This window comes from Benincasa hispida, chromosome 9 (assembly GCF_027475165.1).
Source record: "Benincasa hispida cultivar pf3 chromosome 9, pf3_genome.v1.1, whole genome shotgun sequence".
NCBI classification, from domain to species: Eukaryota; Viridiplantae; Streptophyta; class Magnoliopsida; order Cucurbitales; family Cucurbitaceae; genus Benincasa; species Benincasa hispida.
The window spans coordinates 32,040,570-32,112,658 of record NC_143486.1 but is presented as its reverse complement, the minus strand read 5'-3'; the positions used below and the strand labels follow the sequence as shown (position 1 = coordinate 32,112,658).

General features: G+C 34.0%; 3 protein-coding genes across 8 annotated transcripts; 2 read left to right on the top strand and 1 right to left on the bottom strand.

Moving 5' to 3' along the window:
• The first annotated feature begins 20,034 nt into the window (after positions 1-20,034).
• Positions 20,035-23,650, top strand: ATG10 (autophagocytosis-associated family protein). 6 transcript variants are annotated; one of them, XM_039040328.2, is made up of 8 exons: positions 20,036-20,447; positions 20,633-20,797; positions 21,227-21,277; positions 21,368-21,454; positions 21,559-21,664; positions 22,002-22,099; positions 22,662-22,906; positions 23,402-23,650. In XM_039040328.2, the coding sequence occupies exons 1-7, from the start codon at positions 20,445-20,447 to the stop codon at positions 22,875-22,877; spliced, it is 726 nt and encodes a 241-aa protein (XP_038896256.2). In that variant the 5' UTR covers positions 20,036-20,444; the 3' UTR covers positions 22,878-22,906; positions 23,402-23,650. The 6 variants fall into 6 exon arrangements, with proteins under 6 accessions (XP_090173427.1, XP_038896256.2, XP_038896258.2 ...); XM_039040330.2 differs by lacking the exon at positions 21,227-21,277 and having other exon boundaries at positions 20,040-20,447; XM_090317299.1 differs by lacking the exon at positions 23,402-23,650 and having other exon boundaries at positions 20,040-20,447; positions 22,662-23,016.
• Positions 23,651-37,282: 13,632 nt separating this feature from the next.
• Positions 37,283-42,803, bottom strand: LOC120086828 (bacterial hemolysin-like protein). Its single transcript, XM_039043634.2, has 8 exons — positions 42,440-42,803; positions 42,266-42,351; positions 42,074-42,176; positions 41,492-41,648; positions 40,502-40,630; positions 39,557-39,643; positions 38,843-38,887; positions 37,283-37,551 (listed from the first exon to the last, which is right to left on the bottom strand). Exons 1-8 carry the CDS (start codon positions 42,574-42,576, stop codon positions 37,405-37,407), a joined length of 891 nt encoding a protein of 296 aa, XP_038899562.1. The 5' UTR covers positions 42,577-42,803; the 3' UTR covers positions 37,283-37,404.
• A 2,793-nt stretch (positions 42,804-45,596) lies between these two features.
• On the top strand, positions 45,597-50,856 carry LOC120084675 (Rhodanese/Cell cycle control phosphatase superfamily protein). Its single transcript, XM_039040484.2, has 4 exons — positions 45,597-46,402; positions 47,722-47,824; positions 49,509-49,745; positions 50,642-50,856. Exons 1-4 carry the CDS (start codon positions 45,696-45,698, stop codon positions 50,693-50,695), a joined length of 1,101 nt encoding a protein of 366 aa, XP_038896412.1. The 5' UTR covers positions 45,597-45,695; the 3' UTR covers positions 50,696-50,856.
• The last annotated feature ends 21,233 nt before the right edge of the window (positions 50,857-72,089 follow it).

Genomic DNA, 72,089 nt, shown 5'->3' with positions numbered 1-72,089 from the left:
TCTTTTATTGGTTGATTCCATAACAGCTTTTATCTTGCAATAAATTACATATGTTTAAGACCTAAGGAAGTTATGTTGTCACTGATCCTGCTGTCTTCACAGTATATCGAATTGATAATGCTATCTAGTTATTAAAATCAAATACCAATTCATGCTGGTCGGTTTTTAAATGTCTAATCTATCACTATTTCTTACTATGGTTTTCATCTTAGCTAAATTTCAAAACAAAAATAAGTTTTACCCGGGCTTGGTTTTTAAAAAAATATTGATTGAAATCAAAGCAAGAAATTTGAAGGGGAAATGTGTTTGTTTAGAGACCTATCTTCAAAAATTAAACACTAAAATCAAATGGTTATCAAACGAGATCTTGGTTTTCAAATTTTGACTTGGTTTTTGAAAACATGTTTAAATAGTAGGAATTAATGCAAGAAATGTGAATGTTGTAGGCAGAACTTTGAATTAGTGTTTTGTAAGCTTAATTTTAAAAAAGACAAAACAAAAAATAAAATGACTATTAACTATTTGCTTATTATTTCTTGTTTTCTCTCGTTGCTGTTACTTGAAGAGACGAGAAGGCTGAGATGAAACAACCATCGACAGCAACATCCGTCGAATAACGTGGCACCTCAACCGGCGCATAAGAAACGCAGGTTTTAAAATGGGATCATAACCTATGCCTGCTGAGGTATGCTTTGCAAATAATTTAATTTTATTGTTTTAGTTGGTTGGTTCTTTTGTAAATGCATTTTGGAGTACTGTATAGATTTTGTGTCAAGATAGAAACATTAATGCTTATTCGACCACTCAGTTGTAAATATATTGTTGTACAAAAAGAAGAATTATAGGTATGCAGAGAACTTCTTGTATTTTTTGCTTCCTACATATGTCGAAATGGGATCATATTGCTTCTCCTTGATTGCAAGTTCTTCTTCATGTTTTCATGAAGCAATGCTCTTATCGGTTCAATGCTCTTCTGCTTGATCTCACAATCCAATTCCATCTCTTTACTAACCTTTAATTTTCATTACTCTAGTAATGAACACGTGAAAATGTCAAATTTTTAATTTAAAGTTTTAAAATAGTATTTAATGGTCTAAAAATACCTTCAATGCAAATTTTAGTCGAACTTTTGTTTCTTCTCTTTATTTCAAAACTCTCGTCACTCCTCTATATTTGAAAATTATAATTTTTTTTTTTTTTTTTTTGCCTCCAAAATGTTTATTTGTTCTTGGTAATTTTTTTCGTGTTAACATTTTCTAAACTATATTTTATAAATTTACTTATAATTTTATAAAAGAATTCAAAAACTTGATTCTTATTCGTTTTACTAAATTTTTTTACCTTTAAAGTTTTTTTTATTCTTTTCTCAAAACTTGGATAGTAAGAATTTATCTTTTAAGATTCTATATAAATGTGTTTTCTTAGACATGTGTCGCACTCATAAGTGATAAGAATTCACCACTTCAATATTTTTAAATTTATCTTACCTTCAAATGTTTGTCTCTTTAGAGTTTTTGTTCTTTTTTTTTTTTCTAAATTTGGATCGTATGAGACCATTTTTTAAAGATGGTAAATAAACACATTCTTTATTATCATACATCCATCTCACTCTATAAGTGAAAGAATGTATCGGTTCGATATATAATTAATCACCTCCCACCCAAACAGTCGCAATCCATTTATGTCAATTGTATCTATCATGCCTTATCTTGAAGAGTTACATCTCGTAAACATCAATGGCACCTTTTAGATTCAACAGACACCTCCCTCATAGCACCTTATGAGACTGATATCTTTTTCTTTTGACACCTCCCTCATATCTATCATGTCCCTCAGCCAACACCTTAAGTTGTAATTCTTTTAATCTTAGTTCTTCGCGACCTTTTCCTAACAATAATATCTGTGAACCGATGTCTGCCTGTAAGGATTCAATCTATCTTAGATACATCCTTACTTTCTCATCTTTCTTGTTGAGGTCTTCTGCCCGTCTTTCGAAATTGTCTTCTTCATTCTTGAGATTCTTTAAATGCTCTTTAATTGATTTTTCCACATCATCTTATTGCTCTTTCCTTCAATGCAATCGCCTTCTCCCATCGGTCAACCTATTCGTATTACGTCTAAATAATCTCCTGGGTGGAATTGAAGTGCGTCTCCAAATCTTTCCATTGAAGACTAGAGAGGACAAAGCAGACTCTAAATACAACTGTTCCTGTGCTTTGCAGAAAAAGATGATGTTCTTTGGAAGGAAAAAAAAACATATAATTCACAACTCTTGAATACAAATATTGTCCACCGATATATTAGAGTAGAAGCAAAAGGAAGAACAAGAATAAATGTAAAAAAAAAAACAGTTTTGTGTTCTATTATTTCAATTTCCTGAATGGTCCGAGGATTTTAAAAATTGGAATAAAGAAATGCATGTAAAGTGCACCTATAATGGTAAAATTTTGATCTATTTATCAAATAGATGTGTATCAATAATTAATGCGTTAATCTCAATTAGATAGTAAATTTTTGTTTTTGAATTCAAATGACATTTAAAATTCTTATTATTTTTCTGATTTTTTGTTATTTTGATTTTAGTTTTTTTAGTTATTTACTCTTTGCTTTTTAGTAAGGGCCTTTAGTCTTTTGATTAGAGTAGGGGTCCCGAGAGAGCGGAGTGTACCACCCTGCCATAGTCGTGAGTCTGTTTTAAAGGTATAGGTTTGGGAAAATGGGGTTTTAACCTAGTAGGGGTGTGAGGGCACAAATGGAGAGTTTTTTGGTAGGAGACTACTTGCGAAGGCTTCGTAGGAAAGAAGCCTTAGACCAGGTTTGATTTCATTTTCCCAGGTTTTTTTATTGCAACTAAGAGTGGCAGTAAGGGTGACTTATCTGTCAACTTTTCCACTATCACCCCTAAAAAACCAAACTCTGCCTTACGTAAAGTTCCCAAAGTATGCTTAACCTCGGGATTTAAAATCACTACTTATACACCTGGTATTGGCCATAATTTACAAGAATATTTTGTAGTCTTAGTATGAGAGGGAAGGGTTAAGGATTTATCCATGTTAGGTGAATCACTAAATTCTTTCCATACCGCCCTCTCTCGAAGCAGTATTTCCCTCAGCTGCATATTCAGTTTATTCCAAACTAACATATCATTTTTCTCGTGAACCAAACCTTTATCCCGCTAATTGCCCTATAGATCAACAATTATGAATATAATAGTGTCTGAGCTAATAATCGAATTGGCTTAAATAGTCATGGTCTTGCCACTATGTCGTAGAAAGAAGGTTAACCTCACCCCAGGTAATCACCGCTTTCTTCCCATCAAGTCAAAGAGTAAGATCTTGTTTTCAAGTTAACCTTACATGGAGCTACCTGCCAACAAGACAAGGATTCAATCTTTATTTAGTGGGATAAAAAAGGAGACTATTGGCACTACATGCTAAGAAACTTGCAATCGTAACTAACACAAGAACTTTTAGACAACTGGAGTTTGAATCGAGGGATCTTCAGCTCCGAGGAGGGCGTATGGTCTTGCCATTTGACCTCTCTTCCCGTTGACTAGGAATGCTCAGTGACAACCTCTCAATTGTCACCGTTTGGCCTCTCTTGCTACCACGGTAGCACCTAGGTGGATTGTCGTGCTACCATTCCTTTAAGATACCTTTCGGCTTCAGTCAAAACTCTTCCCCCTTCATTTTTATAGATATTAAAGTTTGTACGATAACTCCACTTTGAGTATGGAATTCACTTTGTTGGTTGAGTTGAGTTATTGTAGACAAATTTATAAAGGAAAGACAATCGCTCGCAGGTGGGGCATAGCTTCTATTGCTGGTTTGTCTACCCCTTTCTCACTTAGAATTTAGGACTTTTCCTCGGTTTGGAATTGCAAGAATCAATATTGTTAAGAAGACAGATGAGAGAGTGCTTTACCAAGGGGGAGGAGCTCTCTTCCAGATTCAATTACCAGAAGAAGATTGTCATAAGATGCTTCTACGCATGAGACTAACTAGAGTTCATGTTTTCCTGCATGAGACAAAGGAAGCCAGTTTTTTTACTCGGTGGGAAGGTAAATGTTGGACTTTTTCTCCCTCTCAAAAGAAGGTTTATTTCAGCTATATATAGAAAAATAACAATTACATTCGGCGAAGCCTCACATCTTGTTCCTGTTGTGTTGCCTTAGACCGGGGAAGATTAGTTTCTGGTGGAAAACAAAGCTATTGATCCAGTAAAGAAAACTCAACATGTTAATTCTAGCATCTTTCGGATCCATTGTATTTAGGATTCCTGGCTTCCAAACTCATAATAAACGGCTAGGAACAAGAAGAGGGTCAGTAGTCTTCTTCGTTGCAGGTCCTTCTCCTTCCGCTGAGATAGGCTTTTTTTTTATTGCCTCGACACAAAATCATGAAGAAGCTAGAATAACTCAGAAAGAGATTGGCACCTAGCCATTGTGAACGTCTATTGTCTTTGTAGAGCAATAATACGATCTTGGACTGGCCCCCTTCGCATGACCTAGAAAGAAAAATCAGTCTGTGCTACTATAAGGCCTCTAAACTCCTTCCTCAGGACCCCCGACTTCCATAGGTCCTTGGTTCGACCTCTTAATGAGAATTGAGGTCCTTGTGTGGGCGTCTCATCCCCGAGACTTGCTTGCTCTGTATGAAGTGCCCTGTGGTTCCTCGAGTGCCAGGCACGAAGAGGAATGCCATCAACTAGTCCTTTGCTTTAAACAGCTGAGCTACCTGAACCACTTTCCTAAAGTCTATTTTCTTCAAAGAATACGTCCCACCTTACCACTTGACTAGTAAGGAAAAAGCCCTTTACTCAAATAAATAGTTAGGGCTTTCTTTTTTCGCTTGTTCGTCAAGCTTTCGAGCAGTTCTTTCAACTACCGCCTAATCTCCCAAGATGCTAAAAAACTGAGAGCCGCCTAGGGACTGGACAATCGGAGATTGATTACAGAGGTTGAAACCACTGAACTTGTTTATGCTCCCGAGTGCTTTTTCTATAAAAAAAGATTGAGTAGGAAAAACGTCGAATTGGCTTGAATCAAGATTTCCTCGGCTTATTAGGCACATGAGGAACCGGCCTAACATCTTTTCAATTGCTAATGTTAACTATATTGTTGTAAGTGTAAAACATAGTACTGAAACTGAGTGAAAACCCTATAATCCCGCCATGGAAGAGGTTTAGAGATTAGAAGATGGAAGAGAATGGTGAATGAAAATGGCAAATATTATTATTATTATTTTCTTCTTCCGTCTTCTTTTCGATTTTCACCTTCTTCACTCTTATTGTTGTTGTTGTTGTTATTATTATTATTATTATTATTATTATTATTATTATTTCTTTTTCTCCTTCTTCTCTCCCTTTCACCTAATTCCTAGGTTTCTCAAGAATCCATGTTTTATATTTTCTCAAGGATATTCTCCAAATATTTTTTCAATTTATTTATGAAAAATTATTTCAAATGGTAAAACTGTTAAAAATATTTACAAGATATAGCAAAATTTTAGAACTATCAATGATAAACGGTGATAAACACGGATAGATTTCTATCAGTGTCTATCATCACCTATCATTGATAGTTTTAAAATTTTGCTATATTTTGTAAATATTTTGATTTGCTTTTCTATATTTAAAAATGGCCCTTTATTTTTATCTTATCCTATTTTATTGGTTATTATTAACCATTGGTTACTCAATCTCAATGCATTGGATTCTTAATTTTTTATCTTATTTAATATGAAATTTCTAATAAATGACTTTTGAGTTTTAATGAATTTTAAACATGAAATTGTAGATTGTAGTTTAAGATTTCTAACATTCGAGCAAAGCTTTTAATTACTTCGTTCCTTTTAAATTTGAATATATATAGAGAGAGAGTATCTAATTTAGTATCACTACTATGGTCTCATTCAATTTTCAATTTAAGTTTGAAATTCTTAATAGTACTACAAATTGCTTGAATTGAAAACTTTAGACATCAACTTGAATAGGTTGGAATTTGGATTTTCAAAAGAAATTCAATTTCAAAATAAAATTCAATTTTGCTTGAGTTTAGAATTTTACGAGTATTTTCCAATCTCGATTTAATCTAAAATGTCTTCAAATTTCAAACTTTGTTACATTTTGAATTTCTTAATAAACTTCACTTTAATTTGATTTCCAAAATAAAACTTTAGTTTAATTTAAATTTAAAATTTTTAAGTGAATTTGAACGTTTTCTTTGAATGATTTGCATCACTCATAACACTTAAATTTACATTTTATTTCCAAAATGTGAATTAGTATATATGATGCAGATCTTCACAAATCCTATGATGGAGTTAATATTACTCTACAGGTAAATCTTGTCCAAGGGAATCCAAATATAAATTGAGGAACATTGTTACTCACAAAATACAATTATACTTTGTTCTTAAAATAATAGTGAAATTTGATGAGACATATTTTTAACTTAAAATTTTACCGAGTATTTTAAAACAAAATTAACTATAAGGTAATAATTCTATATAGGTTGAGGTACTTAAATTGATCATAAAAGAATACCTTTACCTGGGAATTATTCATATAGTCAATTTTTATTAGTTTTTGTTTTTATAAATTTGGATAGCATACATAAAATGTTTTCAATAGGTGTTGTAGAGTACTAATACATTCCCTACGCTCAACGACACCCAAACCTAATTTTGAAAAAGTAGACCGTTTTCTTATTCTTTTAAAATGAGTGACCAACCACTCCCCACAATGGTTGGTGGCAAGTCCAAATCTTTCACCTCAAAAGAGACCCTCGGGGAAGGACGTCGGACCCTCCATGTATGTTGTGACATAATCATTTGTATTTTTTTCCCTAGTAAATGCTATACTATGATCATGATGGTAGGGTGAATTTTAAATTTTGAATCTCTGTTTAACTCTGGTACCCTCCAATTTCTCGACCTTTAGTCTTTCAAGATTGAGTTTAACAATGAAAAGAAAAAAATCCGATGTTTGACATCTCCTTCGACTCCAATTGACTTCACATAAAAAAAAATATATAAAGAACCTTCTGGTTTTGATCACCTCAAAGTAATAGTCATTTGACATTAAAAATAAAATAAATAAATAAATAAATAAAAAAATAAAAAACCTTATTTTGTGAAGCAGAGTATGGCCAAAAGAACCACAATCTTGTTCCTTCATGCATGTAAAAGAATACGAAAGGTTGCCTGACAACGAAAAAAACATCATCTTAATCAAACCTACAAATGAAAGATGCAATCAAGATCACGATAAAAATAAGAGTTTCTAAAATGTGAAAGTTGTTATCGTAAGTAAGAGTATACGCTGCATATTTCTTCTAGCCCGTATGAGCTTAAAAATTAAACTATGTTATGATTTGAACCCTTTCAAATAAAAAAGATATGTAAACTAGATCATGACGTGATCCATGAAGACAACTTTAAGTTCAGTCATCACTTCCTAAAAAATATCCCTTTCCCTAAACTAGATCATGAAGTGATCCATTTTTTATTGGTTGTATGATTATCCTAAATTCCTTTGGAATTAGGGCTTGATCACCCATCAAAGATGAAACATGGAGGTACGAGAATCATCTTTCGGTCATTTTCATTAGTTGGACAACTGCCTTCAAAAAAATCATATGGAATAGAGGTTGGTTGTGATGGATACAAGAAGAACCATCCCAAATTTTATTAGTTTGGATGACCACCTTCATCTGAATTAGGCAATCTGGATTAAAGGTTAATGTCCTACAAAAAAAAAAGAAAAGAAAAGAAAGATAATGAATGGACATTGATAAACCTTAAACCATATATAAAAAAATAAAAAAAATAAAAAAAGTAAGTGATATTGATAAGGTTTTATCCTGTTTCCTTTTCGGGACTTGTGTGATTGTTGAATAAGAAATTTTGAACAATAGTAAATTATCACGTCATTTCCTAAATCAATGACAAAACAAAAACAACAAACATGGCATTTAAAATGTGAAGACTTCTTATCGTAAGTGTATAAACTGCATGTTTCTCCTAACCAAAATGAGCTTAAAAAGTGAACGCCTATCAATTCGGAAAAAAATTTGAACTACGTTATAACTTGATCCCCTTCAAATAAAAAGAGTACATAGGCAGTCTATAGGAAACTTTAAGTTTAGTCACTCCCTTAAAAAAACTCCCTTTCCCTAATGTGGGGTCTGTTTGAAATACATTTTCAAGTTTTAATTGAAGTATTCGGCAACCACTCAAAATAGTTTTTGAAATATATTTTCAACAATTTTTATCAAAAGTGTTTAAATAAAAATGAGTTTTCTAAAAAACATTTATTTTTCAAGTTAATCCAAACGGGCCTAGGTCATTAGGTCATGACTTTGATCCATTTTTGCAGGACTGTATGACTATGTTTAGAATTAGGGCTTATTACCCTTATCTAAGATGAGACATGGAGGTAAAGATGATCATTTTCAAATCATTTAAATTAGTTGAACAACTGCCTTAAAAAAAAGAGAGACAAAAAAAAGGTGAGGGACATCGATAAGGTTTTGTCCAAAATGTTTCTCTGTGGGTCCTTAGTGATTATTGAATGACAAAATTAAATCACATTATTAATGACAATATAAAAATTACAAACGTGGGATAAGGTTAAGACCACGATGATGAAACTAAGAACTTTTGAAATAGGAAGACTCTTATCGTAGGAGTATAAACTGCATGTTTCTCATAGTCCACATGAGTATAAAATAATTACGTTATGACTTGATGCCTTTCGAATATAAAAAGGTATGTAGGTAACTTAAAGGAAACCGTAAATTTAGTCACTCCCTTAAAAATCTTCTTTTCCCTAAACGAGGTCATAACATGATCCATTTGAAATTATAAATGAAAATATCTTCATTTTATCTCTTTAATTATTTTTAAATTTTATGTCTAATATCTATTAAAAATTATATTCACTCAATTTTTTATCTTTCGCCCTATGAAATTATGTTTCAAATCTTTTTAACTGCATCTAATCCAACACATATCATATTCATTATAAATTAATTAAATGAAACATAGATATAGTTTTGATTATCATCTACTCCACTACCTTTAATTTTAATATTATATATTAAATTACCAAAGAAATTTAACAAAAAAATAGTGATTTTTTTTTAACAAATTATGTTTAAATGATTTTAAACCATGTGCATTCTACGTGTTCTCTGACTAGTAATTAAAAATAAAAGGTAAAATATGTATGTATATATAAGATCATATTATTCCTTTGAAAGAAATTGTTGGGCGTGAATATTAAGTTTAAAATGTTGATATCAACAAATATGTTGAGGTCCCAATTTTATATAAAAGTCGATGTCGATAGACATTTCTATAAAAATGGTAAGAACAAAAAAAAATAAAGTCCTCAATTTTTAGTATTAACATTAGTGACATTTTGTTATTTTTCTTAAAAATAATCGAATGTAATGATATAGTAGAATTATCGATTTATTCCTTAGGTCGACGTGAAATATATTGAGAATAAAGTGTAGAAGTTTAAAACTCTATAGAAAGTAAACCTACAGCATTCCCAATGAGTAGGATATCATCCACATATAACACTAAGAAAGCTACTGAACTGTTGATAATTTTCTTGTAAACACAAGATTCATCAACATTCTGATCAAAGTCATAAGATTATTTGACCGTAGTATCAAATCTTATATTCTAAGATCGAGATATTTGTTTCAATCCATGAATGAATCGATTAAGCTTGCAAACTTTTTGCTCCTGGCCTTGTTCAATGAATCCCTCTAGTTGACTCATGTAGATAGTCTCCTCAATATTACCATTCAAAAAGGCAGTTTTGACGTACATTTTTCATATCTCATGGACATAATATGTGGCAGTTGACAAGAGAATACAGATAGATTTAAGCATGGCAACAGGTGAGAAAGTTTCTTCATAGTCCACTCCCTCAACCTCAGTATAATCCTTGGCCACTAATCTAGCCTTAAAGGTTTGCACCTTACCATCTACACATCTCTTTCTCTTGTAGATCCACTTGCAACATATAGGTTTTACCTCATCAAGTTGATCTATAAGATCCCAGACAAAATTGAAGTACATAGACTGCATTTCTAGATTCATTGCTTTAATCCATTCATTTTTATCCACATCAACCATTTTCTGTTTGTAGGTCAATGAATTCTCAATGTCATCATTTGGTATGATGACTTGAGTTTGTGTTAAATCCAAATAGCAAGTAGGTTGGGTAATAACCTTCCCACTATATCGAGGCTCCCTCAATTCTTGAGAAGGATGTGTTTGACTAGATGAAGCAACATCAACAACTCTTGTTGAAGTGCTTACTTCTTCAACAACTCTTATTGAAGTTTCAATAGTCTCATCAGAAAGCTCATTTAATACAATTTTACTTCTTGGTTTATGCTCCCTAATGTGGTCTTCCCCCAAGAAAGTTGCATTTGTTGATACAAATACTTTATTCTCTTTTGGATCACAAAAGAGACCACCTCTTATTTCTTTGAAGTAGCCTATAGAGAGGCATAACTTTGAATATGGTTCCAATTTCTTTGGGTTAGCCACTAGCACATGGGTCGAACATCCACAAGTTTTGAGATGTCGTAAACTACTTTTAAGACCTCTCCATAATTCAAAAATTGTTTTAGAAACAATTTTTTATGAAACTTGATTCAAAAGATAAGCTACAGTCTCCACTGCATAATCCTAAAACAAGTTAGGTAAAGAAACATAACTTATCATCGACCAAACCATATCTAACAAGGTTCTATTTCTCCTCTATGATACACCATTTTATGATGGCGTACCACATACTAAGAGTTGAGATTAGGGTTGGTAAAAATCCTCAGTTTGACCTTGTTACTAAGGTTCTATTTCTTCCTAAGCGTCACAACACTAGTCTGGAATTCAACTTGAGCATAATGCTATGTTGCTCACAGCGTTGCAACACTATTGTCGAGCGTCACAATGTTGGGCCTTCTGTACTACAGCATCAAGGATAGCATTGGAACGTTGTCCCTTTACGCTCTAGCATAGAACTCATATCTCTACTTCGTTCTGAGTCCATTTTTGCTCCTTTTGGTACCGATCTTCTTAGTAACCCTTGCATCTCGATTGACACAGACTTTCAAACTTAATTGTATAAATCAAATGCCCAAAACAACGGGTCCTTACTATCACACCCCTCCCCGAGTCCACTTCCTGAGCTCGAGGAGAGGCGTGAGGGACTACAGATACCACCCTTTTATGATACCTACTGTCCATCTGAACCTCTTTACTCTCAGTAAACTTTAAGTCAAGGAGATATACAACAACTGATTAATTTGGCCCATTTTAAATACAATAATGTATGTTTATACAACTCCTACAAAGTTTACATCAACAACTCTAAAACCCCGAAACTGTGGCTTGTGGTAGACCTTGATCTTAGCAGCATCCTGGAACTCCTTACCTTTCGCTACCTGGGAAAAAAACATGAAAGAAAAGAATGAGCTTCACAAAGTTTTGTGAGTGGTAAACAACTGCTAGAATCTATTTCAACTCATAAATAACAAGCATATCATATATACAAGGTTAATACTCAAACATCAGCCTTGAATGAGTTTGATCTCTTGCTACACACACGGTAGATAGTTAACTGATACTAATCATAAACACTTATTCTCTTGCGTTCCCTTTGTTCCCTAAGTCTCCTATGTGCAAATAACTCCCCGTTTATGGGCCTAGAAGCTAAACCCGTCGATTCTCTAACCATCCTATACGAGGTCCCTCCCACAAGCTCAGGAACTAGACCTCTCGATCCCCTAACCATCCTGTGAGATTTCACTTGAGGCTCAGAAACTAGGTCTATTGACCCCCTGACTATCTCGATCACATAATCTCATTCTCAATCTAATTACTCATTCATAACATAATCATTTACATATACTCTTAAAAGATATGTTTTAAGACTTACAAGAATTAACCACTCATCTTGGTAAGGTAAGAACCTTTCTCTAGAAGTTTCTTGGTCTTCTCGGGCTCCTCTTTTGAACCCTAAATTCTATATTCAATTTAAAGCTCAGATTACTCATAGTTCTAAGCCTTATCTCGAGATACTTCCTTCTACAAACATACTCTGAAGTGTCTCAGGAAGCTTACCTTAGAATATTAGCTTAGAACTTCTCGTGGTTTGGTCGGAATTCTCAAAAAATCAAGACTGGTCCAAGTTTACCCCATAGCTCGACCCTTCTATATTTTCCTCACTCTCCAGCCCGATTCCTTGGAGCTTCTTCTTCGACAACCCAACCCTGAAAACTAAACTCTCAGAGCTTTCAGGTGGCTTTAGAATCACTCAAAACGCATGAGAGTTATAGGAGAACTCCTCGTCCCAAGTTGATTCTACTTCTAGATTTCACTGTTCGACAGCATCTCCTCCTCATGGAACTTCATGATCAATGCATGGTTTTGCTACCAATGAATGCCCTTCATGATCAACGCATGGTCTGCTCCAAATCTACCTTCTAACACTCTTACGCTCTTTGAAGAGGATTTAGCTTATGAATTGAAGAGACAAGCTGTGATGGTATTTATAGGCTAAAGGAACTGATCCTTCTCATCTTTACTAAGCCTCAACGCAAGACACCTCTTACTTTGGAGTGTTTGCACCATGCTTCGCCACCACCTACTTCCTTTGCCATTCACCTACTCTCATGCCACTCACCTGTTTGAGTTGTCTTCCTCATGCATAAAACTTCTTTGCATGAAACTCTATTCGTCCAGCTTCTACTAATCTCAAGATTTAACCTTCTCTCGGTATATCCATTTGTCCGGATGAGCTCATCAGTCTTGCGTAATGCAAGCCTCAGCACCGCTCCATCGTTTAGTCCATCGTGCAGCTCCTGCACATCATCGCTTAGCTCCATCGTGTAATGAGTCTTTTGTTGTCGCTTAACATTCATTTCTCTCACTGTCTCTCGCTGTAATCATCTAGTGCCTACATCCATCACATAGCACTAACACTCGATCGTGTAGCTCGATCCTTTATAAACTCTCGCTCTCAACGATCTCACGCATAGCCTATCGCATAGTTGTTACGCCTATCGTTTAGCTCCATCGTGTAGCGCTGACGCCTTATCGTCTAACGCATATGCCTATCGTCTAACTGCGTCTGCTTATCGTGCAACACTCATTGTCTAGCGCTCTATCTACAGTTCATCGTGTAGCGTCATCGTGTAGTCTATCATCCAGCGCCCACTCATTGTCTAACGTCTACGCTCATCGTCTAGCATCCGATCAACGCTTAACACTATCGTATACTGCTATCGTCTAGCGCTATCGTTTAGTTTCCAAGCTTATCCTCTAGCGCTATCGTTTAGCTTCTATGCTTATCGTCTAACGCTTGCACTGCTCATATAGTGCCTTTGCCTATCGCGTATCACTCTACATCGTTTAGCGCCACCTGATGCTACACGATCGTCTAGCGCATCACTCAGCACTGCCCAAAGCTATACGATCGTCTGCCTAGCGCTTTGCGCTCAAGCTTCTCTCGCTCTCTCCATTCTCTCTCACGCAGCCTCAACGTATAAGCAACTCTTGACAACGCCTCCTACCAACACCTCGACCACCCATCCATTCAACCTCACAAGCTCTCGCATAGTTGCCTTTGACTTCATATAACACTTAACCTCATCCCATGCGTTCAATGTTTCCTAACACCCAATGTATGATTTCTTTTGACTTTACATTTAGCCAAAATTCTACTAGTTACAGCTTATCTCAAAGCTACTCAAGGAAAATCCATTCAACACTTAGAAATTTCCTTCTCTTCCACATAGGATTTAGCTCATAGTTAGTTAATTCCCTTAATTATCTGCTTAAGTAGGAAAATTGAGATCCGGGTTTCTGATGATAAAAATTTAGTAATGCATATTTGTGATGCATATCTTAGGTTATGCATTTGTTCTCATGCATCGGTGGTCATGCGCTGGAATGGAAAGTATGTGTTAATCTCTTATGCATGACCATGCATTCCTATCACAAGTTTTCTTGCACTCTCGCCAAGTATAACAAGATCGTAAGTTCCTCGGGTGATCCGAGATCGAACTCAGGGACTTGTAGCTAAATGTTATGCGGTAATGTGTTTGGGGTGAAGAATAAAAGAATGTTGAGGGTTATGAGCTATGCACTACTCCTACTCCTAACTATCAGATTAAGCGATGGAAGTATAACAAAGAGGTAGAGACGCAACAACTATTAACGCGTTGTAAAATGCATGGAGAAATAGATAAAATGGCGAGGATGTCTTCACTGCAACACTAAGCTTGGCCGCAAGGGTAACCCCAGCCAACGCAAGCTATGCGATCATGCTATACACACTTGACGAAGAAGCATGTAATGAATATGCGATAGTGTTGCAAGGCCTTACTTCTAAGTCTCTATTCTTGCTCACGTGCTCTCACACATAAGCAAGATGACCGCATACCACCATGTCCTACTTAAAGGGTGCATACGCTGTGTAGTAGCAAATGGAACTTATTCCTAAGTTCCCCATTCTTGCTTATGCGATCCAATCCGCTTTCTCGAGTCTAGATTTGGTTTTTAGACTACTCTCCCAAGTATGCCTAAGTGATGAATGATGCGCTCATAAGACAAGGTAATCACATAAACATGGTTGACGTAAGATTATTCCTATCTCTAGTGAACACTTGCTTACGTTACTTAATGCGATCAACTACTTACCCTCTCGAGCAGTTGGTTGTTGTTGATTATACTCATAGACAAGCATTGCATCCGCTTATAGACAAGCGTTGCTACAGCTTCACACTAAACAAATCAAGTTTTCTCATAACACTCACGCAACGCACACCTCCCGGTGGTTTGCTACATGCTTCATGTTCCTATGCCGCATGATTAAGTATGCGATACTCTAACAGTCTTACCTAGTGATGCAATGAAAGTAAAGAATGCTCAGTAAATGAAGATGGAGATGGAATCAAAGGAGAATATAGAAATGCATCAATCACAAAATGTATTAATCTCTTAAGCCACAATGTAATACAATACAAAGATAGAAGAGAAATGGATGGCCAGAAGCAAGACAGGTGTGTGTCAAGACTGCCGGTGGTGCCATGGATGGGTGGTGGAGTAGACTCTCTCAAGCTCTAACTCCAGCGAAGACTCCGGTCGTCACTCGGAATGGTTGAGGGGATGAAGAACTCTCAAGACTATCTTCTCACGCTTTGTTCTGGATCACAAGATCCACCCGAAGGTAGAAACTTGGATGATTTGAAGTTCTGCTCAGCGGCTTCTATTTATAGAGCTCGATCACCGACAGCATTAATGGTCCTTCTCTGAAATTCTGTAGCCAATGGCATGATGGACGTGATGGACCTGCTCTGAATCTCTACTGCTAATGGTGTGGTAGGTGAAATGTCAACATCACCTTTTGATACTCCCAAGGTATGCATTTATGCTTGGTTTCCAGAGTATCAATGCATTCCACCACTTTTGCGATCATCCCTCTATTATGGTTATTATTCTGTAGCCGCAATCTCTCTACGATGACTGCATTCGCTTGACAGCTGCAACTTCTATGTGATGGACGCATGCGGTTGATGGCCGCAACATCCATGCGTCGAACGTATACGTTCGCCTCTGCAATGGAGAGATTCCCCGCATGCGGTCGTCTTTGCGATAGCCTAGCTTCCGCGTATGCGACCGCTTCCTACGTTAGCTAAGATTCTTAATGTCGATCGATGTAAGTTCGTTTTCTCATGAATTCTTAATATAATCACCGCATCTTCTACTTAACAACCCTCATAATTCTAAATAAAAGGCCTATAATGACGTACATTTCTACCCGTCATCAGTTTCACCCTTACAACTTTAATCGAATTAAAGCAATAATCAAAGTGCCAAAATTTGAAACATCTATTCAACAAATCCCAACATTCATAATGTAGAAGAACACCCACCAAAAAACTCTAATATTCATCTCAAATTGAAAAAAACAAATCACATAACCTGGCTCTAATACCAAAAGATCGGCATGCAATTGAAATTCAATTTGAAAAACACTGAAAAATAGAGAAGCAAACATACATGATAAATACAAGAAACCTTAGCATGCTTTCCACTGAGAATGTAAAGAATAGAAAACCCACCCTTTCTTCATATTAATCCCCTCTATGGAACACGAACTACAACTTTTCTGGTTTCAACAAGAAAGTCTTACCTTGAATTGACAAGAGCACGATCTCAGCAAAAACAAATTCTTGAGGACATGACCACTCAATCACCTTATTATTCTCATGATACAAGAAATTATGGATGTGTGGGCTCCAGAAAAATCTTTTTAGAAAAAGGCATTGCAAGAGAAGAAGAGGGATGAGTTGTGAGTGAATTTTGTTATTGTTGTTCTGTCTTTTTCTCTTATTTCACTTTGTTTTTCACAAAACATATATGTAACAGGAGAGTGAAGGAGAGGGAATTACGATACCTCCCTCTCACGATCAACAAGATTAATTCCCTGTCATTGGGAGTTATAGAATATTATATTATTAAAAATATAATATTTATATTATGTGGTTAATTAACTTATTAACAAACTGTCGTTAGGGGTTCGCGACGTGTAGCGGTCGACTTTGGTTCCCATGAGAAAGAAAATGGAGTCGCCACCAGACTTGATTTATAGAGCGTGATTGGGCACCCAAAAACATACTAAAATGGTCTGCATGTAAGAAAACAATGGTTCGGGGTCTTTCTGTGTGGGGAAGGTGTTAGCACCCCACAACACTCGTTCAAAATAACGAAATTTCATTTTTTTTCTTATGCTAAATTAAAGAAAGTAGCCTTTAAAAAAGGAAAATTTATGTTGATCAATTATTAGACTTTTCCATGGTTTAAGGAAAATTAAGAAAAGCATTTTGCTAGTCCTTTCCCTTTTAAGGATACAAATTCAGTAACAAAATGAACATAAGAGAAAGGGAAGAAAAATGGATTTAGAGGAAAAAAAAATCAAATCTTGACCTTCCAAGAATTCGAATATCTCACTCTAAAATCTCAACAATATCAACCCTCCAAAAATTGTGAATTCCGTTCTTGATGAGATTTTTTTTTTCAAAAAGAAAAACAAAAAGCATAATCTCTTTTTTTGTTTTTTTTACGAGCGATGCAAAAATAGTGTACAAAAGTCACGTGAATTTAAGCATATACTATGAAATAAACAACGGCGATATTAAAAACGAAAAACTCCTCAAGATTCATGCCAATCTATTATATTCAACCAAATTTATGAAGAAGAAAAAATTAATGAACTAAATATGCAATGAAAACAAAATAACGATATTACGAACAGAATTTATTTCATGCTCATAATCTATCAAACGGGCATTATGCAAAACCTAGACCATGACAAATGATGGAATAAAACAAGATCAAATTACAAGGAAAAAAAAAAAAAAGGAGAAAATCACTTCAAGCCTTACCTTTCTATTGCTTGACAAAATATGAGACCTTTCTTTTAGAATTGTGGAGCGACTATGATGGTTGAAGGGGTCTTTGGGCGTGTAGGTTTAAGGGAAAAAATTATGATTGAAAAAAAAGCAAGATTTTTTTTTTTTTTTTAATGAAAACTAAGAAAGCACGTGTAAGAAAAACACAAAACTCATAGGGGTTTTCTCTCACTCCGTCTAAGGGTGTTCAAATAACCTGACAGCTGGAACAACCCTATTCAACCCAAAATGTAAGGATCGAGTTGGATTAGGTTAAAGTTTTTCTACTTTTATTGGATTGTGGGTTGGCTAAAAAAAATGGGTTGACCCAACCCAACCCGAATTATGTATGTATCTTAGTTTAAAGTTTGATTACTTTATATTAATTAATTTGTGAATTCTAATATTTTGCTTTTAAAATTATTATCATATTTGTCTTTATTTAAAGTTTGCAAATAAATATCATAGATATTTGATATTTAGCATTTAAATTTTATTAGATTTTAGTTGTTAGTCATATTGTATAAAAATTTATATATTTTTAATTAAAATAAAAAAAAATAAGTTATAACCCAATAACCCAACCCAAATTTTAAAGATTGAATTGGAGAATTTATTTGGATTGTTTGAGTTGCCAACCTAATAAAAATACCCTCAATCAACTCAGGCACACTCCTACCTCTACCTCTTTTTACACTCTATTTATAGGTTAAAGGAGTAACTAGCTAAAAAGGGGGAAATAAAGGGTAAAATATCAAAATTATAAATTTCTAAAAGTAGACACACACTCCACTTTTTAATCACTCTTTTTTTCCTTTTTTTTTAGTAAAAGATAAAATAAAAATCAAGATTTGGCATTAAAATCATATCCACTTCCTACCAAAAACAAAAACGGTTGTGAAATTGAGGAGATGGGTATAGAGAAAATATAATATAATAGTATATTTATATAATAATAATAAATAAATAAATAAATAAAATAACTAAAATTATAAAATTGGATAATATGTAAATTGAAGTGAAATTCTCATTAATGTATATATAATTTTAAGATCCATCAAATGCCACTAGAATGTGGACTTACATGGACACCAAGCATGAATAACTAGCACACGGACAACATGAATGGTGATACATGGCCTTTGGGATACTAAGCAATGGATATCTATTTTCTATTATAATATTCATAATACTCCCCTTAGATGTCCATATATACATATATGAAATATGTCTCGTTAAAACCTTACTAGAAAAACTCTAGTGAAGGAAAAAAAGTCAATATTTCATATAATACATACTCCTAATTTTTAAATAAGTTTGTCAGGCTATCTTTCGATCAAATTTGTTGTATAGTGATGTCGTCATTTTCTTCAAGATCATGAGTGTAGAAAAGCTTCGGTGAAATATGTTTTGTTACATCTCCTTTAATATACCCTCTTTTGATTTGGGCTATGCAAACTGTGTTGTTTTCGTATAATATTGTTGGAAGGTTTTTATTAGAAGACAAACCACACATTTCATGAATTTATTGAGTCATTGACCTTAGCCATACATATTCTGTACTAGCCTCGTGAATTGCAAGAATTTCAACATGATTTGAGGAAGTGACGGTTATAGTCTGTTTCATCGATCGCCAAGATATAGCAGTTCCTCCATATGTCACTATAAGAAAATTGACATTTTTCGAATGTAAAAACCTTCGAAAAAAACATTTAATAGACCTTCAATACATCTTCTTTCAAAGGTTATCTCAACCTTTGAAAAGTATCGAAATAGATCCCATCAAAAAAAACTTTTTCAAAGGTTTATTAACCTTCGAAAAGTATTATTTTTCAAATATCATATATTTTCGATAATTATCAAATTATTTATCGATAATTATCTATTATCAAATGGTATTTTTTTTAAGGCTTTCATTATTTTTAAAGGCTTATCATGTTATTTTCAAAAATTTTAAAACCTTCCTAAAAACTTATCAAAAAATTTTAAAGGTTTTCATTACAAAAGTTTTATTTGTAAGAGAATAAAAAATTATTTATGAGAAAAGAATATAAATAATTTCCATATAGATAAAATAAAAGAAAAAAATATTTTATCGAAAAGGATCCTATAAATTTGTAGGATCAATCTTGATAAGATGTTGCACCATTTAAATTAGTGGTCTATTCGTATTCCTTTATATATTTAATAATAAAAAAAAACTCTTCACTAAAAATTAATCAAAGATATAATTTGTATATAGAAACAGACTTCTCATGGAGAAAAATTTTTAATATTCAATTTGTAATCCGTGTAGTCTAACATATATATGTTAAGTGTATTTTATGTCCATAATTTTTTTAAATAGATTTTGAAAACAAAGAAAATAACAATTTATTATTTAAAAAATGGACTATTTTAAACGTTGGTTTTGAAAATCGTTTTTGAATATGAATATATCAAACACATTTTAATTATTTTTATTTATTTTTTTTTTTTTTTATGAAAACATAAAAAACGAAAACGAATCGAGAGTCTTAATTTTTAAAAACCCAACAAATTTCATTTTTTCCCCAAAGTTCGGGTCTCATCGGTACGAAAACTCCCCAAATCCTTAATCCCTCAAATTTGTCCTATATTTGTCTGTTCCACTTACACTACCGCGACTTCATCGTCGGTCGTCGGCACACCATGTACCAATTTTCTTTCTCCTTTTGTCTTCTCTATTTCGACGTTGGGCAGATTTCAATTCGAAATATTGTCAAATCCCACCTATTTTAATTGGAAATTTGTTTGATTACAACAAGATTTCAAATCATTTTGGTTTTGAGATCCTAAATGTTTTTAGTCATTCCAAACACTAGAAATTATTTCAAATCCCCCAAATTCAGTGGTTCCAAACAGGGGTTCAACGCTAGCAATCGTACGATCACTCAGCTTTGGGTTTCTGAAATAATCAACCATTCATGTGAATTTCAAGATGGTTTGTATCCAAATTATTGTAGCTTAGTTCTAAGTCTTCATAGCCGAATGATTTTGATTGTATGTGCCAAGAACTTGTGATTATGTTTGTAGTTCATATGGATTTTCAATAATTGGCCTGCCTCAAATTTGTTGTTTCAGCTTGCCATCTTCGATTTCACTCTCTGTTTTCACTGATGCGTTTAGGTTGGTACATGTGAAACAATGGCTTGGGATGGAACTATCTCATCAAGTGATTTTTACAAGGCTGCTTGTGCTTTTATTCATAGATGGAAACTGATCAACTCTGATTTTCCTTCATGGTTGTGGGTTCCATATCAGAAACTACGGTGGATTAGTTCTGATGATAAGGTGAAGTTTGTTCTTCTTCGGTTAAGATATCACTGGTTTCACTTTGCTGAGAGTTGAGGATATTGTTGTTTCTTGACATATAGGTTTAACTACTTACTTTAATCCCTATATTTTTTGTTTTGATTCATTTTGGTTCTTGTATTTTCATAATGTTCATTTTGGTCCAGAACTAAAAAAAAAAAAAAAAAAAAAAAAAACCATTGTGATCCCTTAAAAATGAGAACTAAGGACCAAAATGTTCACTTTTTAAAATTATATGGACCAAAATGAACCCAAGTTAAAAGTATAATGATCATAATAAATATTTTGAAAGTAAAGGAACCAAAACCAAAAGTACAAGAACTAAAGTAATATTTAAACCTAACACATTTATATATATACACACACGTACATGGATGCATGTATAAATGCCTTTTTAAATGCTACTAGGTGGAAGGATACTTATCTTTGGAGAAAATATGCCTTCTGAGACCACTAGAGGTCTGCTTCTTCCATTTCTGTGGCCCCCTTATTGTTTTCCTTCTGCAATACAATTGTTCTTCATTGCTTCGTTTATTATGCTTTCTACAGAATGAGCAGGAGAAAGGAGAGTGTTTAGAGGAAATAGATACTGTTGGGGCTGGCAATTGCAACGAGTCTCTTGATGAAGCTACATTAGTATGTGCTTTTTGTTATTGATGTTCTTGTTTGCGGGAACCATACTTCTTTCTTTGTGTGATATCTGTTGTATTTGTTAACCAAACTCTCCCTTTTTTCTCAAGGTTCCATCCCCAAGTGATCATCAAGAAGTACATTACTATGATTTTCACATTATACACTCTGCATCATATAGTGTTCCAGTGCTATACTTTCGAGCTTACTGTTGTGGTATGCAATTCTGAAAGTGTCCTAACAAATGACAAAGTTCATTGTTCCATTATACCTTTAAGATTAAGCTTTAAAATTCTTTTTATTGGATGCCTAGGAATCTTGCAAATAAATACAGTGATGTGTAATGAAATGTAATGTTTGGTTATTTATCCATAACTGTATGAGCTTGCTAATTCCTGTAGTTATTCTCAAAATGTGATTTAGTATGACTTGTGTTTCAAATTATGCTATAATATGGTGGTTACTTACGAGAGATTGATTTATGCGTTTGAATTCTGTTCCTAATATGGAGTATTTAAGCCCATTCAGTATACTAATTTTGTAAAGTGTACAGATGGACAACCTCTGATGTTTGAAGAAATTAAAAAGGACCTTCCATCACAGTCTGCAGATACACTATTGAATTCAAAATGGACATTTATTACTCAGGAGGTATAAGTTTTCTTAGTCTCCTTTGTTTTCACATTTTACTATTCAAACCACATAAATATTTGTAAATTACTTAGAGGGGGTGGATACGGCCCTTGTGAGATTTAGTCCCTTGTTCGCCTTCATGTTTCTTTGTGGGTTTTGATTTCGAAGATCTTTTGTAACTATGTTGTAGGGGTTTTCTTGCACAGTTGGAGTCTCTTCCTCTCTTCCTGTAGAGGGTGGTTTCTTTTTTGTGAGATTTAGTCCCTTGTTCGCCTTCGTGTTTCTTTGTGGGTTTTGATTTCGAAGATCTTTTGTAACTATGTTGTAGGGGTTTTCTTGCACAGTTGGAGTCTCTTCCTATAGAGGGTGGTTTCTTTTTTGTGGATTTAGTTTTTCTGTATGCCCGTGTATTCTTTCATTTTTTCCAATGAAAGTTGTTTCATAAAAATAACAATAGTAATAAATAAATATTTGAAAATAAGAATGCAGGATGCTTTTTTTTCTTCACTGCGTCGAGTTTGAAAAATGGAAGTTCTTGAAATTTGTCATATAACTAGTTTTGGGTATGGATTAATCTCAGGAGCATCCATATTTAAACAGACCATGGTTCAAATTACATCCGTGTGGAACCAGTGAATGGATGAAGCTACTCTTCCTTAGTAGTGATGCTTCCTTGTTCAAGAATGAAATAGCTATTGAAAGATATGTTGCCTCATGGCTCTCAGTTGTGGGGCAAGTAGTTGGCTTGAGGATTCCCATGGAAATGTTGAATGATGGCAGTGGCAGTCAATTGTGATTCTGGAGTTTCTCACATTTCAGCTTTCTGTAAGTTTCAAAAGTGCTTTTAGGTCATAAAGGCCACATCTCAAAATTTGTATAGTGTTTCAGATGAATTACAAATTTGATCTATATGATTTAGAGAAAGTTAGAGTTTAGTCCCTATGATTTTAAAGGTTAGAATTGAATCCCTATCATTTGATAAAACCTCATAAATAGTTCATTTCATTTCATAAAATTTTCATAGATAATCCCTACATTAAAGATTATTTGTGAAGGTTTTATGCGAACTAAATTCTAATTATAAACCATAAGGACGAAGTTCTAACTTTTTTCATAGCAAATTTGCAAATTAACCTTCACTATATAATCTGATTTTGGAGAAGTTTAAAATACTAGAAGATTGTTTTTAGAAATGTGCAATTTTAAGAAGCGTTCGTTGAAAAAATGTCTGAATTTGTTATTTTTAGCAAGGATGACTCATGTTAAGGGCATTTGTTCATGATATAGTTACTGATAGTGGTAATTGGTTTTGGTTCCTAGAATCGCATGCTCAAATTAGAGAAGCCTGCCAAGTTCAACTCAATCATTTGTGTGCACTTATCTCGAGGTTAGAGGTTCGATCCTCCATTTTTACAATGGTTGTATTGAAATAATTGTTCATCGTCATATATATTGTCATTTTTTTGAGTCTTACTAATATATATATGGAAATAATGGAAATACTTGAGTCTGTTTATGTAAATTTAGGTGATTAAATGAATGTGTAAAGACGAACAATGTTCATTCTAAGAGTCTGCGAGTCTCCTTAATTTCACGACAAAGGATTTAAAGATTTAAGGTTAAATTATAAGATTAGTTCTTGAAATTCGAAAGCTGTGTTTTCTACTTTAAAAAAAGTTTAAGAATTTCGAAGTTATGTTTTATGTGTATCTAAACTTTTTCTTTTAAATGTATCTAAACTTTAAACAATGTATAAAATGTCACTAAATATATGTAATAGATTCTAAGTGTTAATTAATTGTTTAAAACATTAATCTCTCGGCTTAAATAGATTATTGGTTAAGAATCACTTCTAGTTCTTAAGAGTTTGTTTGGTAAGCAACTCAGATTCTGATTTATATTTTCAAATTTCATGAGTTCAACACATATGTGTTATTCAGTTTTCGAAAGTTTTCGAAAACTGTTTCCGAATTCTATGATTTAAATCATGTAAATTCTGAATTTATCTTTTCAGTGTATCTAGATTTTGAATTTAAAATTTTAAAATGTAGAATTATATTAAAAATGATTAAAACAATAATAATTGTATTATCTTATGTTTAAACTTAATTATTTTTGTTAAACTTAAAATGTGTAATATATTATATATATTATATGATATTACAAAATAATGATTATACAAAAATTTTAACATAAAACAAGTTCAGAAATTAATTAGTAATGGTTTATATTCAACATCGTATTCAATAATTAACTAAATATATTTTCAATTCTATTTTGAAAATTTGTTTAAATTGGAATTTAATTTTTTAATATGCAAACACATATTTGAGAACATGAGATACAATTTTGTTATCATTGAATCTTTTATTTTTAATTTTCTATTTTCAGATTGCCTACCAAACAAGTACTAAACTTTCATAAAAATAATAATTTAGTTCTTGAACTTTCAATTTTATAATAATTTGTCTCTGAACTTTATTACGTAACAATTATATCTTTGTACTTTAAAATTTGAAACAATTTAGTCTCTATTGTAGAAATTAGTATTGAGATTTAAGGAAATTTCTTGCATAAATAAATCGATAAACTAATTAGAGATTCGATATTTTTAAAAATACAAAGCCTATGTCATGAATTAACAAAAATTGACATCTAATTTTAATAAATTTATTTATGTTAGGGACTAAATTGTTATGAATTTAAAAGTGCAAGAACTAAATTATTACAAAATTGAAAGTACTAGACTAAATTGTTACACATCAAAGTTCAAAGATTAAATTGTTACTTCATAAAAGTTGAGGAATCAAAAGTATTTTTTAACCTAGACTCTTAAATGTGCTACTGGTCTTATTAGAAAAAATGGAATTGCATCAACAACTTTTTTCCTTAAAATGTTATTAAGAAAAAAAAAACAAAAATTATTCAATACCATCCTTCATCCTTCGGCCATCTTCTTGGTCACCATTGTCACCATTGTTCATTGATTATCTTTAGGTGCATTTAGAATGCACTTTTTAAGTGATTAATATTTTTTTAAAAAAAAGTTATTTTGAAAAAAAATTAGAATATTTGACAACCAATCAAAATAGTTGTTGAAATGTGTTTTCAATTATTTTTATTAAGTGTTTAAATAAAAATAAACTTTTTGAAAAATATTCTTTTTTCCTCGAGTCAATCCAAATGGATAATCCATTTCAAATGAGCCACCATTAATATTATGAAGTTCCAGATTATTATCTCTCTAACTTATTAAATAGAATCAAAATCTTCAATCTCATCATCTATTTCATCGTTTCTTATTTGAGAACACACTTCATCATTTTTTACTTTAACAATATCTACCTTTAAATTTAAAATTTTGAAATTTTGAAAGATTCAGAATTTTTTTAAAAAAAAAGTGAGAAAGATAAAGATTTCAATCTTAAAAAAATATATATATATATTTTTGAGATATTATTAAATATAGAAAAATAAACAAAAATATTTATAAATATAGCAAACTCTTACTGTCTATTTGGAATAGACTGCGATAGACTACTAATATGTTCAAGATAGATAAATATAATAGTTTATCGCAGTTTATCACAGATAACTATGATACTTTGCTATAATTTATAAATATAATAGCAGATTTATTATTTAAAATAATTTTTCGCCTTTTTAATTATTAACCGCAAATTTGTTAAGCTTCGATGGAAAAAAAATCTGAAAATAAATCTCCATTACAAAATAAAGGGTATAGTGTCTAAGTTTGGGTAAATAAGGAAAAAAAATCAAACGAAATTTCTTCCATATTTCAGTAGATTTATTTTTTAAAAGTTTTCAAAGAATGAAGGAATAAATTTAGTCATGTATCTCAATTTCTAAAAAAAATAAATAAATAATAATAATAATAATTGAGATAGATCCTGAGTTCTTAGTGCATACTAGAGACAAAGATTGGAGGGCTTAGAGCAACATTTACGGTAAGTTTTATGTTTTAAAACTTTGTTTAGATAATCAGTTAAGGCTGTGTATTACTTTACAAACCTTAGAAAATCTATGTATGTATGTATATGTATGTATGTTGGAATTTATTTTAGTTCATAAATTTCATTACTTGAGTTTATTTCTCCTTGTAAGTATAGTTGTTTATAAGTTCTTTTTTCTTTTGTTATGTTTATGTATTATTTTAACAAATAAATTCAGTTGAATATGGTTAGTTTGTAACCCAATATGGTTTAGTTTTATTTGATTTAGTGCATGAGGTTAAAATTTTTATTTGATTTGGATCTGGGGTGTTTATGGCACTTTTTCGGTTCGATCAAATTCTCACATTGTACATGATATTCTTGTAACTTGTAACAATATGTGTATCATTAACAAATTTATTGTAGCCCTCGGTAAAGAATTTGCTCTTAAAGATCTTCAAGAAATACCCTATTTTCTAGGCATTCAAGTCCATAAAGATGAGACTGAGATTTTCTTAAATGACAGATTAAATTTGAATGATATTAAGTTGTACAATACACCAGTAGTGATAGGGAGATAATATACCAGAAATGATGGAGAAGCAATGGACAATCCTATAATTTATCGAAGTGGAATTGGAGCTCTACAATATGTTACTCATATGAGGCCAGAAATCTCATACATAATCAAAAAACTCAGTCAATTTCTATAACATCTATCAGTTGCACAATGGAAGGCGGTGAAAAGAGTATTGAGATATTTAAAGGGAAGATTATAGGCTACTCAGATGCAGATTGGGGACGCGATCCTGATGATAGGCGATCAATTTTAGCTTATTATGTTTTCATTGGGAATGTTTTGGTGTCATGGTGCTCAAAGAAACAGCATGTTGTAGCACGCTCCAGTACTGAGACAAACTATTGATCCCTTGCACATATAATAGTAGAGATTAGTTGGGTTCAAGCATTACTTCAAGGAATTGGTTGTAAAAATTCAGACATACCTGTAATTTGGGTGTGATATTATAAAATCAGTGTTCTCTCCTTAGGAGTTAATTCAGTTTTCCATTCAATTACCAGTTTTCCCATTCTTCTTGCCCTGGTCGATACCTGGTTACCCTCATATGAAGCCCAATCAGGCATCCTCGAATTGCATTAAAAAAATCCAATTTTTATGCAAAAAAAAAAAAAAAAAATCAATTTTTTTCCAAATCATTTAAAAAATGTAAAAAAACAAAGAGGAAATTCATAAATTGGTTTTAAAGTGAATGAATTTCGCTCAAACATGAAAAAACATGCAAGAGAGGAGATAGGTAAGAATATACCAAGAAACCCTAAAAATGCTCATGCATTAGAAATATCTAAAAATGCTAAATACGCCCAGAAACAATGAACGAGCCTAGAACATGCTCAAATACTAATTTTGCCCCAGAAAAAAAAAAAAAAAAAAAAAAAAAAAAAAAAAAAAAAAAAAAAAAAAACCACATATAAAAACCCTAAAAATGCACAAAAGGAAGGGTAAAAATGGACATGATATTGAGATGAGAGATTGGAGATGATTTGTTGAAAATATTTTGTTGAAATCCGACTAAAATCAAAGAGAAAATCAAAAGTGATATGGAGAGGGTTAGAAACCTATGGGAAGAAAGAGAGAAAGAGGGAGAACAACTTTTCAAATTCTTTCCAAGTTAAAAAGGTAATTTCACATATCTATTACTACTAAAATGGTTCTAAAATATTTATTTTTTTGAAAATGGGCTAAAATTCCAAACTAAAACCATCGAAGGGTAAAAAATGTCAATTACCCTATTAACTTTAATGCTATGTAGCACTAATACCTGAGGGAAGGGATGGAATTCGTATCATATACGTATTTGATATAGATTCGTCCAGATATGCCTTACGTATATGATATAGATACATGTCAAATATGCATTTTAGGGTATCTATTCTTTTTTAAATTTTTGATATATGTATCTTTTCACAAGGTAGGACACACTTTTATAATTTTTTAGTTTAAATAAAAGGAAAAAACCATCAGAAAAATGGTTGTCAATGGAGGAAGTCAATGTTACTATTAGGAACTCACTAGAAATATCGATGTTACTAAAAATGGTTGGTCACGCGTCCGTGAGCTTCCTTGGCCTTGCCTCCCCTAGGATGTGTGCGCGCTTGGTCGCACACATGGACACTGTCCTTGGCACTTGTCTTGTCGTGTTGCCTTGCCACACCCTCGTATGCCTGCACCTGGGCATGTAGGTGCCCTGACCAAGGCACACCTATCTCGCCACGCTACCTTGCCACACCCTCGTATGCCTGCACCTGGGCATGTGCGGTGCCCTGACCAAGGTAGTCATGTTAGCCTTGCCTGTCTTTGGGATGCCTTTCGATGGGTCTTGACTCCCTCTTGGCCATGCTATTAGAGTCTCATGCCCCTTTGTGGCATGATTTGAAGAACGATTTTTGTGGGGCGTGATACCCTGCCCCACTTGATTTCAAAACGTTCTCGTTGCGTGTTCTTCCTCCTTGAACGCCTTCATTTTCTTGTGCATCCTCCTCTTAGTTTCTTGGCTAATTCCATCTTCAATGCCTCAGACTCTTTCTCCCTCGTTGTCCTTGTGGGAGGCTAACCTCGGTCGTTTATCCGTTTTACTTTTGGGCTTTATCTCTGCCTCTTTGATCTCTTTTTCTTCACTCTCTAAAGAATCCTTCTCAACTAGGGCACCAATCTGGTATATGGAGCCCATTTTTGCTTCTGTCTCACGAAACTCAGTAATTAGGGCACTTAGCTTCTGCCTAACTGGACAATCCCTAGTCCAATGTGGCTCTTTACAAAGGAAACAAGACTTAGGTTTCTTAAACTTGAAGGGCTTACCTTCACTCGTGTCAATAGCCTTCTCGTTCTTTCCTCCATTTTTGGCATTTCCCTTTGTTCATTCTCTCGATCTTCATTGGACTCCAAGTTTCTCCTCCATCTTTCTTGGTCTTCTTCCCCTTGGTTGAGAAATCCGTTAGCATTTTTGCGGCAGCCATAGTATCATCAAGCGTCTTCACATTGTGCCTATCAAGCTCAATTCTCACCCATTCCTTAAGACCATCTTTGAAATGAAAGAGTGCGTCTTTGTTGGATAGATCATCTATCTTGAGCATAAAGGTCATGAATGTCTTTATGTACTCGGGAATGCTTCTAGTTTGTCTAAGCCTTTTAAGCTTTCCTCTTGCCTCCATATCGGCCTTGTGGGAAACAAAATGCTTTCGGAGTTTTGATTTAAATTATTCCCACATTCGCAATGTGCATAGGCCACATTCCTGTTCTGCATATTTTCTACGCCACCACAATTGGGCTGCTGCACGTAGGAAGTTTGGTGCATTGGCAATTTTAGCACCGTCCTCAACGACACTGACGACTTCAAAGTATTGTTCTAGGCTGAAGATGGAGTTTTCCACCATCATGGAACTATATGTGCCATCGTATGTGTCGAGTTTTGGCACCTTCAATCCATGAATGCCATGCACGGTCGCAGCGAATGGAGAGCTAGTAAATGCATATTGATGACTAGCTCTTCGATTGTCCCGACATTCAACACGTATGTCATCGAGCTCCTTATGAAGCTCATGGAGTTCACCTTCCACAAACTTAGGTTATCAACATCACTAGTTAGGGAACTTACCTCCCTATTGAGTGTCCGTCCAAGCTCCATGATCATCTCTTTTGCAGCAACACTGATCTCGATATTCTCTTGGACTAAGCCCTCGTAATCGTCACTCAACCTGCCAACCATCGTATGCACCTCCTCCAAGCTTTGTTCCAAGTTGGCCGGGCAAGTTTCCACATGTTGTCTCGCATCATGGGCCTTGGATTTTGCTTGCTTGGACGGAGAGATTTATGGTTTACACGTACAAGTTGTTGGACCTTCGATAACTTGCTCAATCGGTGAGTAATATCCCTCCTTGAATGCCATCGAGTTGCTAGGCCAACGAGTTATGTGTGTGGGGGTACCTAGGTACAAGGACCGTTGCTCTGATATCATCTGTCATAGGGTCTATGTTCGAAACAACACACCGTGCAGCACTTGGGCTATCTTGCTATTAAAGAGCACCAAGTAAGCCTCTAAAGAAGAGTTTGTGTCTGTTCAAGACACTTAAAAATTTGAAGAGTGTTTGGCAAGTGAGTGAGTTTGAGAGAATGATTGATGTTGAGGTTTGATTGATTGTGGGATGTTTACAAATGAGGCCCCCTTGGGCTAGTTATAGTGATCCTCACCTATCTAAGCCTCCTAAGGTCAGCCATGGCCCTTTCTAGACACTTCCAAGGTGTCTAGACATGTTCCTAGGCCATTTTAGGTCCTTTCATACTCTTCTAAGTACATTTATGATCCTTCTAGACTCCTCTAGACAATTTTAGACCATTATAGAGAAATCTAAAGTATGTACATTTGAAGAGGTGTTGGGACGTTCTAGCATGTCCATGAGCCTTCTAGAGACTTTTGAGGCTATGTGGGGTTGTCTAGCCCATGCTGGCACTGTGTGGGGCTGTCTAGGCCCTTCCAGCACAATATGGAACTGTTCAGAGGCTTCCAGATGCATCTGGACGCTTCCCGTGGGCGCTGGCGCTGTTTTGTGGCTTCTAGGACTGACTGGGATTGCCTAAGCCTTGGGCGAGCAGTCAGGCCATGTCTCGTGCCTTTTAGAAGCTTCCAAGACCGTCTAGAACAGTCAGTGCCTTCACGTGTCTTCCCAAAGCGTCTGGATCGTGGGCACGCGTGCAAGGACGGTCACACGCTTGGGGTTTGCATGTGCAGCATCGAGCACACGCTTGGGCGTCCGCATCTGTGGGGCGCGCGCAAGGACATGCGTGCACCCATCGCTTACGCGCAAGGCTGTCTATCTGTGGGACGTGCGATGCCGCTCGTGTGCGTCTGAACTCACACACTCCAGACAAAGTCACACGCTTGGTCGCGCGTTCGTTGAGCTTCCTTGGCCTCGCACGAGGCCTTGCCTCCCCTGGGCGTGTGCGCGTGCTTGGCCTTGCACACGTTGGTGCACATGGGCACTGTTCTTGGCACCTGTTTTTCCGTATTGCCTTTCCACACCCTCGTATGCCTGCACCTGGGCATATGAACGCCCTGACCAAGGAAGCCGTATCAGCTTTGCCTATCTTTGGGATGCCTTCCGATGGGTCTTGACTCCTTGTTGGCCATGCTATTGGAGTTTCATGCCCCTTAATGGCACGATTTGAAGAATGATTTTTGTGGGGCGTGACATTAGTCATCCAAAAAAACAAGCTCTTTCATATTTTTGTTGAAGAGTTAATTGAATTTTAATAATATGGACTAAAATAAACACATTTTGAAAATTTAAGGACTAAAACAAACATTTTTTAAAGTTTAGGGACCAAAATAAAATAATGACTAAAATAAGATTTGTCCTAAAGTAAATTGGTCCTCTTAGAAATAAAAAATACTCTAGAGTAGAATCAATTAGTTTTGTAAATTGATTAATTAATTTTCTCGAAACTTAATTCACCTAATTTTAGGGTTTAGTTGGTTCCATCTTTTTAGAGTTACGATCAATCTTAGCATGGTATTGACTGTTCTATAAATAAATAACTAATTAACTTATATATTTATAGCAAAGAAAGAATATGGATGTGTTGCCGGAGAATTGCATTGTGCACATTTCGTTGTTAATGACCCCGAAAGAAGCTTGCAGATTGGCGGCTATTTCTCGGAAGTTCCGATCAGCTGTCAATATCAATGTTTTGTGGACAAAGGCATTTCTTCAGAAGTACTGGGAGAATTTGTTTTCGGTTGGGGTGGAGCCTCCGCTGTTGGTCTTGACAACTTTGTCCAACAAGGATCTTCTTTTTCGACTCTACCGCCACGGTGTACACATCTCCCATCCCTTCATTCCGGTATTACTTACCTTTAATTAATCTTATGGTCCATTTGGTTCATGGGAATAAGAGATGGGAATGGAAAATGATTTTTCATCACCATATTTGTTACAAGTTTTCAACCTTGAGAATATAAATATATTCCAAGGCATTTCATATTCTCATCCATAGATGTTTTTCATGACCATCTAAATAGGTGAGTTTTCTCTATTTTCAATGATTTTTCTCTTTTTTACTTTTTATCTTTTCATTTTATTTGTTTTTCTTTTTTCTTGATATTGTTTAATTTATTTAATTTTTATAAATATGTTTAAATTAATTTATAATTGATATATATAATTAATTTTAATAATAATGCTAATATAATAATTTATTATGCTATTATGAATTAATATGAAAAACTATAGTCTTTTTTAAAAAAATATGAATAACTATAATTATTTATTAGAATTATTAATTAGTCTTTAAAAAATATTAATTAATTAACTAATAATAAAATAAGTTAATTTTTCAATTTGTACAATTGTACTTCAAAGTTTTAATTTGTAATTATATTTATTTTTTAAAAATTAAAAAAATTGTTCGATGACTTAAATTCAATTAGTTTATATCAACTTTATATATATATATATAAGATTTATAATTAACATTAAACAGTTAGCTAGTTAACTCTTCAAATAAAACTACAGAAAAAAAAGCGATATTTAAATTAATTATCAATATTTTTTAATAAAAATTGATAATATAAATATGCAATATAAAAATATAATTGATAATAAATATATTAAATTAGAGGGTGGGTGATTAAATTTAATTAAATTTTAATGACTTAAAATTAATTTAATAATTTAATGTAATAAAAATAAATTAAAAACAAAAAATAATTATTGAAATTAATTTTGATTAATTTTATATTTTATAATTATATAAAATATAACACATTCTCAGATATCTTATTCTCGTTCGCATACACAACTAAATACTCGAGGTACTGCTAGTCTGCTACAATGTTTGATTTACCACGCATACAGTTGTTTCGTGAACGAACTTGACCTTTGGGCTTGCTGTATGTCATTTGACAAGTGGACCTTTAATCTGTTTTTGTCATCTTATAATACTAAAACTAATGCAGATACTTTATCTTCACATTTCTTTTGGTTAATGCATCTCATTCTTGTGTTTCTCTATCTTCTTGAATATTGATTAAGTTGTTTAGGCTGGACTCAATTAATAACCTTGTTGTTTAACTTGATTATTTATTATAGACTTTATGTTTTTATTAGTGTAATGACACATTCTTGTTAGACTATATGTTAATCTAGTAATAACATAGTAACTACGTTGTAAAAAAGTTTGGTCTTATAAAAAGAAATCTTGAATTTGTGTTCGATAGAGGATATTTATTTATTTATTATTATTATTGTTGTTGTTATTTGTAAATAATATTAATAAATAATAGTATTTTTTTTTATTTCATTAGTATTATTATTATTAAAAATAATAATAAATAAATATATGTTTATGTAAATAGGTACAATTATATGATATGATACAACCACAATATTGATGCTTTGAAGAGACTATATGTAGATTCCAATAATTTTCTCATTGAAAATAAGAATGTGAGATACTTTATTTTTTAAAAAAAAATGGTCAGAAATAGTCTCCTCAAGTTTCCATCTTTCAAAACTAGCTCTATTTTGAAAATTCGTTATAATAGTTTTTCTAGGTCCATCTCCTTCGAGATCGGACACTCAGATTTACATAAAATTTTAACTTTCTAACTTATCAAATTGTTTCAACAAGATTCTATCAATTTTTCTAAATATTACGTAATCTTTCCAAATTTTATATCAGATCTTACCTAATTTCAAAAATTAAGTAAGATTCGGGAGATATAAAGAATCTCGGTGTATATTCTTCTAAATCTTAATTTTTTATTTGCAAATTTTGATCTTTTACAAAATTTAAAAAATTACGGTACACTACTTGTGATCCATCTGAAAAATCATAATTGGTAAATTCATTTGTAAATTTGAAAATTCAGACAAAAAAATTAGGGTAAAGATTTTAAAAATTATGTAAAAAATGGATATAAGATTTGGTAAAAATAATTGAATTTGGAGAAAATTTGAAAAGATATAAGATTTGGAAAGATTATATAATATTTGGAAAAATGAGTAGAATCTCGGTTTAATACTAACCGAGATTTCACCGAGAAGACCCAAAACAATTTATAAGTTAGAAAAAGTTAATTTTTTAAGCCGATCTCGTCTGAGATGGATCGAGAAAAATTAATTTAAGGAGTTTTCAAAAAGTGTACCAGTTTTAAAAAGTGAAAACTTGATAGTATTATTTCTGATAATTTTTCCGTTTGAGACACGGAAGTTCTTGAAATTTATCATATAACTAATTTTGGGTATGAATTAATCTGAAGAGCATCCTTATTTAAACAGGCCATTGTTCAAACTACATCCTTGTGGAACCAGTGAATGGATGAAGCTACTCTTCCCAAGTTGTGATGCTTCCTTGTTCAAGAATGAAATAACTATTGAAAGAGATGTTGCCTCATGGCTCTCAGTTGTGGGGCAAGTAGTTGGCTTGAGGATTCCCATGGAAATGTTCAAAGATGGCTGTGGCAGTCACTTGTGATTATGGTGTTTCTCACCATTTCAACAGCTTTGTGTAAGTTTGGAAATTGCTTTTAGGCCATAAAGACAACATCTCAAGATTTGGATAGTGTTTCACTAAACCGACCGACCGAATTCTTTTTCATCCGTTCAAATCAATCGGTTCGGTTTTTCGGTCTTCCTTGTTCACCCTAAAAATATTGATGACAACCATAGAATCAAATTCAATAATGAGGGAGAATGAGTAGAGGATGAGGGCCTTCAAGGAAAGGCCTAGGGTTGGGTCATGATAATAAGTAAAATTTGTCGTTCGCTAATAATTTTTGGATAGTGATATAGTTATGGGTCAAATTCACCCAACACTAATTAAAAAACACTACTAGCTACAAATTTTATACTTTGATGAAGTATGGCTACAATTTATAAAGGTTTAGGAAATTAACCTACTATATAACTAATATATCACAAATATCCCAAGTAATATTCCATAATGAGAATATTTTAGCAACATCTTCTAACATTTTTAACCTTTTGATATTCTCTCATTTTTTTATTTTGTAGTATTTTAAAGTAACAAAGAATCTAAACATTTTAGGACTTACTATTAGTTATATATAAATTTTATTTTTTGAAATATCATTAATTACATTATCTCGCATCAATAAATTTTTTTAATTCAATTTTTTACTTATTAACATCAAAGGGATTTTCAAAAATAGAAAAATAAGCGAAAATATTTACACAAATAGCAAAATTTAATTATTTTCTCCTTTTCTATTTCACACAAGTCTATCAATGATAGAAACGGATAGAAGCCTATCAATAATAGAGGCTAATAAAAGTCTATCAGTGATAGAAATTGATAGAAGTCTATAATTGATATTATCTGATAAAAATCTATTATTGATAGATGTCTATCAATATCTATCATGGTTTTTTTGCGATTTCTGTAAATAGTTTGACATTTTTTTTTATGAAAATTTTTCTTAACACCATTTTGAATTTAATTTTGGTTGATATTAATTTATTTAGTACGGGATATTTCAAATCAATGCTTCTTTTATTTTAAGAAGATTTATTTATTTCTTCTACATTGTTAGCTGAAAATCGAACATCTCTCCATTGAGATCTCAAGTATATATCAAATATACTAGTGATATACTAAAAAAGTATAAATACATCACTTATATCATGGTTTATTTCTTGATGTGTTGACAAATATATTAAAAAATGTAAATATACATAACATATATTGTTTAGTATATAAGACAACATATCGTACAAATTATCTTGTTTATGCACTTATCAAATATACCCTAGTTTATTTCTAAAAAAAATTGAAATATCTAGTGTTATATATATCAAGTATGCCTTGCATGTATGTTTTCTTCTTCCAAGCTTCTTGCAAATTCTTGTTTTCATTTATGAGAGCAACAATTTTCAATTTTTTTGAGAAACTTTCCTTACTTGTGTAGGTTTTGAAAAAAAACGGTTCTCAAAGAAATTCATAACCGTAAGAAACTTCTCTTACATTCTTGTTTTGGTATTATTATTATTTTTTCAAAAAAATGAATTGTAAGGAGGGTTGAAAAAGTAAATTGGATCAAACCCTTGTATAAAATTATAAAGAAACGATTTCTCCCATTTTCTATTCGGATAAGGAAGAATACTGCCAGCACATAATGTAACGATTATACCTCTGCCAAACAGTGTAGTCCGGATTTAACCGAGTCCGAGCAGGGTCAAGAAATTTGGTGGACAAGGAATAGAGCCATCAAGAAAACCCTCTAAACCATTCGCCATCACAGCATTCAGAATTTGATTCTTCCATAATAGGAAGTTGGTGTCATTTAGCTTTACAGGCAGAGGCTGGGGCAAGGCAATGCCGGCTGAAATGTAGGATGAAACGGAGCATGAGGTTAGGGATAATATGGTTGAGCCGGGTAATTAGGGCATTGGAAGAAGGGATGTTGATGTAGTGGTATGTTAAAGAATAAGCCACATCAACGACCAAGGAGAGTCAAGAAAACACATCAACTGAAAAATGTCATGTCACTGAGATGAGTCATGAAAGATTATTCCTTTAGTGCTTCAGATTTCTATTAGGATTGGGTGATAATAAACAAATATTCTTTCTTCATGTATTGGACCATGTGTCCTCATTTCATTAGTCATTTGATATATAATTTTTTAATTCTTTGAATCCCTAAAATAGGGAACAGTATATAAATCGGACATGTTACCCCTTCCCAATGTAAGAAAAGAATACGAAGAGGCAAAGTTGAAAAGCTCTTTGTCTATCGTTTAGTAATTTAGTTCTACTGTGTACAATGATTAGCTAAACGACTGAATACACCGTTCATCGTTTAGCACTAAGCATCCATCGTGTACAACGAAAATGTAAACGATAGTCTCTATCGTGTAGCGCCCAAATCCTGTCGTATACAATGAAAAGGTAAACAATAACTCATTTTACTATCGTGTAAGTTCCGAAACTCCTTCGTGCAGTACGACGACAAGGTAAACAATAAGGTTTATCTTCACATCGTTTAACTACTTGACTCTATCGTACACAACGAAGAGGTAAACGATACTATTTCCCATCTCTTTATTTTTCTAACTGGGTGGGTATTGAGGTTGATAAGTTGGATAAGTTGAATTATATGGTGTCGATCGATAGGTTGGATAGGTAGTCGGCGGGGGAGGTTGAAAATACTGAGGATTAAAAGTCTGAGGTGAAAACAATTATCAAAGAAGAACAAACATTGTATGAAGTGAGTGAATTACAGAGATTAAAAACTAGAAACTGCTGGTTTGCAAAAAGATAATAGACTAGATGAATAATCATTCTTGATTTGAAGTAGAAACTGTTGTCCTGTCAAAGCAAACCAAAAATTCTGTATTACCCTCAGCGCCCTTCAATGGTGATTCGATCCAACCTTTGCTGCAGAATCCAAAATTTTCTACACCCTTTATGATCTTCTCAAGAACCTACATTCATTATTCATCCCATCAATTAACGCCAATAAGCAATACAAAATTGAGGAAACTAATATCCATTCCATTCATAATTAATTTCTTTTAAAAAAAATACATAATAGATGAAAATGATTAAAATCACTTTTGTTATTTTCAAAATCACTACTTTAGTTTTATTAGTTCAGTGGAAAATTCTTTGGAAGAATGAGTTTCCCACTTGTTAAAATTTAAAAGAATACGATTCCAAGTTTTCTTTTTCTTGTCACTTCTATCAATGATAAGTTACTACAAAACTGCCAAAGAAACCCAAAAAACGATCAAGCAATAAAAAAGGAAACTGAAAACTCTTCCACGATGCCCAAACTAAAAATCCGATGAAAGAACAAACTGAGAAGTGATTTGGAACTCTTCCCTTTCTCTTCTTAAAGCCAATTTCAACCTGAGAAGCAATTGCACTTTAGTGACAACTTGACATGGCTAATATGTAGTCTTGACATGGATCAAGACACTTGGACATTCCAACATTTGTTGGATATGCATTAAACACTTGTTAGCATAATAGATACATGTTAAACACAATTGTACATAGTGAATATGAATTCAACAATTGTTGGGATGTTCTTTAAGCATAACAAATAGACAAATAGTTATAAACGACAGATCTTTTTTAGTGCATAGATCTACAACTGTGCTAGACTTCAGTAGCAACTCTCTCTCGAGATAACTTGAGCAATAATTTCAAGTAGAAATTTTCAATAGCATCGATTTTCTCACTAAGCAAGATAAAAACGTGTTTTTATTAAATTAAGGGATGTTTTCAAATATAGAAAAATGACTCAATTTATTTACAGATATAGCAAAATGTCACTGTCTATCACTATAGACATCAATTGGTACCTATCATTGTCTATCACGGATAGACAGTTCTTTTGTCATATTTGAAAATATTCCCAACAATTTTTCCATTTAAAACAATTACCCTTAAATTTAAAGTCTAAACTATATATATATATATATATATAGGAGCTTGCCCAAATATTATCTTTCATCCATGAATGTTTCAAAACTGAAATCCACTAGAATTTTGGATGAAAATTGGAACTTGAGATGGGTGTGGCACTGACCTGAAATTGCGTGACAATGTTCAGAGTTTCAATTTCCATTCCAGATTCTAGTTTTTTTACCAACATTCTAACGCAATTGGCAATTCTACTAGAATGGTAATTTTAAAACATTTGGGAAAATTCAAGAGTAATATTGCAACTTTTGAAAGAAGGGGAGTAAAGGAGATATAAATTTTTACCTCCTGGTGAACTTGAGGATCTCTCACGATTCCCCCACCTCCTACCTGCAATGAACCATATCTTCAAATGCACGGTCAACATAAACTTATTACGTAGACTATCTATTTTGTCACCCAGATTTGTCATAGTTTCATCTATGTCTACAAGATGCCTGGTTTCCATGGTTTTATTAGAAGATTATAAAATGATATAGCATAGACGCAAGTCAAGGCCAGCATCGCACTAATGCAACCTGCCACCTTGGAGAGATATTAGGTTGTCTCCTTGTTTTTTTTGTGCCATGAAATCCTCTGCTGTTTCTTATGTGGGTGGGTGGGGGTTGCACATTCACATTCACATTCACCATTTCTCCATATTTAAAACTTCATCAACGGCTGCTTAACTTTTAAAGAAGATGGATTACATCCTTTGTGATCGGTGGAAGAGGAAGGTAACTTAGGTTAGTTGGGCCACAACATCTGAACTAAATGAAATTCAAGATTTCAATTAGGAAATATATGAAGAAAGAATATGGCACTTGTCAGTAAATGGCCTTTGAAATTCGTTTTCTAGGCGAAAAACCAACCATATAGGAAAAATGTCTAAAATGAACATGGTCATATTTTCTAGACAAACCTATTTAGACTATTAACTGTAATGATAACAAAATAGCAGCCGATCCTATGAAGGAACTACCACACTCAAGAAGAAAAATAACTCAGAGCATTTCTTACTTGTGATCTGCGACATTCAAATTGAGGTTTCACCAAAGTAACTATTGTTGACGTTTCCTTCATCACATTGACCACAGCAGGCATAACCTGATACATAAATAAATAAGATCATGCAGATAATTTTTTTGAGTAAGAAACATTTCATTGAAAAGTATGCAAATATGTGGAATGAGAAAAGAACATAAGTATAAATAACCATTCCAAGACCTTACAGGTAAAATCAAGATGCTAGTAACTCGAGATCAAATTTATACTATGATAAACTATGGCAATAGTAATATTTCCACCATACTTGCCAGACCAACTAATTAAAATAAGATAGCCAATAGACCGGAGGTGCCAGTGCCATAACACAATAAGATGCGTCTAGTCTATGGTCATTATTCATACGCAAGTTTGTTCAAAGAAAAAGAAAATGTGTAAAGAAAGCTTGTTTATATGCACATACATTAGCTACAGACATCTAATTTGCAAACTTCTTATTTCCTCCCTCGCATTCCTAGACCTTTAAACCCCAAATTTCAGATGTCGAGATTGGCCACCTAACCGTTGTTGGTCACCTAACACTTGAACTTCTGCCCCTTGTGTACTTGTCACTCATGTTTTTAAGAGCATATCATTAACAAGATTGGAAAAGTACCAAATTAGTATGAGATTATCCTTAAAACATGAGATCTCTTTCTGCACCTTCTCCTTTTGGGATCCTAGGTATGGAAATTGTCGTTTACTTCTGCAGCTAAGCATTGTTTAGAGCAAAATACTTGTTCACATATATTCAGCTAAACCAGTTCTTTTCATACAGTAAGAAAAAGAAAATCCTGACGGCAATTTTTTTCTAATTAAAATATAAATAAATATATATATATAACGTGAAAATGTTGCCCTGTTATCAAGTTAGATTGAACAATCTGTGAAACTGATGTGCAAAGTAACGGAAACCTTTACCAAGAGAATAGAGATGAAAGAAAGGTCCAGAGTCACAATATCAACTTTTTGAGGAAGTCCAGCAAGATATCTTAAGTTTGTCCTTTCCATCACACAAACACGTTCATCTCGACGAATCTTGTCGGCAACCTAAAAATTCTGCACATCAATGACCCATCACAATGGAACGGAAGGTGTGGGGTACATTATTTGCTAGTTCCCCACATAAATATCAAAGGTATCAAAAGAGAACAACGGTTTATCACTTGACTGGGTTTAACATACAATTGTTACTAAATTAGATTAGTTGGATGGTATTTTGTTATCTCTTAAGCCTGGATTTGGATTTAATTTCTAGTCATCTCCCCGTCTTTTGAAGTACCTCTTTCTTCAATTCAATGGTTTCTTGTATTAGAAAGACAAGTAAATAAGACCTTTACTCCAACTTTCCAGAAAAAACGAGGGGTAGTACTATTTTTCTATCAGAGATACTTGCACTCATGACGGGTTTTTCAGACGGATGACCCATTTTAGAAGGCCCAACTTACATTTGGCCCAATTTTTAAAAAGTTTGTTTTTTGACCTTGTGCTTAGGTCATATTAGCATGAAATTACCAAAATTGAACATTGTGCATGTGGGTTGGGAACTCGCTCTCGCTACTCTTGCTCTTTTGGGTTTAGAATTTTCTGCTTCTCACTCTTGCTCCTCTCACTTCTCAGCTCCTTTGAGTTTGGGTTTTTCACTTCCCACTCTCTCTGTTTGCTCTCACTTTTGCTTTACAATAGCAAGAGCGTGAGTCATGAGCCCAACACATGTGCACAATAAGATCGTTTCGGTAATTTCCGTTGATGATGACACAAGCAAAGTCATAAACTTAAGTTTTAAAAAGTTGGACTAATTTTATTTTTGACCCAAAATTTGGGTCAACAGAAAAATTATCTCAGCTCACCAACCGACAACAATATTGAGTTGGTAAGGAAAAATATGTGAAAGAAGTTTATAAATATCACCTGTCCATAGCCAACATCAACTCCATAGACAAATGAAGCCCCATGCTGAAGCAAACAGTCAGTAAATCCTCCAGTGGATAACCCAGCATCAAGAGCAACTTTACCATCAACATCAACACCCAACTGTTCAATAGCAGCTTCCAACTTCAATCCTGCTCTGGATTTCATGAAATAGAGAGAGAGAAAAAAGTAACATATATGTTAAATTAACTTTTGAAACTTTATCTAGTCTAATGAGGATGAAACTGAAAATATATATATATTGGGAAAAAAAGGCAATTGCAAATATAGCAATCATGTCCAAAGTATTAGTGGATATAGCATAATGCAAAAGAATTTGTAAATATAGCAAACTTTAGATCAGCTCTCAGAGTATAACTGTGATAGATATCGTTGGTGGTAGTCTATCACTACAGAATCTATAGCTGATAAGAGTCTAACGATAGAGATAGATTTTGTTATATTTGCACTTTTTTAAAAATGTTAAATATTGTTATACACTTGATCGTTAATCCTAAAAGTGCTACCCACTGCATTTATCCTAAAAAGAAAAAAAAGTAGTTTTCAGCTAAGTTTTATCACCTACATACATATTTCGGAACTTCAGCAATTATCTCAACCTTAGCTTTATCGCCGACGGGTGTTCCAGCTTTACTGATTACTTTGCCATCTACCAATACTTTACCTACACAAAAATTCATCTATGACACAAAGAAAGAGAGAATTCGAAAATGGAATGAAGTTCATCAGATTAACAAATGCAATTAGGGTTACCTTGTAATATCCACGACTGTATCATTGTTCGGCTGTATTGCTGGTATCTTTCTACACATACCTCGTCCAATCTCTTCTTCTTTTTCCTAAAAAAACACAAAAACAGCTTCTTTCCCACTTACAAACAGACATTTCAGAATTTGGGGACAGATTAAAACGGGGGGGAATCCTTACAGGTTCAGTGACAGAATCTTTCCCGACTTGGCAACGGAAAAGGCTTTAGGAGAAGCCGATTGAATTGGAGAGGAAGATAGTGGCGATAAGAGGAAAATCCTTGCACAATTATTCCGACTCAGGATGCACTTCGACATGATGGGGCTCTGTTTTTTCACACGATTATGTAAATTCTACTGGCTACTCCACGAAGAATTCGGTCTCCCAAGCTTGCACAATAGTTATAGCAAAATGCGCAGTGCCTTGCAATGGAGATTTACATGGTGATGTTTCATTGTTCACTTCCTTCCCCAAAAAATGAAGCATAGAATTCTAAAGAGATTTTAGGTTAAATCAAATATTTGTGTGTGCATTTTTTTACCATAAGTTCGAAATTGATAATACAACTTTTATGTTAGTATGTACATTTTATTTTTTATTTTTTATTTTTTATTTTCAAATATAGGTTTTAGAGGTTAAGGAAACTCTTTTTCAATTTTGTCATAGATGCTCATAGCCCAAGATTGACCCTGGAACATTAGAAATGGTATAACGAAATTTATCCCAATACAATGTGGTCTGAGAAGAAACCAAGATAAAAGTTGGTAGATATGTAACATTCGAAAAGATGTGAGATACATAAATAAACGAGAACATACCTAAATGAAAGAGATGTGGCTTCCCATGCTCTTAAACATCAAGCTCAACAATTTGGTTTGAAAATGATCCACAATGGGGGGTTTATTCTTTCTTCTTCAGCTCTCTTGTTATTGTTGACTCAAAAAAGAAAAATGAAGGGGATCCTAAGAATATTTATCCTAAAGTATGGTCAATAAAAATTAATAATGATGTTACTACTTGTACTAACACCGTCCTTTTAGATGATTCAATTATAGGAACTTCAAAGTTTATTTAGCTTAGAACAATCCTATATTGGGTAATCTCCTCATTTTTTAAAAAAATTATATGAGTGAAGAAAAAACATACTAACACGAAACTTGCGCAACTAACTCGTAGGAAAATGTCATAGTTGTGTGTGGACAAGTAAGATGACAAGTACCTCGAACTCAAGTTAAATTTACACCTAAAGCGTCCTTTCAAAAAAAAAAACCAATAAGAAATATATATCTATATAAGTCTTATAACATAAAATAAGCAAATTCTTTTATAAGCAAAATCTCAAAAGAAGGTTAAGACGTTGTTCACTCTTGTGATAAAAACCAAGAGGCAAGAATAACTAGAGGTTTGAACAATGATAAGTTTGGTGATGAAGGATATTTTGAATTGGAGTTTGGTAATGAAGATTAATTTTTCATTGAAATGATGGTAAGGGAGGCTACCATGTGTTCCTATGCGATAACTGTTATTGTTTAAATTATACGACATACTACTCAAAATTTTGGGTTGATTTTAGTTATGAAAAGTTTTATTCTTATTCGTAAATTCTGAATTTTATTCAAAGAAAAAAATATATTTAGAGACTTTTTAAAAATAAATAAATAATATGACGGCTAGTGTGTAAAAACTAAAAGACATACGTTAGATTATTTACAATATTATTCACATAAATTAACATGGCTGTCGATGTATAATTGTAATAAAGTATTGTGAGCCGACCTAAATGATAGTGTCAATATTAATCTTTATGTATTTTTGTAAATAATATCATATTTACCTTCTAATTTGTATACATAATCTACCAAATCAATTTCTATCATTTATTTTAATTGAAAATTTTAAAATAATTTCAAAGTTTAAAGATAAAATGAAAGTTTTTTTGAAATATATGGAATGATTGAAATGTGTCATATACTCCAATCTTGGTGTTTTATATGGTAGTGAATAATACCATGTATACATTCTTTGTGCGTTCGTGTGCTATTTTGGTTTTCAGTCTTTATATTTTAGATTTCATTTTATTTTAGTCCATACACTTTCAATAAATTTTAAATTTAGTCTATATACTTTTAATAAATCTTAAATTTAGTCTTTCAAATATATATTTTTTAGTACAATCCTTCAAAGTTTATTCTTATCAAAATTTGTTGAATAGTAATACTAAATTTCATATATAAAAAAAAAACATTGTATATATATTTCCAAAATTTATAAAGATGATACTAACAGAGGCTATTCCTTTAAAAAAAATTGACAATAAAGTAACAAAAATATTTTAAGTGTTATGGGTTGCTCTGGCAAGGCTTAAGTTCAAGGAAGACTTGGAGGCGACATGAGAAAATGCGTGTCACAAAAGTAAAAGGTAAGGACTTTAGGTTTTGAGTTTGAGTTGGTTAATATATATCAATTGAAAAATAAATCTAGCAATACTCGATTTGGCACCCTACAGCCTCAAGCGTCGTAAACAACTATTTTTTAGTACAATCCTTCAAAGTTTATTCTTATCAAAATTTGTTGAATAGTAATACTAAATTTCATATATAAAAAAAAACATCATATATATATTTCCAAAATTTATAAAGATGATACTAACAGAGGCTATTCCTTTTAAAAAAAATTGACAATAAAGTAACAAAAATATTTTAAGTGTTATGGGTTGCTCTGGCAAAGCCTAAGTTCAAGGAAGACTTGGAAGCGACGTGAGGAAATGCGTGTCACAAAAGTAAAAGGTAAGGACTTTAGGTTTTGAGTTTGAGTTGGTTAATATATATCAATTGAAAAATAAATCTAGCAATACTCGATTTGGCACCCTACAGCCTCAAGCATCGTAAACAACTTTAACATCGCTAAAGTTAACCACACGTGATTGGCAGAGGGAGGACACTATAAATAACCTTATTCAACAACCTTAGAGAGTAAGTAATTTTAGCTTTTAACCTTACTTTAGTTCAACCATACATACTAACTTAATCTCGACACTACACCAATGCGAGGATTTTTCGATCGACTCAGAAAGCTCAATCAGATTAGAAGAAGTAGGTCGGAAGTTAAACCCGCGAAGGAACATTGATGATAAGGAATGTATGTGAGATCTACACGACAAATATTAAGATTTATTGAAATTACGTGAGCTAAATTAAAAATTTAAAACCGAAATGGTATTTCTAACCCAATTAAAGCTTCCTTCAAATATTCTTAAATTAATGAAACGGGGTTACAAATTTAACCTTCCATAAAAATCTGGAAGCTAAATAGCACAGCAGCATAGACCAATTATTTTAAAACAAAAAAATAAAAATCTATTTCTTTATTGTTTATCCCAATTCCCAGCCTATCTCCTTTCTTCTTCCACAGTCATTACAGAGCAGAGCTCTCTCCAATGGAGTCCCACTCCCTATACCTCTCTTCCTCCTCCCCATTTCTCCACAGTCATCGCAAAATCCACAAACTCCCTTCTCAAAAACCAATTTCTCAATCCCCTTCTCTCATTCCCTCCACCAATTCAAAACCTCTCACCGTCTTCAATGGCGCCCATTTTTCCTCCATTAACAAAACCCCATTTCCAACTCCCACCATTCCTTCAAACCCGCATTTCCTCTTCGCAAAAACCTCCCCATTTCACCAATTAGCGAAATCCTATCTTCCTTTTGCTCTGACTCAGCTCCTCCTTCTCACCCCTCTCCCTAGCTTCGCCTTGGAAACCGACCAAGCTTCTTCTGATAAGATAAACTTGGAGTCTATTTTGGTTTCAATCGATGATTTTTTCAACAGATACCCTTTTTTTGTTGCTGGGTGTACTTTCATTTGGCTTGTTGGGATACCCTTGATTGATTACTTTTTTCTAAGAAAGTACAAGTTCATTTCTGCCATTGATGCGTTTCGTAAAATCCGAGATGAACCAAATGCACAGCTCTTGGATATTAGAGACGAAAAGAGCTTGGCGTTTTTGGGGTCTCCTAATTTGAGGATTTTGAATAAGGATGTGGTGCAGGTTGTGTATTCAGAAGAGGATGAAGATGGGTTTGTGAAGAAGGTGAAGAACAGCTTTGGAGATGTTGCTGATACTCTAGTCTTTATCCTGGACAAGTAAGTTGTTTCCTTATACTTCAATTGAAATAGGTTTGTGTGAGTTCTGGAATTCGGAGAGGTTTCTGTGATCTTCTATTCAGGTTGTTGTGCTTTTCTCTGTTCAGCTAGGGGGAATTGTGGCTTAATCATTTTTAAGTCCCACTTGATAATAATTTGGCTCCACTTTATAACCATTTGGATTTTAGTTTTTGAAAATTGTATTTGTTTTCTTACAACTTCTTTACTTTTGTTATCATCCAAACATTTGAATTCCAAACTTCAAAAACTACTTTTTTTTAGTTTTCAAAACCTTGGCTAGGTTTTTTAAAACACTTCTAAAAAGTCGATAACAAAACAAATGAAATCAATCAGGAAGAATGTTTGTAAACTTAATTTTCAAAAGCTAAATGGTTATCAAATGAGGCCTTGATTTTTGTTTTTGGTTTTTGAGAATTAAGCTTATAAAAACTACTTCCACCTATGAGTTTCTTTAAAATCTAATCCAAGTTATGAAAAGTAGTTTTCTAAAACTTGTTTTTGTTTTTGTTAATTGTCTATGACTTCAAATCTTTGCCTATGAAAGATGAAAAGGACTATAAAGAAATTGTGAAAAAACAAACAATCAAAAACCAAATCTATGTCCAATGGGGTCTAATCTTTTCAAGTTTTTGTATAATGTAAGCTTTTCAACCTCTTCTGATGTAACAAGCATTCCAGATGGTTATGCACTCTGTTTTAGGTTTTTGCAATAAGAAAGAAACTTGGATTTTTATTTTTTGTATTATGATATAACAGCACAATTTAAAAAGAGTGAGTTTAGGATGACTTTTGAGTGCAAAACTGGGGTGGGATGGGTTTTGAGGATGGTGCTTTTGAGTGTAGTAGTTTCGCATAAGCATATTTGTAGGAAGAATGTGTTCCTCTAAAAGAATTTTAAAGTGAGAATTTTAAAGTGCTTTTCAACATCCTAAAATTTTTCAAAGGAGACTCTTATAACCATCAAGTCATAAGGAGCAACCTTCGATATTTTCTAAGAAAGTTGGTAAAGAAACTTGGAAATTTTGGTATTCTGCTAAGCTTTCCTCGTGATTGTTTTCGTTTGTTAACGAAACTTGTATTTCTATTTATTTCAGTTCTCAAGCCCATTGTGTATATTACTTGCGATCATGTATTATCATGCCCTGAGTCATGTCTTATGGTTTTCATATTTAGCTAATATTGCCTTAAACTTAACAGAAGGCTCGGAATTTCGTTGTTTCACTGTTTCAAATTTTACTCTCATGCCAATTATATGAGTTCAATTTCATCACGTGCTGTGCTTTTAATGTCCAAGGTAGTTTTGATGGTAACTCCATGAAAGTGGCCGAGCTATTGGTCAAGAATGGCTTCAAGGAGGCTTATGCAATTAAGGATGGTGTTAGGGGCGAAAAAGGGTGGTTGGTATGTGTCCTTTCACTATCTACTTGATAAAAATAGTCATATTTTTGTTGAAGGCTTAATCATGATGCATTTTAATTTTTGATTTTGATTTGTCTTCTAGTTCGATAATCATGGTAGTATGGTACTATGCCGTTTTGTAACTGTCCATTAAGTCTTGATTAGAGGTTCTCCTTTCTTTTGGTGGCCTCTTTCTTTTGTGGGATTTATTGTTTGGTGATTCATAAAATAATAATAATATAAATAAAAGGAGTAAGAAGAAGAGGAGAAAAAATAGCAAAACATCAAAAGCCGAGGTCATCCTTGTCCTCATCCTCTTCTAAATCTAAATGTCATCTAAAGATTCTCCTTTGTCATTCTCTTGTCCATTTCCTCTTAACCAAAAATCTTCATCATCACTGCTTTTCTCCTCTAGGTGGTAAAGTCGAGTTGGTTTTCAGACTCAAGATCTTAGAGGCAATTGTATGTGATGTGTTCCTCTAGACATTTGTAGATCTAGTTTGCTTTGTGGCTTCTTTAGTACCACTAACACAAGGCTACATCGCCATGTAAGATCACCATTGTCAAAATCCAACTCATCATCTCTTATCATTTTCTTCCCTCATCATCGCAACCAACCATTCTTTGTAGAAGTGATATTAACTGGAGAGGAAATGACGTTACTAGAGTTCAAATACAGGACCTCTCACTTTGATACCATATTAAATCATCAATCAATTCAAAAGCTTAAAAGTTGATAAGTTGTAATAAATTTAATATATCATTATTTTAACAAATCTATTCATTCCTCTAGAAATCGAACTTGGCAAGATTTGGATAAAACAAGTAAACCGCTGGAACTTTTTATCTTGGCATCCTAATTTCTAATTGATTTCTGTTATTGTTTTGCCTTTGAGAGTTGCTGTGTTCCCCTACAAAGTCGTACAATCACTTATGCTTGTTCCCTTTTTAGTTTAATTTCATCATAATAGAGCTCATCTTTCTCCTAAATAAAATTTAGAGTATAATTAAGTATAGAATTCATATCTTCTTTTTTGCCTTTTTGATACTTTTGTTTGGTACTCTTTCATTTATTCTCGTACGCTAGTGGACACTTAAAAACACATTTTGTTATACATTTTCACTTATCGTCTGGTAAATTTAATTTTTTATTCATTTTCTTGAACACTCTTGCACTTGAAAATTAGCAAAACAAGGAATTGATGTCATATTAAATTACCATTAGACTCAAAAAGCAGATAAGTTACGATAAATTTAATTTTTCTTTTTTCATATTATCGACAGCCTCCTTTTGTTCCCCCGCCCCTGGTAAAACCCAGATCAGCAAGCATGTTTATGATTCTGTCATTAGGATCTTCTGATTTCCCTGTGCCCAACAAGGATGCCTTTTTGTACTTTTCAAATTTGCCAAGCTTTTTTATTTTGAAATTGAATAAAACTTAATTGAACGACATTAACTAATTGATTCTAATTGGTATCGGCAGTTTTTTCGTGTTTTTCGTTTACACCCTTAATATCTCTATTCTGATATACTGCCTGTGTTGACGATAGGGCGAAAATGTTCTTTAATTCCTTCTCTTACTTTTCTTTCCAAATCTTGACTTGGAGAAACTTAGAAAGTATTTGTCAAGAATATTTTCCAGAATTTGATAAAGCTTTCAATTACTTATTTTCATCCTCTTTGCAGGCAATACAGGAAAGCTTGTTACCACCTTCTGTTCACATGAACAGAAGGAAAAAGGCTAAAGCTTCCCAAAAGTTGGGGACTAATGGAGTTGTTCAACAAAATGGAGACAATAAGGCTGTTCCATCTTTGAAATCCTCCAATGGAGAAATCCAAACGTCACGCCTCCACGTCAATGCATCATCGGCCACTGAGACACAGTTGAAAACTCGATCAAGGCCATCCTCTCCTTATCCAAATGTACGTTCACTCCGCCAACTAATACATCTTTAAGTGTAAATTGTTTTTTTCACTAAGTAGAGAAAAAAAAGGTCTGATCAGAATTAAAATACAAAAGCACATCACAAGTTTTGAATGTTTGACTATCTAGTTCAATATGCTTCTAAACATTTTAAAAACAATCGATAGCCCTTTGAAATGCTCCCAAGGATACAATTTAATCAGGTCTTATTTGGTAACCATTTGGGTTTTGGTTTTTGAAAATTAGGCCTAATTCTTCTCAATTTCTTATCATGGTTTTCATTTTTCTTAAGTAATAGAGTTGGAAGCTCAATTTTAAAAATTATGACTCCATTTGGTAACAATTTAGTTTTTAGTTTTTTGTTGTTGAAAATTAAGTCTATAAACACCCTTTCTACCTCTAAATTTCTTGCTTTGTTATCTATTTTATACCAATATTTCCACACACAAAAGAAAAAAGAAAAAAGAAAAAACCAAGCGAAGTTTTGAAAACTAGAAAATGTAGTTTTTAAAAGTTTGTTTTTGGAATTTGAATTCAACACTTTTACTCAAGAATGATGTAAGACATTGTAAAAAATTGAGAGGAAATAAGCTAAATTTTCAAAACTCAAATGGCTACCTAACGAGACCCAGTGATTTTCCTCAAACTGCTTGTATCTAGTGTTTCCTCTAGAATTACTAGTTTCAAAATTATCTGAAAGTCAGTTAATAGAGAATGCATGTTTCATTACTTATTGGAAACAAAATTAAATTGGATTCAGTAGAAGTTGAAACTCTCTTTTGTGTACAATTCTCTCCCTGTTATGATTTGGTTATTGTATTTACTTTGATTGTGGATTTTCTGTGCATGAAGTTTACAAACTGACTCAATTTTCTTGAACACTGATAAATGGCAGTACCCAGATTTGAAACCACCATCTTCTCCAACTCCCTCAAAGCCAGGGAAATGAAAGACAAGTTTTCACCTGACCATCTTGTTCTGCATAGAGAAGTTTACTATAATATCATCAAGAGGCTGTTATTTGTTTCAATGTGATTGTTGTAAACTCCATTTTTTTTTGGTAACTAGCTGTATATAATTTATATAATTTAGTGTTTTGATTTAAGCAAATGAATGCATTTCAGTATTCTACAATGAATAATTACAGCTAAATGGAAGGGATATTTATACATGAAGCACAAGGCTAAACGACCTAAAAATATAGATACAAAATAATACAAATGTTCAGACCAAGAATATACAGGTGTTGATTAGTCATTGGGAGACAATAATGGTTGCAATCATTACTCGACCATTTGCGGCTATAGCATGAGAGCTTCTGGAATGGCTTAAGAGGCACAATTAGGAGCGTATATCGGTTGGGTTTGGTTGAATTGACGGTGTTTTTTGGATCAACTCGAAAATTTCGATTGATTTGATTGGTAATCTAGATGATCCAAATAAAGTTTCCAATCCAACCCTTAAAATTTGGGTTGGGTTGGATCAACGGGTTATAACTTACTTTTTTTTTTTTTAATGAAAAATATTTAAATTTATATACAACACATGAATAATAACTAATATCTCATAAAATTAAAATATTAAATACCAAATATCTATGATATTTATTATAAATTTTAAATAATGATAAATATCATAACAATTTTAAAAGAAAAATATTAAAAATTTACAAATTAATTCATACAAAGTAATCAAACTTTAAACAAAGATGAATATATATATATATAAAATTCGTGTTGGGTTAGGTCAACCCCAATTTTTTTTAGCCAAGTACAACCCAACCCAATAAAAATAAAAAAAATCAACTCAACCCAACGCAACCCTTACATTTTGGGATGCATAGTTTGGATTGTTCGGGTTGTCGAGTTATTTGAACATGGCACAATGCAGCTAATAAGAGAAAGAGATAGTCAGGTGCACCCAACAACACTCATCTTTATGCATCTTAGCAAATTATCCAATCATAATTTATCATATATCAATTCTCCTTTTTTTTTTTTGAATTTTTTTTTTATGTGATGAGAGTGAGATGTATAAAGATGAGTATATTTAAATATTATAAAAAAAAAAAGATATGTTTTTCATCTCTATCAAACAAGAGGATAGGAAGACTAGTTCAAGTTTGGTTCTCAAACAGATAAATATGGAGTATGATTGGTAAAAAAAACATATAAGTACTTAATCCCATGATATTATACATCGTTTACAATATGTTTTTTTTATTGTATGAAAAACTAGATTTATAGTTGAGTGTCTATAATAAGATTATCCCACCATAAAACTAAAAAAGAAAAAAGAAGTTTGAGAAAAAGGGAACTAATTTCATTCAAAAGTTGATGAGTCCATTTGATCTCAATTGAGGTACTAGAGTATTCTACTTGACTTTGTTTCTGATCTTACAATCTTAGTTTTCTAGATCATGAAACTAGAGTATGGACAATGAAAACATTGTAGCCTATTCTTAGTTTGAAAAAAATTATCTTTTTAGTTATCGAGTTTTTAGTTATAGGTTCACTTGGTTCTTCAATTTTTGAAATGTCCATAAATTTTGAGGAATAAGTTTAAATGGTCCATAGGGTTAGTTTTGTCCTATGTTACAATAACGATTATTATTTTTTAATGCTGACATGAAGTGTAAAAAGGTAATAAATAATAATAACAAAAACTCCTCTCCAGGTCTCATGCTTCTCTATACTTCTCCTTCTTTTCTTTCATGGACTATGGGACACTTGTCGTCGCACGCTTAGAATTTTTATGGGTACCCTAACTGGTCACAATATTGGTATTTTTTTTATCTTTACTCATGCATACACATTATAAATTTATTTTTCTTTAATGCGCATTCTTTCGATGTTCTTTTGTTCCACTCAATCTTTTGTGCGCAATTATTTTTTTAAGCAGGCAAGTAAAACTTTTTTTCTTTCCCTTAGTATATATTACTAACCATTATGAAAGACAACTCTCTAATCGGTAGGACCTTTTGAAGGGACAACCAAATTGAGTCAAATTAACACATCTTTCAGTTAAAAGCTCTAAATTAAAGTGATTATGTGGACAAAATATGGGAGACTTAAATAATTCATAACTCGTGAGTATGCTACTCTATTTTTATAGTAGATAATACATCCTAGACAATCATCATCAAGAGCATGCATACAATTCTCAACACCTTATCTTACTAAAAAAATTTGAAAAAAAATCCTTCAAATTTTAGCACATTAAATTAGCATGCATAACATCTATAATTGATCATTGACATGCATACTGAACGATTAAATTCCCAGCAGAAGCAATTGATCGCCTATGCCTTTAATTATTGTTTTGAATTTACAGAAATACAGAGAAATTTAAACATTAATCTAAGCATGCATTTAGAAAGAAAAATTACTAGGAAAAAGAAGATTACTTTCGAAGACTACTTTAAAACTTCTCCAATTTTTCAAATCAGGACGAACTCTCCAACTCTTCTTGGATCTTGTACAGGACACCACAACTAAATCTTCCCCACTATTCTCTGAAAAAGGGAAGGAGAAATCTTATACAGAGAAACTCTTCCATTGTACTTTGAGAGAATTGAGAGAGATTTTTAGAGTGAATGCAGAAGAAAATTACTTAACTTTTTAAAAATGCAAAGTACTATGCATATCATAAGAGAGGGGAGTTAACTCCCTTCACCACTGTCTTCAACTCCCCTATAATCGCAAAGGAGCTATTATTTAATTTAGCATTAAATTAAATCAAATTTAATGTAATGTAATCTAATTTAATAATTATTAATTAATCCATTAATTAATCTTAATCAATTAATATCATATATTTAGTTAATACTACATTTCAATCATATTCAAATATATCCCTCTCATAACTTATAGTGTTAATGTATATCCCAATTGAAGGAACTCATTTTTAAAGAGATCCTTGAGTGGAAACAGATCGTCCAAATTCCATTTAGATTGAAATCATGAATTTACAGTAAACATACAGTTTATGCATTCTAATTAAAATTACAGCATGCTTTTTAAACAAGAAATAGAGTTCAAGAGATTATACCTTTTAAGAACACTTCTTCTCGTAAAACCCTTGAACTGTCACGAACTTTACAAATAGCAACAAAACTTGAAGACCCTCTTCAAGAAAATCACGAACCAAAATAGAAGACACGACCACTTGAAACCTTCGGTATACTCAGGGTGAGAACTCAGGAGTTGTGGGCTCTGACTATTTTGGTAAGGAGGGTGTTTGAGTTTTTGAGGAGGAAGAAGATAGAAGAAGAACTCTATCGTATAGAAAACTTCTCAATCATGTAGTCTAAAATGTCTATCATATAGACTCTGAACTTGTCGTGTAGATCACTCACAAGTATGTATTGGGAAGAAAAGAAAAATAAAATCTTTTATTCCATTTGCCATAAAAAATCACTTAACTACCCATTAAGGTGATTGGAGAGAAAAAAAGGATTAATTATTCAAAATAATAAATAATATAAATAAATATGATAACCAACTTATCGTATTACATTTATAACCTATAGCTTTAATATTGCATCATATACAATATAAACTATAGTTTTTTTTCTCTATTTTATGGCATTTAATATAAATCATTCATAAAAATATATTTGAATCTCATTCAAATATTTATTCCTTTAATTAAACTATAATGTATCAAATACATTACTTCAATTATATTCAATTTAATTATATCATATATAGTTAAATTTTCTTTTATTAATTTGAACAATTCAAATTAACCCAAAATTTGATTCTCAACTAAATTCTTTTGAGCTACCAAGGGGACCTTATGGACCTGTAGCTTGAAGCTCCTACGGTACATGAATAATTAATTAAACTCTTTAATTACATTATCCACCATCCGTTAACTGCCGGGAACTCCACTAAAGACCGACAGCTGCATTCTTCGCACTACAGATATATTTCTGTGTCCATTGAATATAACGAATAAACAGTGCGATGACCCTTCACAAATTGCTTGTAAGTACAGGTGGGCCAAATTACCGTTTTGCCCATGTAGTTACATCTAACTTCTTAAGTATCATTGATCCCTCTAATGAACAATAGATCATAGTCCTACTGTGACTAAACCCCTCTCGAGCCAGGAGAGGGTGTGGCACCACATTGTTCAAGACCCAGAATCAGCCCTTAAGGGAGCAATTTACCCCTGCTTCGGGGAAGGAGTGAATTCCATCTTATGTAGCTAAGTTTCCAGCTCCCCAATCAGACGAATCCCCAAGATAGTACGCTTGTTGAGTCAGCGATCTGGCCACTCTCACCCATACAAATCAAAGGACCGCCCTTATAGGCAGGAGTTCACAACTCAGTTAGGATTAAGGTCATGTTACCTATGGTCATCCTAGTAAAATGAAAGTCTCTATTATGAACGACGTTATATAATGAGACTAAGCATTTCGTGGTCTAGTCTTATACAAACTCCTTTGTACAGAATATCCCCACTCGCATGTCTAATACATGAATGATCAAGATCAGATCCTTTGTAGTGTTAGGGTTGATGCCCTAAAGTCTTGTGTCCTGTAGTTTGTAAACTGTTTGTACGAATGCTTGTGATTTATAATATATGATATTTACTTCACTTCTTGATTTTTCTCATCTGAATGTTTTATTTGCTTTACCACAAACTAATAAACTAAAATCCCTGGTTATCTTTATGTAACTTAAGCATGTATGTGGTGACATACAAGTGGATCATGTCTTAAGGGATAACCAAAATGGTATGTAGTATATAGATATAGGAGAGAAACCTTATCCTGGTAACGCTATGGATGCGGCCCGCTTTGTAGAATAGTTACAAGTGTTGTGACTTGTCACAGATGGTCTGATCTTGATCATTCGTATAGGGGACATGCGAGTGGGGGCGTCCTATACAAAGAGTTTATATAAGACCTGACCATAAAGTGTTAACGTATCGTTATATAACATCGTTCATGACAAAGACTTCACTTCACTTGGATGACTATAGGTAACATGACTTCAATCTTGAGTGAGTTGAGAACTCTTGCCATTGAGGGCGGTCCTTTGATTTGCATAGGTGCGAGTGGCCAAGCCGCCGACTCAAACTTACCACTTTGGGATATTTTCTTCACTGTTGTCTATGAAATATGGGATATTTTAATTGCATTAACCACAAACCAATAAACTAAGATCCCTGGTTATTGTTGTAACTTAAGCATGTATGTGAAGACATACAAGTGGATCATGCCTTAAGTGATAACCTAAATGGTCTGTAGTATATGGATAAAGGAGGGAAACCTTATCTTGGTGATACTACGGATACGACCCGCTTTGTAGATGTTACAAATGTTGTAAAGTGCTACAGATGGTCTGATCCTGATCATTCAAGTGGAAACATGCGAGCAGGGGTATATTATACAAAGGAGTTTGTATAAGACTGGACCACAAAATATTTAGTCTCGTTATATAACATCGTTCATGATAGAGACTTTCATTTCACTAGGATGACCAAGACCATAGGTAACATGACCTTAATCCTGAGTGAGTTGGGAACTCCTGCCTGTGAGGACGGTCTTTTGATTTGCATGGGTGCGAGTGGCCAGATTGTTGACTCAAATCTACCACTTTGAGGATTCGTCTAATTAGAGAGCTAGGAACTCAACTACACAAGATGGAATTCACTTCTTCCTGAAAGTAGGGGTAAGTAGATAGATTGCTCCCTTAAGGGCTGATTTCGGGGCTTGAACAATGAGGCACCACACACTTTCTCATGGCTCGAGAAGTGTTCATTCATAGTAGGACTATGATGTATTGTTCATTAGAGGAATTAGTGGTACTTAAGGAGTTAGATGTAACTACAGGGGCAAAACGGTAAATTGGCTCAACTGTACTTATGAGCAATCTGTGAAGGGTTATCATACTGTTTATTGGTTTTATCCAATGGTCACAGAAATATATCTGTAGTGCGAAGAGTGCAGCTGTCGGTCTTTAATGGAGTGTCCGACAGTTAACGGATGGTGGATATCGTGATTAAAGAGTTTAGTCAGTTATTCACGTACCAGGTCCATAAGGTCCCATTTATAGCTTAATGGATTCAAGTTGAGAATCAGTTTTTTGGTTAGTTTAAAGTGTTCAAATTAACAAGAGAAAATTTTGATTATATATGATATAATTAAATTGGTTCAATTATATGTGATGTAATTGATTTGATGTATTAGATACATTAATTGGAGGAATTGATATAAATATGATTTATATTAAATAAAGGAGAAAAGAACTATGCTTTAAATATTACATATGATATGAGATTAAAACTATAGGTTATAAATATAATATGATAAGTTAGTTATTATATTATGAGATAATTGTTTTAGTTAGTTTTCCTTTTCTCCATTAACCATGCAAGTGGGAGGTTAATTTCAGTTTTTAATAACTGAAGAATAAAATGAAAAGAGTTTTAATTTTTTGAGGAATCGCTTCATTATCGTTTTACTAATCAATTGAGTGAAAGAAAGCTAATAGCCCTTTCGAGAGACTAAACAATCGAGCGAGAGATTGCTAGACGATTGCTCACAAGAGCGAGAGATTGCTAGACGACCGGTTCGATGAAGAAAAAGACCAAGAGTTGGTCAGATCGTGTAGCCCAGGCTAGATGATATTTTAGATTTGGCTAAATGATCGAGTAGAAAAGTTCTAACTCGATCATGTAGCATTTACTAAACGATCGTTTGGTTGATGCTAAACGAACAAGTAAAGTGTTTACTCAATCGGTTTGCGTTGGCTACTCGATCATGTAAACGATGGGGGTAGATGATCACAAAGAAAGCTACACGATCAGGAAGTGAGACTTCGCCTGGGCGGTTCAAAACTCGGTTCGCCTGTTTGAATCGATTTACTCGATGTTATGTAATAGATAGTTTTTCTTTTTATTTTCGGTTTTAAAGGCTAATCATCCCGATCCATTAATTTTTTGGGAATGTACATGAAATGTAAGTTTAAATTATATGTCATGTAGTATGCCGTATAGTTTTAAATCCCACCATAGGTTATGCATTTTGTCATGCATCATCTCTATATTATAAGAGTTATGATATAATAGCTTGCATGATTAAATTACTTTAAAGCATGTTCATGCATCATATAATATAAGAGTTATATTTATGCATGCATTAAGCATATTCATGCATTATGTTTATATTATATAGTATAAGGGTGTATGGAAGCATGTATTCTTAGTTCATTACTTCTTTATATAAGAGTTAAATATAGTAATGAATGGACATTGCATGAAGCATGACACATAGGTTAAATCTATAAGAGTTATAAATACTTAGTCTAGCAATGTGGATGATTTTGGTTGTTTCCTTTTATAAGTGTTATTATAGAAATTAGAACTAAAATCAATAAGAAAGATATGCATGCAAACTTAGACTAAAGAGTTTTAAAATTTGATGGAGATAGACCTAAGATCACAGTTCTAATGAGATTAGAAACCTAAGTTAATCTTTTAATCAGTTTAATGGGATTAAATTGACTAATAAAAGATTAAATATGTACCAAATCTATCTATAAGGGACCTTTTGTCTAAGGCGGGTTCTATCTAGGCTGGGGTATTTAAGCTAATGGAAACGGAACATCTCTAACTGGGGACCCACCTGGAAAGGTGAATTAGATAGATTTGATGCATGCATGCAAATTTGATGATAGTCCGTTAAAGTGTTTAATGAGACTTGATTCGAACTTGTTTAATTATTAAAAGCAAGAGTTGTTTTGAGAAAATTAAACTCATACTTAGATAAAATCAGTAGCCGGATTGTCTAAGTTAATGAATCCCTAAGTAGAACATTCAGTGGGGAGGTACTTGGGTATATGATACTTTACTTCAACCTCTTCATATTTCTCCCTAATGTTCACATCGTGAGATCTATCCTCGGCCTCGAGGCACCCTGGGAGTGTCCCCCTAAAGGATGGTGTTTGGGTAAGTCAATATCAAGGTGAATTGAGAGAATGTTCATAGTAAGTGGGAGTGGAACGTGTGACAACATATCCCACGGTCTCCCTCATTAGGTTGGATAAGGTTTTATAGATCGCCTCGAAGCACTCTGGGAGTGTCCCCTAAAGGATGGCAATTTTGCACGACTCTTTACTGATCTCCTTATAGAATAAGGTCGCTTTAGTCACTTGTCCTAATCTGCTTTTTTCCTATGGTGGGCGCATTAGGGTAGGACTCTAGGACCTAAAATGAGGGGTTACTCTTACGCTGAATTGTTAAAGGTTAACAGTTCTGAACCGAAAAATGGTGACTGTTAGAGTCAGTTACAAGAGTTGTTTCTGCCTAATGGTTGAGAATGTCTAATGGCCGACAAATTGACCGATGAAAACTACGCTAGTTGGAAAAATATGATTAATACCATTTTGATCATCGATGACCTGAAGTTTGTCTTTACGGAGAAGTGTCCTCATATTCCAACTCAAACTGCCACTCGAAATGTTTGGGAGGCATATGAGAAATGGACACCGACGAATGAGAAGGCCTGAGCTTACATCTTGGCCAGTCTGAACGACGTTTTGGCCAAGAAGCATGAGCCTATGGTCTCTGCACGTGAGATCATGGAGTCCCTATGGGTAATGTTCAGACAACCGTTTGGACAGCTTAAGCACGAAGCTCTGAAATGCATCTTCAACTTCAAAATGGAGGAGGGTACATTTGATCGAGAACACATTCTGAACATGATGGTCTACTTCAATATGGCAGAGATGAATGGGGCCCCCATTGATAAAGGCAGCCAGGTTAGCATAATTCTGCAAACGTTGCCAGAAAGCTTCATGCACTTTGTCAGCAATGATGTGCTGAACAAAGTTGATTATTCCCTTACAATTCTCCTCAACGAGTTGCAGACATTCCAATCCTTGCTGAAAAGAAAGAAGAAGAAGGTTGGTGAGGCAAATGTTGCTTCATCATCTAAAAAGTTCCATCGGCGTTTGACCTCAGGAACTAAGTCTGCACCTTTTACTTCTAACACTACCAAGTGGAAGAAGAAGAATGGTGATAAAGGGAAAGGGAAGGCACCTACTAACCCACAACCTACTGCACAGCGGGGTAGGCGACCAACGCTGGTTGAAAAAGAAAAACGTTTCCATTGCAACCAAGATGGGCACTGGAAGCGGAACTATCCTCGCTAGTTAAAGGAGAAGAAGAAGGTTAAGTCCAAGGAAAGACAAGGTAACTATGATTTACTCGTTTTGAAAACTTGTTTAGTGGAGAATGATGATTCCGCTTGGATTATAGACTCTGAGGCCACTAATCATGTTTGTTCTTCTATTCAGGGGATTAGATCTTGGCGACAGCATGAGGCTGGTGAGATGACGATGCGAGTAGGCACCGGGCACGTCGTTTCAGCTGTGGCAGTCAGAGGGCTCCAGTTAACTTCATAGAATAAATTTCTCATTTTGAATGATGTATATGTTGTTCCTGAGTTAAAGAGAAACTTAATTTCTGTAAAGTGTTTGATTGAATGTAAATATACTCACAACTTTTCGGTGAATAAAGTATTTATTCTGAAAGATGGTGTTAAGATTAGCAACAAATTCCCTCCATAACATAGAGATGTTTAAAACTGTCATAACTCAAAATAAACAACTTAAGGTTTCTCCTAAAGAAAATGCCCAACTTTAGCACCTTCGATTATGGCACATCAATCTCTATAGGATTGTGAGGTTGGTAAAGAATAGACTTCTAAGTGAGTTAGAGGAAAATTCTTTACCTGTGTGCGAGTCATGCCTTAAAGGCAAGATGACTAAAAGACCTTTTACTGGAAAAGATTATCGAGCCAAAGAGCCTCTAGAGTTAGTGTTTTCAGACCTTTGTGGTCCGATGAATGTGCGAGCCAGGGGAGACTACGAGTATTTCATCACTTTTATTGATGATTACTCCCGTTATGGGTATGTTTATTTGATGCAACGAAAGTCCAAATCCTTTGAAAAGTTCAAAGAGTTTAAGGCTGAAGTTGAAAATGCATTGGATAAACGGATTAAAACACTTTGATCGGATCGAGGTGGAAGGTTTTTTAATTCTGAGTTCCAGAACTATATGATAGAACATGGAATCGTTTCCCAACTCTCAACGCCTGGTACACCTCTGCAGAATGGTGTATCAGAGAGGAGAAACAGAACCCTGTTGGACATGGTTCAGTCGATGATGAGTTCGCTTTCTTTCTGGACTCGTTTTGGGGTTTTGCAATGGAGACTGCAGCTTATATCCTCAACTGTGTTCCTTCTAAGAGTTTTTCCAGGACACCTTTAGAGTTGTGGAACGAGCGTAAAGCTAGTTTGCGTCACTTCCGCATTTAGGGTTGCCCAGCACATGTGCTTGAGGCTAATCCTAAAAAACTGGAATCACGTTCGAGGCTGTGCCTATTTGTAGGCTACCCCAAAGGTACACGAGGGGGTTACTTTTATGATCCTAAGGAAAACAAGGTGTTTGTGTCGACAAACGCTACCTTCCTTGAGGAGGATCATATGAGGGAGCACAGTCCACGAAGTAAAATTGTATCGCGTGAAATTTCCAATGAAATTACTGAAACTTCAATAAGAGTTGTTGAAGGGTCTGATACATCAATAAGAGTTGTTGATAGTAGTTCATCTAGTAGGTCAAATCTACCTCAAGAGTTAAGGGAACGTCGACGTAGTGGGAGGGTTGCGAACCCACCTGTTCGCTATATGGGTTTCACCGAAGTCCTAGCTATGATAGCCGATGGCGAGGTTAAGGATCCATTGTCTTACAATAAGGTAATGGAGGATGTTGACCGGGATGAATGAGTCATGGCCATGGATTTCAAGATGAAGTCTATGTACTTCAACTCAGTATGGGATCTTGTAGATCAACCTGATGGGGTTAAACCTATAGGTTGTAAATGGATCTACAAGAGGAAACGAGATGCTAATGGGAAGGTGCAAACCTTCAAGGCTAGACTTGTGGCAAAGGGTTATACCCAGGTGAAGGGAGTTGACTATGGGGAGACTTTCTCACCTGTTGCCATGTTTAGTGTATCTATATCCTCCTATCCATTACCTCATATTATGACTATGAGATATGGAAAATAGATGTCAATACTATCTTTTTGATTGGTAATCTTGAGGAGACCATTTATATGGTGCAGCTCGAGGGATTCATCGCCCACGGTCAAGAGCAAAAGGTTTGCAAACTGAATCGGTCCATTTATGGACTGAAACAAGCGTCTCGATCTTGAAATATAAGGTTTGATGTTGCGATCAAATCTTACGGCTTTGAACAAAATATTGATGAGCCTTGTGTCTACAAGAAATCATCAACGATTCAGTCTTCATTAGTTTTCCTAGTGTTATATGTAGACGATATCCTACTCGTTGGGAATGATATAGGTTTGCTGACTTCAGTTAAGAACTGACTAGCGACCCAATTCCAAATGAAAGATTTGGGAGAGGCTCAGTTTGTTTTTGGTATTCAGATCTTTCGGGATCGAAAGAATAAAGTGTTAGCACTGTCTCAGGCATCAGACATTGACAAGATGTTGATCACGTACTCGATGTAGAACTTCAAAAGAGGCCTATTACCTTTTCGGCACGGAGTTACATTGTCTAAGGAACAGTATCGTAAGACACCTCAAGAGGTTGAGGAAATGAGACGAGTCCTCTATGCATCTGCCATTAGCAGTTTGATGTATGCGATGTTATGTACTAGACATGACATCTACTACGCTGTGGGGATAGTCAGTAGATATCAGTCTAATCCAAGAAAGGGTCACTGGACTGCCGTCAAGAACATCCTCAAGCATCTTCGGAGAACGAGGGACTATATGCTCGTGTATGGATCTGAGAATTTGATCCTTACTGGATACACGAACTCTGATTTTCAGACTGATAAGGATTCTTGAAAATCCACTTCAGGATCAGTGTTCACTCTTAACAGAGGGGTTGTAGTATGGCGAAGAACTAAGCAAGGGTGCATCGCTGACTCCACGATGGAGGTCGTGTATGTAGCGGCTTGTGAAGCTGCTAAGGAGGGTGTTTGGCTCAGGAAGTTCCTAACTGATCTGGAAGTTGTTCTAGACATGTCTAGGCCCATCACCCTTTATTGTGATAATAGTGGTATTGTGGCAAACTCCAGGGAGCCTAGGAGTCACAAGCGCGACAAACATATCGAGCAGAAGTATCATCTCATCCGCGAGATTGTTCATCGAGGGGACGTGATAGTCACGAAGATAGCTTCGGAGCACAACATTGTTGACCCATTTACGAAGGCTCTCACGGCTACAGTTTTTTAGAGTCACCTACAGACAAGTGGGAGATTGTTGGGGTTGATGCCCTAAATCTCGTAGGGTTCTGTAGTTTGTAAACATATATATGAACAAGCATTTGTGATGTAATAATATAGATATTTTCTTCACTGTTGTCTATGAAATATGGGATATTTTAATTTCATTAACAACAAACCAATAAACTAAGATCTCTGGTTATCGTTGTAACTTAAGCATATATGTGGAGACATACAAGTGGATCATGCCTTAAGTGATAACCTAAATGGTCTGTAGTATATGGATAAAGGAGGGAAACCTTATCCTGGTGACACTACAGATACGACCCGCGTTGTAGATGTTATAAATGTTGTAAAGTGCTACATATGGTCTGATCCTGATCATTCATGTGGAGACAAGCGAGCGGGGGTATCCTATACAAAGGAGTTTGTATAAGACTGGACCACAAAATGTTTAGTCTCGTTATATAACACCGTTCATGACAGAGACTTTCATTTCACTAGATGACCAGAGATAACATGATCTTAATCCTGAGTGATTTGAGAACTCCTGCCTATGAGGGCGGTCCTTTGATTTGCATGGGTGCGAGTGGCCAGATTGCTAACTCAAACCTACTACTTTGGGGATTCGTCTGATTGGAGAGCTAGGAACTCAGCTACACAAGATGGAATTCAATTCTTCCTTGAAGTAGAGGTAAGTAGATAGATTGCTCCCTTAAGGGCTGATTTTGGGGCTTGAACAATGTGGCGCCACACACATTCTCATGGTTCGAGAAGTGTTCATTCATAGTAGAACTATGATGTATTGTTCATTAGAGGAATTAGTGGTACTTAAGGAGTTATATGTAACTATAGGGGCAAAACAAAAAATTGGCTCAGCTGTACTTACGAGCAATCTGTGAAGGGTTATCGTACTGCTGATTGGTTTACTAATCAATTGAGCGATAGAAAGCTATATGATAGCCCTTTCGAGAGACTAAACTTAGATTTAATCTTTTATTAGGAATCAATTTAATCCTATTAAACCGATTGAAAATATTAAAATTAGATTTCTAATCTTATTAGAAACATGATCTTAGGTCTATCTCAATCAAATTTTTAAAACATTTTTAAAAAATGATTAAAGCCTAAGGTGTGCATGCAACTCTTTATTATTGATTTTAATTCTAATTGCATTAATTATAACATTTATAAGAAATGAAACAATTAAAACCAACTAGCATTGCAAGCTAGACATACATAAGTTATTTATAACAATTATAATTAAACTAAGGTAGTGTCATGCTTCATGCAATGTTCATTCATTACTAATATATAACTTTTATATATAAACAAGTGATGACTTAAACTATAGCATACATTTCATACAAACATTCAATCTTATATTATAACATTTATAAGATAAATGATGCATGGATATGCTATAATGCATGCATACATATACTATAACTCTTATATTATATGATGCATGAGCATGCTTTATGTAAGTTAAACATGCATACTAATATATTAAACACTTATAATATAAAGTTATGCATGAAAAAATGCATAACCTATGGTGGGTTTTAAAACTATATGACATAAATTATGACATATAAAATAAACATACATCACATGTATATTTAATTAAAGTTGATGGATCGGGATAGATAATCTCAAAACCGGAAAAGAAATGGCTAAACTATTACAAAAGTTGATCCATTGGTTTGGAACAAGTGAATAGAGTCTTGAATCGCTCGTCACAAACCGCTCCACCAAGAACCCTTACAGCTTGATCGTGTAGCAAACTCCTGATCGTCAAGTAACGAGGCGTCGAGTATAAATGATCGTGTAGCTTTTGGACTATGCGATGATCATGAAAGTCCACGAGATCGTGCAACGTGCATCGAGTATCACATACCATGCGATCGTGTAGCTAATTACTATGCGGAGCATGATAGTCTACACGATCGTGTAGCGTGCACCGAGTATCGTATACTATGCGATCGTACAACTACTGACTATGCGATGAGCATGATAGTCTACGCGATCGTTTAGCATGCATGCCTTGCGTCGAGTATCATATATCGTGCGATCGTCTACCCATCGAGCACCTACGCGATCATGCAGCCAATGCAACACGATCGTGTAGCATTAGCTATGCGATCAGTTAGCAGATGCTACACGATCGTATAGAAAATTCTACACGAATGCATAGTAAAATCTAAACAATCATTTAGCTCTAGCTCCACGATGCGGCTACCGTTTCGTCTTCTCCACCGAAACGCACTGCAACCTTTCTTTTGAAGCTTCAAGAACAACTAAAAACCAAATGAATACAGACTCGATTGTAAGTTTAATGCCCAAAAATGCAAGGACTCTTACAAATTAACTTTTGTAATTTAAACAGAAAGCCATAAACTGAGATTACTACCCCGAAACATCCATAAAAAACCATCCACATACATTCAACATTTAAACGCAATGCAGAACTTAAAAACTTATGAAAAATGTAAACGATTTCAATACAAAAACAGAATTTGGAATCAGAAGTACAACCTGGCTCTGAAACCAATTGAAGGAACTCATTTTTAAGAGGTCTTTGAGTGGAAGTAGATCGTCCAAATTTCATTTAGATTGAAAACACAAATTTACAGTAAACATACAGTTTATGCATTCTAATTAAAATTATAACATGCTTAATGGAGTTCAAGAGAATATACCTTTGAAGAACACTTCTTCTCGTAAAACCTTCGGACTGTCACGAACTTTACAAACAACAACAAAACTTAAAGACCCTCTTCAAGAAAATCACGAACCAAAATAGAAGACACAACCACTTGGAACCTTCAGTATATTCGAGATGAGAACCCAGAAGTTGTGGGCTTTGACTATTTTGTTAAGGAGGGGTGTTTAAGTTTTTGAGGAGGAAGAAGATTGAAGAAGAACTTTATCGTATAGAAAACTTCTCAATTATGTAGTCTAAAATGTCTATCATATAGACTCTGAACTTGACATGTAGATCACTCACACGTTTGTATTACAAAGAAAAGAAAAACAAAATCTTTTATTCCATTTGCCACAAAAAACCATTGAACCACCCACTAAGGTGATTGGAGAGAAAAATGGATTATTATTCAAAATAATAAATAATATAAATAAATATGATAACCAACTTATCATATTATATTTATAATCTATAATTTTAATATTGCATCATATACAATATAAAATATAGTTCTTTTTCTCTATTTTATGACATTTAATATAAATCATATTTATATTAAATTTAACAACTATGAATCTCATTCATAGAAAATATATTTGAATCACATTCAAATATTTATTCCTCAAATTAAACTATAATGTATCAAATACATTACGTCAATTATATCATATATAATTGAATCAATTTAATTATGTCATATATAATTAAATTTCCTCTTATTAATTTGAACAATTCAAATTAACCCAAAAATTGATTCTCAACTAAATCCTTTTGAGCTACCAAGGGGACCTTATGAACCTGTAGCTTGAAGCTCCAACAGTACATGAATAATTAATTAAACTTTTTAATTACATTATCCACTATCCGTTAACTATCGATCACTCCACTAAAGACCGACAGCTGCACTCTTCGCACTACAAATATATTTCTGTGTCCATTGAATATAACGAATCAATAGTATGATGACCCTTCATAAATTGCTCATAAGTACAGCTGGGCCAAATTATTATTTTGCCCATGTAGTTATATCTAACTCCTTAAGTATCATTAATCCCTCTAATGAACAATAAATCATAGTCCTACTGCGACTAAACCCCTCTCAGGCCAGGAGAGGGTGTGGCGCCACATTGTTCAAGACTCGAAATCAGCCGTTAAGGGAACCTCTGCTTCAAGGAAGGAGTGAATTCCATCTTGTGTAGTTGAGTTCCCAGCTCCCCAATCAGATGAATCCCCAAAATGGTAGGCTTGTTGAGTTGGCGATTTGGCCACTCTCACCCATACAAATAAAAGGACTGCCCTCATAGGCAGGAGTTCACAACTCACTCAGGATTAAGGTCATGTTACCTATGGTCATTGTAGTGAAATTCAAGTCTCTATTATGAACGACGTTATATAATGAGACTAAGCACTTTGTGGTCCAATCTTATAAAAAATCCTTTATATAGAATATCCCCGCTCGCATGTCTAATACATGAATGATCAGGATCAGATCATTTGTAGCACATCACAACATTTGTAACATCTACAAAGCGAGCCATACTCACAGTGTCATCAGGATAAGGTACCCGGCCTTATCTATATACTACAGACTATTTAGGTATCACTTAAACATGATCCACCTATATGTCTCCACATACATGTTTAAGTTACAACTATAACCTTAGATATTAGTTTATTGGTTTGTGGTTAATGCAACTAAAATATGAATATTTCATAGACAAAGTGAATAAAATATCAAATATTATTAATCACATACAAGTTTGTTCATGCTGAAGGAAATCAAACATGAGGATTTCCATGAGCAGCGGAAGAATCGTTCCAAATTTCAATCGTATATGAACATTAACAATTACAGTAATAAATTGCTCATAAGTACAACTGGACCAAATTACCGTTTTGCCCATGTAGTTATATCTAACTCCTTAAGTACCATTGATTCCTCTATTGAACAATAGATCATAGTCCTACTATGACTAAACCCCTCTCGGGCCAGGAGAGGCTGTGGTGCTGTTGGGTTTTATGTCCTAAAAATCGTGGTTTGTAAACATTAGAACTTATTCTGAGGATTCGATAAAGTTGTTGTTGAATATATTATTTTTTTAGAAATCCAATAAACCTAAGTCCTTTGACTATTATATGAGTACTTAAACTTTATGTGGAGACATACAAGTAGATCAGGTTCGAGTAAATAGTCAAAATGATCTATAGTATATGAATAAGATTGGGTACCTTATTATGGTAACACTATTGGATGCGGCCTACTCTGTAGTTGTTACAAAGTGTTGTAAAGTATTACATACAAAGAGATCCTAATTCGTGCATGTTGAGATATGAGGAGTGGGGGTGTCCTGTGTAAATGAGTTTTGTGCAAGATCGGACCATGAAACCTGTCACTCTTACTTTATAACGCTGTTTACTATTTAAGACTGACGATTTCAAAGCAATGACCTAGGTAACTTAACCTTAATCCTGAGCTAACTATGAACTCCTGTTTGTTCGGGATTATCCTTTGATCTGCAAACGGTGAGAGAAGACCAATTCCTCTGCTCAATAAGCTTACCATTTTGGGGATAAGACCGGATGAATAGCTGGGAACATAGGGTGCAAGAGGGAATTCACTCCTACTCGATTAGGGTTAGTATAGAGGTTATTCCCTTCAAATGTTGATTCTAGGTCTTGAACAAGAGGCCTCACCTTCTCATTGGCCTAAGAGGGATTCGATTTGTTGATTGGATCACAAATCAATTGTTCATTAAGAAATCAGTGGAACTTAAGGAACAAGAGGTAATTTCAAGGGTAAAACAGAGATTCGACCCAGTTGTTATTACGAGCAACCTGTGAAGAGTTAACTTACTAATCATGGTTATATCGAGTGCACATAATATATCTACAGTGAGGGAAGTTCAACTATGGGCTTTAGTGGAATCACCCATTAGTTAACGAATGAGGGTTAGATCGATCTAATGAGTTTAGCCAATTAATCTCGGATCATTGGAGCTCATGATTTGTAGGTCTGTGAGGCCCCCTTACTAGCTCGTAAATGGGTACGCTTTAAGGTAGCTTGAGAAATTAATTTGAAACGTTCAAATTAAATGGAATAAGAGAATAAATATTTAAATATGATTTAAATAAATAAAGATGATTATTGTGCAAAAATTAATTTAAGAAAATCAAATTTTAAATTAATTAAAATTATTTAAAAGTCATTTTGTATTTTAAAAATAAAATGGAAATTTGTTTGCATGGGTTGCCCATAATGGAAAAAGAGTTTTTTCCATTATCATCATCTTTATGCTCACACACAAACCATGAACTTCTCTACCTTAATTCTCCAAGCATGAGCTGCAAGCCATGCACTCCATCTTGTTGCATGTTCATCATGATATATAAAGAAGATTGGAGTTGTTGGAGTAGGAGATGAATACAGAATTTTGAGAGAAAAATCGCAGAGAAGAAGAAACTGCCTTCTTCAACTTGCTGCTGTGAGCTTCCCTTATTTCTCCACATCTACAAGCTGTTCTTGAGTCCCACAACTCTGCCTAAAGCTCCAAGAGCATAGTAGGGAAGACTTTGATGTGGTTCATGTTGATATCAAGTGAAGACAGCAACTGAACAGACGATTTTCTTGAAGAGTACTTCAAAGGTATGTTCTGAAAACCCATTTTTATGAACAGCATGCTTTAGTTTTTGCCAAAATTAGTGAATTAGAATGCTTATGGATCCTTGATACTTCCACTGCATGTTGTTTAACTCTAATAGGTGCCACATTATTCAAGACCCAGAATCAGCCCTTAAGGGAGCAATTTATCTACTTACCCCTGCTTTGGGGAAGAAGTGAATTCCATATTTTGTAGTTGAGTTCCCAGCTCCCCAATCAGACGAATCCTCAAAATGGTAGGCTTTTTTAGTCGGCGATCTGGCCACTCTCACCCATACAAATCAAAGAACTGCCCTCATAAGCAGGAGTTCACCACTCACTCAGGATTAAGGCCATGTTACCTATGGTCATCCTAGTGAAATGAAAGTCTCTATTATGAATGACGTTATAAAATGAGACTAAGCATTTCGTGGTCCGGTCTTATACAAACTCTTTTGTATAGAATATCTCTGCTCGCATGTCTAATACATGAATGATCAGGATCAGATCATTTATAGCACTTTACAACATTTGTAACATCTATAAATCGGGTCATACTCGTAGTGTCACCAGGATAAGGTACCCAGCCTTATCTATATACTACAGACCATTTAGGTTATCACTTAAACATGATCCACCTATATGTCTCCACATACATGTCTAAGTTATAACGATAACCTTAGATGTCAGTTTATTGGTTTGTGGTAAATGCAACTAAAATATCACATATTTCATAGACAAAGTGAATAAAATATCAAATATTATTAATCACATATAAGTTTGTTCGTGCTGAAGGAAATCGAAAATGAGGATTTCTATGAGCAGCGGAAGGATTGTTTCAAATTTCAATCGTATATGAATATTAACAATTACAGTACACAAATGGAAACAACGGGCTATGCACAAATCGAAATTAAAACATGCTTTTGTACAGATCAAGGGAAGAATTAACATACCTTTGAAGACTCATCTTCAACGTCCTTAAACACGAACGCTCGAATAGACTTCAAGACTGCAACTCATGAACGCTCGTCCACCACGACCACACCACAGCACGATCAACAACAAACTCGAACACTGCGATCTCCAAGATCACGAATGCTGCAAACTCAACGACGGCCTCCGAATAACCTCGACAGTGTCGAGTTGAGTATGACACCACCACAATGGCTACCTTGGTATTCTCGATGTGAGAATCTAGAAGTGTGGGCTCTGTGTGGACTTGGTTAGAGGAAGAGACGAGAGGAAGAACAATCGTGTAAATGATTGAGCAAGTGGGAGATGATAGTGTCTATCGTATAGACGATGCCCAATCATTTAACAAAAGCTATGCGATCATTTATCTAAAGCTGCATGATCGTTTAGCTAATCGGCCAGCTGAGTGTCTATCGTATAGAAATACTCCACGATCGTCTAGTCTCTCCAAGTTGTCGTTTAGCAAATCTTATTTACTTGACAGTCTTTCTGTGAGTAATTTCCAAGAATAGAAACTCAATTCAACAACCCAATTTAGGAAAACATTTTTCCTTTTATCTCATGGTTACCACGAAACCACCAATAACCTCTCATTCAATTGGTTATTAGAGAAAAAGAGATAATTATCCAATAATTAATATTATTATAAATACATAGGATAACCAACTTACCATAGTATATTTATAACCTATAGTTTTAATATTTCATCTCATGAAACATATAAACCATAGCTCTTTTTCTATTTCATGGTCCTTAATGTAAATCTCATTTACATTAATCCCCCACTTGATGTATTTCATACTCCATATCGACCATATCATATATAATCGAATTACCTCTTGTCAATTTGAACATTTCAAATCAACACCAAGAACTGTTTTTCAACTTGAATCCATTGAGCTACCAAGGGGACCTTATGGACCTGTAGCTCGAAGCTCGAACAGTACGTGAATAACTGACTAAACTCTTTAGTCACGGGATCTACCATCCGTTAACCGCCAGGTATTCCACTAAAGACCGATAGCTGAACTCTTCTTACTACAGATATACTATGTGTCCATCTTAACCAATCAACATTACGATAACCCTTCATAGTTCGCTCGTAAGTACAGCTCGACCAATAACCATTATGCCCCTATAGTTACATCTAACTTCTTAAGTACCACTGATCCCTCTAATGAACATAAGTCATAGTCCTACTATGACTGAGTCCTCTCTTCCAAAGAAAAGTTGTGGCCACTATGTTCAAGCCCCAGAATCAGCCCTTAAGGGAGCGATATATCTACTTACCCCTACTTCGGGGAATGAGTGAATTTCATCTTGTATAACTCAGTTTCCAACTCCCAAATCAGACAAGTCTCCAAAAAATGTAGGCATGTTGAGTTGGCAATCTGGCCACTTTCACCCATACTAATCAAAGGACCGCCCTCAAAGGCATGAGTTCCCAAAACACCCAGGATTGAGGTCATTTCACCTATGGTCATTTAGGTGAGATGTAAGTCTCCAGTATCAACGGCATTATATACAGAGATGAATCATCTTGTGGTCCAGTCTTATACAAACTCTTTGTATAGGACACCCCCGTTCGCATGTCTCCATATGAATGGTCAGGATCTACCATTTGTCGTACTTCACAACACTTGTAAACCTCTACAAAGCGGACCATATCCGTAGTGTCACCAGGATCAGGTTGAAGGAACTCTTATACAAGAGTACCTATAAGCGGAAGTGGATCTTTCCAATTCA

Coding starts and splice junctions, on each gene's coding strand:
- ATG10 (XM_039040328.2), top strand. Junction 21,665..22,001: donor CTTTCGAGCTTACTGTTGTG/GTATGCAATTCT, acceptor TAAAGTGTACAG/ATGGACAACCTCTGATGTTT. Junction 22,100..22,661: donor GGACATTTATTACTCAGGAG/GTATAAGTTTTC, acceptor GATTAATCTCAG/GAGCATCCATATTTAAACAG.
- LOC120086828 (XM_039043634.2), bottom strand. CDS start 42,576: ATGTCGAAGTGCATCCTGAGTCGGAATAATTGTGCAAGGATTTTCCTC. Junction 42,177..42,265: donor ACAGTCGTGGATATTACAAG/GTAACCCTAATT, acceptor ATTTTTGTGTAG/GTAAAGTATTGGTAGATGGC. Junction 38,888..39,556: donor TTGAATGTCGCAGATCACAA/GTAAGAAATGCT, acceptor GGTTCATTGCAG/GTAGGAGGTGGGGGAATCGT.
- LOC120084675 (XM_039040484.2), top strand. CDS start 45,696: ATGGAGTCCCACTCCCTATACCTCTCTTCCTCCTCCCCATTTCTCCAC. Junction 47,825..49,508: donor GGGGCGAAAAAGGGTGGTTG/GTATGTGTCCTT, acceptor TCCTCTTTGCAG/GCAATACAGGAAAGCTTGTT. Junction 49,746..50,641: donor CATCCTCTCCTTATCCAAAT/GTACGTTCACTC, acceptor GATAAATGGCAG/TACCCAGATTTGAAACCACC.